Below are 71,835 nucleotides of genomic sequence, written 5' to 3' on the forward strand. Positions count from 1 at the left end.
GAGGATCAGCGTCCCTAGCCCCTTCATGGTTCAAGGGTCAACTGTACTATTCTTTATTTTATATCTGTCCTAAGGTAATAAGGAATAAAGAAATGACGCCTATACAGATATGTGAAAAAAAGTTTAAAGTGAGTTTTCAAAAATATCTGTATATAAAATTCAAAAATTTTTCTTTAATGAAAGTTAGCTTTTCTACAATGCTCCCAAATTCCGTGTTTGTGAAAAAGCTTGAAAAAATTATCATTTTTTTCTGTGTTGCCAACAGGATAAAAATCAGTGTAAGCAGTAAAATTGATATTGCTCTGATATTTTATAGTTTCATATATTTTACCAAATTTCTCTAATTTAAAATTTCATAAAAGAATCTTCTTCTTCTTGGACATTTATAGGCTCATTTATTTTGAGTTGAAGACAGCTCTACTTACATAAACTTATTGCTTAATAAATTATGTAACCTTACAAATAGAAACATTAGAATGCACAAAATAGAGAAAGCCAAAAAGAAAAAGTAATATCCACTTTAGTGAAATACGCATAGTAAATTATGGAATAAAGCACATAGAACAGCAGTTTTTAAAAGCTGGATGTCAGGAAGAAGGCTCTTCTCTTCAACAATCCTTAGTGACACAATTTATAAGTTGTCTCCTTGATTTTATGTTATCTTCTTAATTTTTCTTCCTCCAAATGTAAACCTCTCAGCCTATATATAACATTATGGATATTGAAAATATTTATAGCTGTGAATAGCTGCATATGACATAGGCTACCAGAAAATATATGTAATTTTTGGATCTCTGGAATAATATGTAGAAAATACTTCAGAGTACTAAAAAGGCTTACACCACTATTTCCAATTCAAAATACTTTACAGTTTTTAACCTTGTATTCCTTGTATTACGCAGTGTAGGAAAAAATGTGAAGTTCTGAGTGTTGACTTTATTTTTCAGGGCCCAGAAATGAATGTTTATCTGAAACTAGTACATAATAATAATGAATTATGCTATCAAACTGGAAAACCTAACATCAAATTTTAATCAGGTTATACATGGAAACCCTGACGCTGGTGGAAAAAATTTTTTTTTTCTCTATGTAAGTAAATAATACAATTATTCTTTAAACATTGCCTAAGCGTTTTGGTAAAGACTATTTTTATACTCTTCATAGTATTTTACTCTTTGAAAAAAACTTATGATTTAATTTCTATGTTTTCCGTGGTTTTTTTTCTATGTTAAAATGACTATATTTTTTAAAATCCACCATTACTTATTAGCAATATAAATAATTTTGTGCTTTTCGAGGACACCAATGTCATGTTCCAGCTGCTTCATCTCTTCTTCCAGCTTCTGCTTGCGAATCTTCTTTGGTATGGAGTCGATGAAGACCGAGAGGGACTGAAACTTCTTATGTACTTCTTCCCAGTTCTTTTTCAGCCCCTGCAAATGGTAAAAGAAAACTGTACATAGCAAAGTAAACTGCAGAAGCAGAGTAAATCGCAAAGAAAATTGCACTGGGAAGGAAAAATGTAAACAGGTAAAGAAAGCCGACAAAAATAACTAAAAAATGATATGTGTTTATCAAGTTCTTGGCCACAGTAACAAAAAATACTGTACAGAGGCCAAACCCTGTCCTTGATTGTGTGCTCAATTCCCACTGGGAGTATTTATTTTCTTTGTTTTTAATGTTACTGTACTTGTTTTTACCATCAAATACGTGTATGCAGAGTTATGAGTAGTATGAAACTAAGCTCATAGCAAATGCTTTGGTAAAAACAACTTAGAGTTGATGTCCCAAGCAAAAGAACAATTTTGAACAGGAAATTATTTCTTATAAAAATTTTCATTTTTTTTTCTTTAGAAAAAAAGTATCCTCATTCTTCAACAGAGAAATCACATCAAAACACTTGATTCTGACTTACATGGCCATGTTTTCTTATATCTGACTAAATGGAATTGTATAAAATGCCAAAATTCAATTTTTTATTTTATTTATTTTGCGTTACGCGGGCCTCTCACTGTTGTGGCCTCTCCCATTGCGGAGCACAGGCTCCAGACGCGCAGGCTCAGCGGCCATGGCTCACGGGCCCAGCCGCTCTGCGGCATGTGGGATCCTCCCAGACCGGGGCATGAACCCGCGTCCACTGCATCAGCAGGTGGACTCTCAACCACTGCGCCACCAGGGAAGCCCCAAAATTCAATTTAACAAGAGATGATCTTTTATGTGTTTTCAGTATTAGAAAGAATTCTTCCTCCATATAGTTAATGGATCTATACTTCCCATTAATTTATTCTAGAAATGACTGAAATATCATTACATGTAACACATATGCTAATTCAATAATGTAAGTTAACGTTTTATGTTCTCAGAAACCAACAAATTCAAAATTAGGAATCTCTTAGGAGCAATAAAGGTTATTTCCATCTCTGCACAGTTATCATTTCTTATCACAATGCACTAGCGGCTCCATTGACAAAATGGTCTTAAACTAATTGAACTTATGCAATGAAATTGTATAAATTGACACTTTCTGTTATTCACTATGGGTGCACAAATCATTTTATTTACACAAAAATGAAAAGTAAAACTGAAAGTAACATTTAAAATATTGCCTGGAAATTATGATCACTGACACACAGATGGAAAAACATATCCCATGCAAATGAAGACCAAAAGAAAGCTGGGGTAACTATACTTATGACAGAAAAACTGACTTTGAAACAAAGGCTGTAATAAGGGACAAAGGGCATGACATAATGATAAAGTGGTTGATACAACAAGAGGATATAACATTTATAAATATTTATGTACCCAACATAGGAGCATCAAAATATGAATGCAAATATTAACAAATTGAAAGAAAAAACCAGACAGCAATACTATAATAGTAGGGGACTTTAATATTCCACTTACATCAATGGATAGATCATCCAGACAGAAAATCAGTAAGGAAACATCAACTTTAAATGACAGGTTAGATCAGATGGACCTCACAGATACGTATAAAACTTTCCATCCAAAAGCAACAAATACACATTCTTCTCAAGTGTACACAGAACATTCTCCAGCACAGATCATATGTTAGGCTACAAATCAAGTCTTAATAAATTTAAGAGGACTGAAATCATATCAAACATATTTTCTGACCACAATGGTATGAAACTAGAAATAGACCATAGTCTATTAAGTATGCAATAGCATTATGTTTAAAAAAACAAATACCTTAGTAATAAAAATACTTTACTGCTAAAAAATGCTAACCATCATCTGGCAGTGCAGGGTTTCCACAAATCTTCAATTTGTAAAAATCTCAGTATCTGTGAAGCACAGTAAAATGAAGTGCAATAAAACAAGGTATGCCTGTACCCTAATCAAGTGGGATTTATTCCAGGGAGGCAAGGCTGGTTCAATATTCGCAAATCAGTCAATGTGATACACTACATTAATAAAATAAAGGATAAAAATCATATGATCACCTCAACTGATGCAAAAAAGCATGATAAAATTCAACCTCCATTTATGATTAAAAAAAACAACTTTCAACAAAATGTATACAGAGGGAACATACCTCAACATAATAAAGGCCAAATACGACTAGCCCACAGCTAACATCATACTCTTTCTTTCTTTTTTTTTTTTTTTTAACATCTTTATTGGGGTATAATTGCTTTACAATGGTGTGTTAGTTTCTGCTTTATAACAAAGTGAATCAGTTATACATATACATATGTTCCCATATCTCTTCCCTCTTGTGTCTCCCTCCCTCCCACCCTCCCTATCCCACCCCTAACATCATACTCAATGGTGAAAAGCTAAAAGCTTTTCCTCTAAGATCAGGAACAAGACAAAGATGCCCACTCTTGCCACTTTTATTCAACATAGTATTGGAAGTCCTAGCCAGAGCTCAGGAGTAGCATAATTTAAAATTATTGATTAAAAGAAAAAGAAAGAAAATATGGTCCTTGAAAATCATAGCCATACATTTAGATTTATGAGAGAATTAGAAGTGTCTTATATAACAATACCTTCATAATAAGCCCTCACAGTACAAATTTAATCTTGTAAACTTTTCGGGGAGAAAACGGTTTACTTCCAGGCTCAGGTAAAAATGACTACAAGTTTGGACACACTTTATAGAAAAGATCTGTTGAGAAAAAAGGCCACAAATGTTGAGCATTTCTTGAGTGAGATTACATCAAGGATTTGGGAAAGGGAAAAGGTAGAAGTGTCTTCTACATTTTAAAAAGAGAGGGATGGGCTAACACAGTTCTTAATAGTGTATGAGAAGTATTCCAATAAGAAGTCCTCAAAAGAATTCTGTTTTTCTATAGGCTTTCATTATGAAACAGGAAATATGTTTCCACAGTGCTCCACAGGGTTGCCTATTGCAGAGAAGAAATCTATGTATTTATACACTTTGAAATATCAAAGGTTTTTCATAGCTCCTTGGGTGATCTTTCCCTATTCCTTGTGGTCACAGCAGCTACACGTTTTGCAGTATTTCTTTTTAAAGGATAGTTTTCTTTATCTTCCAGTGCGTACAATAACATTTGGATCAAAGTCCACCTCTAGGGATGGGAACTAAATGTGATTGATATTTCATATTATACCAAAATAGCCTCTTAACGGTTTTGTGGTTATTTCATCTAAAAAAAATCTTTTATCCACTGCAGCGATACTGATTTTCCCTTATCTTTATTTCTTCATTTTTCTCTCTTCTAGTTTAATACTGAAATAATATTGTTAATTTTGGAAAAGTTTTCACATAGGGAGAAGCAGTCATAAAATAATAGGAAGTGTGTTCAGGTCCATGCTCCTCTGCTGCCACCCCCATCCATTCTCCACCTCTGGCTCTGCGCTGTGACTAGGGGCTGGGCGGTGGTGGGGCTGAGGTATTTATTCCTATGGGCTGCTCCTCCCCCAGCGCTGTTCCCTCCAACCTCTGCCTGAATTCAGCTAAGGAAGACACCGGTGGGAGGAGAGCAAGTTTGGGGCATTTCTTCCCCCACCCCGGACATCACCTGGACATGACTGGCCCTTGCATCTGTGACTACAGTGCCTGTCGGAGCCCCTCTTCCAGGCTCCAGCTCCCACCTGGCTCTGGTAATGCTGTTTCCTGCCCCTGCCCTTCCAGCCCAGGGTGGTGGTGATTCCTGCTGTCCGTAGTCCTGGGTGCCTCAGTGTTCCTTGTTGGTTCCCTTAGCCCTGCTTCACCTCTGTAAATAGTTCCTTTGTGGATTCTCTTCAGAATCCCAGCCTAGTATGCCTTCCATCCCCTGCTGGATCCCGGGCGGGAAGAGCCTCCCTCTGTTACCTCTTATGCACGTGCTTATCACGTGGTAGGAAAACACAGGCCTGGGAACTGGTCAATGTGAGTTTTAGTCCCTCGTCAGCTACTTGATAATGTTGTGACCAGGGGCAAATGTAAACCAACCTCCAAGTTCACTGACAGTAAGGACCACGTTTGTTTTGCTCACAACAGTATATCCCCCAGGCTGGGTACAGTGAGTGGAACATGGTAGATCAGATGTTCAGTAGATGAACGGAGGGATGAATGAACAAATGTGCCCACTTAATACTGATATATTTGCATTTTATATCCTCATCTGTGAAATGAGAAGTTTGGAATAATTAGACCAGATGAGCCCTTCCTGGATAATGAGACTGTCATTTTATGAAGAATGAGCAGAATGTGCCCTACTCAGGGACATATGACCATACTGCCATAGAACTACATGCAACTCTTAACCAGGGAAGGGAGCAGGGTTCAGGGCTTGTCAGGAACAGAGCTCGTGGCTTTGTTACCATGGCAGCTACACTACCCAGCTAATAAGGCATCCAAGGGAGGGTCAGCTATTGTCTATCAAAGTGTCTACAAAGAAACTCTGTAGTGACCACATCAGGAAGCTGAGGGCTGCTGACCCACTAAGGAGGTGCCGAGGGAAGAGCCTTTTCCTTCCCAGGGAAGTTCTTCCTTTCTTTTCCTATTTTTCTTAGATGTAAAAACCTGGCTTTCAAAAAAACATGTATGTTTTAAGAATGGCAGAATCTGATGGAGGGAGGGAAGGAGGGAGGGAGAGAGGGAGGGAGGGAACCAAAGAACAGTGCTCTTCCTGAAAATGACGGGCCGAGTCCCACTTCCACGTGTGCCAGCCTTCTTGCCTGCCTGTCTCCCTTCCTCCTCTCCAGCGCACCATTATTAATCACCTGTGTTTACACTGGGCACTAGGTTAGGCATTGCAGAGATTGCTGGCAACAAAGAGACAGGGTCACTGCCCTCGGGCCACTCCTGCTGTCTGGGATATCCTCTTACTCTGCAGTTTAAGGCGCAGCTAAAGACCTACCTACGTCCTGCACTGGATGCTCGTGCCTGCGAACCTTATAAAACATATGATCTGTACACACACACATCTTTCTATATGTACATAGATACACGGCACCTCTTATCAATTAAATTACAACATTATCCAGAGCAGAAATTTTATTTTATGCCCCTTGGGGCTTAGCATGATACTCTATGCAGAACAGACATTTAATAAATGTTTATTGATGATTGGGATGACACTGATAAAATGCTAAGATTTTATAACAGCATATGAATCCATTTTTCAATAGAAATTAATGTTGTAAAAAGTTTTTTTTTCTCCGTTTTGAAAAGGTCACTAGAAATGACTTTGTAGAAAGCTTTCAAAGTAACAAAACAAAGAATAAAGTACTATTTTTACCTCTATAAGAGAGCACAACTATAGAACAGTGTCAGTAGGTGCTTAACAAATACTCTCTAAAGATGATGGAGCAACGGTGCTCACACCCCCCAATATTTTAAATGCTTCAGATAGAAGTCTTGCATTAAAAACTCCAGTGTAAGTGTCTTTAGGTCTGTTTTATTCCAAATAAAGAAAACATATGTAAAGCCTAAAACCTGGTTATTTTAAAATCTGGACACTTGCTTATAAGAAAGAAAAAAAGAGTTGGTCTAGGGACAGTTTCAATTATTCTAGAGCTCCACCTAGTGAAAAGTATCTACCTTAAGGATATCATTTTTGAAAAATTCAGGGGCATGGGAATGAAAATCAAAATGCTTTTTTACTTTATTTATGCACATTCATTGAAGGAGAAGCTTAGCTTGCTTATGACACTACTTCAGGAAGAAACAGAAGCTCACCTAGTTGGAAACAAATTATTATTCAACAGTCCCTATATCACAACTTTTTGCTTTCCCCAAAGAGCCAGCTTTGTTGCACGCAGTTGTCACTATAATCAAAAGAGAGTGTTCTGATTTCAAAATCAAAGTGCGGGCCTTAATAATCACTGACGGTGGACCTTTCTTTCAGAGATGTTTTAAAGAGTTACACATGAATGTAAACTAAAGACGCTTACCTGCAGAACTGCCTCCCTTTCTTCATCAGATAGCCTTTTCATAGCTGCTTCCCTGAGGTTTTCCTGGATATAGTTATCATATTCTTCCTGGGCTTTCTTCACTTCTTCATTTCGCTTACGTATGTAATCAGGCGTGACACCATAACCCTTGTAAGGATTTTTCAGGAAAAAAAAAAAATCAAAATCCTGAAAGTAATCTTATATATGTGTACATACCAACCAATGATTAGGAGCAAAAGAAACGTTACAGACTTAAAGCCTTTGCTCAAAACACTGCAAGTTAACAAAAGTCAGTGATTTTTTTTCTTTTTCCTATTTGGAACTAGTTGATTCTGGTCATTTAAAACCATCTGTGCTGTTATCATGGCTGTTTGTTTTCCCTCTTTTGAATGTTCCCAGTGCCTGTTCTTGGCTGATGGCTTGGCCCTTACTTTACCCTGAAGAACTGGATTTTCTTTAGTTCTTTTAGGTGCTTCAGATTTTACTTTGAAATATCTCAAACATCTTAAGGTCTCTTGTGCATTATCTCGTAAAAAGAAAAAAAAAAGGAAGATAAATGCTTCCAATGCATTGTAAGAACAAACTCTTAAAGATGCTAGGCACATCTGTTTTAAGAAAAAATTGACGTGGGCCCCTTAGGTTGTTTTTGGAACAACAAAATACAATCTTAGGCTCCTGGGCTGCTTACAAGGACTGACAGTGAAGCAATCAGCTATGATTCTTTCAAGTTAGTGAATGTGTCGATACCACTGTGTAGAGAAACAGAACTACTCCCTGTTCATTCTTCAAAGCATTATTTGAGGATGTACTTGGTGCTAGCTACACTAGTGAATAAGAAAGGAAAAGTTTCTGTCCTCATGGAATGTGCATTCTGTAGTGAGAGAAACTCACCAAAAATAAAGTATGAAATAATATATATAAGTGCGCCACAGTAAAATACAGTAAGAAAAAAGAAAGTCATGAGAGCTATTTGAGATAAATAAAGATGTCAGAGAAGACCAGAGGGCAGACAGCAGAAGCAAGAAGAACTACAATCCTGCAGTCTGTAGAACAAAAACCACATTCACAGAAAGAGAGACAAGATGAAAAGGCAGAGAGCTATGTACCAGATGAAGGAACAAGATAAAACCCCAGAAAAACAACTAAATGAAGTGGAGATAGGCAACCTTCCAGAAAAAGAATTCAGAATAATGAGAGTGAAGATGATCCAGGACCTCGGACAAAGAATGGAGGCAAAGATCAAGAAGATGCAATAAATGTTTAACAAAGACCTAGAAGAATTAAAGAACAAACACCCAGAAGAATTAAAGAAGAAAAAAGAGATGAACAATACAATAACTGAAATGAAAAATACACTAGAAGGAATCAATAGCAGAATAACTGAGGCAGAAGAACGGATAAATGACATGGAAGACAGAATGATGTAATTCACTGCCATGGAACAGAATAAAGAAAAAAGAATGAAAATAAATGAAGACAGCCTAAGAGACCTCTGGGACAACATTAAATGCAACAACATTTGAATTATAGGGGTCCCAGAAGGAGAAGAGGTAGAGAAAGGACCCGAGAAAATATTGGAAGAGATTATAGTCAAAAACTTCCCTAACATGGGAAAGGAAATAGCCACCCAAGCCTAGGAAGTGCAGAGAGTCCCAGGCAGGATAAACCCAAGGAGAAACACACTGAGACACACAGTAATCAAATTGACAAAAATTAAAGACAAAGAAAAATTATTGAAAGCAGCAAGGGAAAAATGACAAATAATATACAAAGGAACTCCCATCAGGTTAACAGTTGATTTCTCAGCAGAAACTCTATAAGCGAGAAGGGAGTGGCATGATATATTTAAAGTGATGAAGGGAAGAACCTATAACCAGTATTAGTCTACCCGGCAAGTATCTCATTCAGATTTGATGGAGAAATCAAAAGCTTTACAGACAAGCAAAAGCTAAGAGAATTCAGCACCACCAAACCAGTCCGAAAACAAATGCTAAAGGAACTTCTCTAAGTGGGAAACACAAGAAAAGAAAACGACCTACAAAAACAAATGCAACACAGTTAAGAAAATGGTAATAGGAACATACATATGGATAATAACCTTAAACATGAATGGATTAAATCCTCCAACCAAAAGACACAGGCTTGCTGAATGGATACAAACACAAGACCCATATATATGCTGTCTACAAGAGACCCACATCAGACCTAGGGACACATAAAGATTGAAAATGAGGGGATGGAAAAAGATATTCCATGCAAATGTAAATCAAAAGAAAGCTGGAGTAACAATACTCATATAAGATAAAACAGACTTTAAAATAAAGAATGTTACAAGAAACAAGGAAGGACACTAAATAATGATCAAGGGATCATTCCAAGAAAAAGATATAACAAATATAAATATATATGCACCCAACATAGGAGCACCTCAATATATAAGGCAACCGCTAACAGCTATAAAAGAGGAAATCGACAGTAACACAGTAATAGTGGGAGACTTTAACACCTGACTTACACCAATGGACAGATCATCCAAAGAGAAAATTAATAAGGAAACACAAGCTTTAAATGACACAATAAACCAGATAGAATTAATTGATATTTATAGGACATTCCATCCAAAAATAGAAGATTACACTTTCTTCTCAAGTACACATGGAACATTCTCCAGGATAGATCACATCTTGGGTCACAAATCAAGCCCCAGTAAAGTTAAGAACATTGAAATCATATCAAGCATCTTTTCTGACCACAACGCTATGAGATTAGAAATCAATTACAGGGAATAAAACCATAAAAAACACAAACACATGGAGGCTAAACAATGCATTACTAAATAACCAAGAAATCAAAGAGGAAATCAAAAAATACGTAGAAACAAATGACAATGAAAACACGACGATACAAAACCTATGGGATACAGCAAAAGCAGTTCTAAGAGGGAAGTTTACAGCAATACAAGCTTACCTCAAGAAACAAGAAAAATCTCAAATAAACAATCTAAGCTTACACCTAAAGGAAATAGAGAAAGAAGAACAAACAAAACTCAAAGTTAGTAGAAGGAAAGAAATCATAAAGAGCAGAAATAAAAGAAATAGAAACAAAGAAAACAATAGCAAAGATCAATAAAAATAAAAGCTGGTTCTTTGAGAAGATAAACAAAATTGATAAACCATTGGACAGACTCATCAAGAAAAAGAGGGAAAGGACTCAAATCAATAAAATTAGAAATGAAAAAGGAGAATTTACAACAGACACCGCAGAAATACAAAGCATCCTAAGAGACTACTACAAGCAACTCTATGCCAATAAAATGGACAACCTGGAAGAAATGGACAAAGTCTTAGAAAGGTATAACCTTCCAAGACTGAACCAGGAAGAAATAGAAAATATGAACAGACCAATCACAAGTAATGAAATTGAAACTGTGATTAAAAATCTTCCAATAAACAAAAGTCCAGGACCAGACGGCTTCACAGGTGAATTCTATCAAATATTTAGAGAAGAGCTAACACCCATTCTTCTCAAACTCTTCCAAAAAATTGAAGAGGAAGGAACACCCTCAAACTCATTCTATGAGGCCACCATCACCCTGATACCAAAACCAGACAAAGATACTACAAAAAAAGAAAACTACAGACCAATATCACTGATGAATATAGTCAACAAAATACTAGCAAACAAAATCCAACAATACATTAAAAGGATCATATACCATGATCAAATAGGGTTTATCCAGGGATGCAAGGATTCTTCAATATATGCAAATCAATCAATGTGATACACCATATTAACAAACTGAAGAATAAAAACCATATGATCTTCTCAATAGATGCAGAAAAAGCTTTTGACAAATTCAACACCCATTTATGACAAAAACTCTCCAGAAAGTGGGCATAGAGGGAACCTACCTCAACATAATAAAGGCCATATAAGACAAACCCACAGCAAATATCAGTCTCAATGGTAAAAAACTGAAAGCATTTCCTCTAAGATCATGAACAAGACAAGGATGTCCACTCTCGCCACTATCATTCAACACAGTTTTGGAATTCCTAGCCATGGCAATCAGAGAAGAAAAATAAAAGGAATACAAATTGGAAAAGAAGAAGTAAAACTGTCACTGTTTGCAGATGTCATGACACTATACATAGAGAATCCTAAAGATGCCACCAGAAAACTACTAGAGCTAATCAATGAATTTGGTAAAGTTGTAAATAATTACATAATTAATGCACAGAAATCTCTTGCATTCTTATACACTAATGATGAAAAATCTGAAAGAGAAATTAAGGAAACACTCCCATTTACCACTGCAACAAAAAGAATAAAATACCTAGGAATAAACCTACCAAGGGAGACAATAGACCTGTATGCAGAAAACTATAAGACACTGATGAAAGAAATTAAAGATGATACAAACAGATGGAGAGATATACCATGTTCTTGTATTGGAAGAATCACTATTGTGAAAAGGACTATACTACCCAAAGCAATCTACAGATTCAATGCAATCCCTATCAAATTACCAATGGCATTTTTTACAGAACTAGAACAAAAAAATCTTAAAATTTGTATGGAGACACAAAAGACCCCGAATAGCCAAAGCAGTCATGAGGGAAAAAAACGGAGCTGGAGGAATCAGACTCCTTGACTTCAGACTATACTACAGAGCTACAGTAATCAAGACAATATGGTACTGGCACAAAAACAGAAATATAGATCAATGCAACAGGATAGCAAGCCCAGAGATTAAACCCACGCACATATGGTCACCTTATCTTTGATAAAGGAGGCAAGAATATACAGTGGAGAAAAGACAGCCTCTTCAATAAGTGGTGCTGGGAAAACTGGACAGCTACATGTAAAAGAATGAAATTAGAACACTCCCTAACACCATACACAAAAATAAACTCAAAATGGATTAGGGACCTAAATGTAAGACTGGACACTATAAAACTCTTAGAGGAAAACATAGGAAGAACACTCTTTGACATAAATCACAGCAAGATCTTTTTTGATCCACCTCCTAGAGTAATGGAAATAAAAACAAAAATACACAAATGGGACCTAATGAAACTGAAAAGCTTTTGCACATCAAAGGAAACCATAAACAAGATGAAAAGACAACCCTCAGAATGGGAGAAAATATTTGCAAACAAATCAATGGACAAAGGATTAATCTCCAAAATATATAAACAGCTCGTGCAGCTCAATATTAATGAAACAAACAACCCAATCAAAAAATGGGTAGAAGACCTAAATAGACATTTCTCCAAAGAAGACATACAGATGGCCAAGAAGCACATTAAAAAACTGCTCAACATCACTAATTATTAGAGAAATGCAAATCAAAATTACAATGAGGTATCACCTCACACCAGTTAGAATGGGCATCATCAGAAAATCTGCAAACAACAAGTGCTGGAGAGGGTGTGGAGAAAAGGGAACCCTCTTGCACTGTTGGTGGGAATGTAAATTGATACAGCCACTATGGAGAACAGTATGGAGGTTCCTTAAAAATCTAAAAATAGAATTACCATATGACCCAGCAATCCAACTACTGGCATATACCCAGAGAAAACCATAATTCAAAAGGACCAATGCACCCCAATGTTCATTGCAGCACTATTTACAATAGCCAGGACATGGAAGCAACCTAAATGCCCATCGACAGACGAATGGATAAAGAAGATGTGGTACATATATGCAATGGAATATTACTCAGCCATAAAAAGGAACAATATTAGGTCATTTGTAGAGACGTGGTTGGATGTAGAGACTGTCCCACAGAGTGAAGTAAGTCAGAAAGAGAAAAACAAATATCGTATATTAACGCATATAGGTGGAACCTAGAAAAATGGTACAGATGAACCAGTTTGCAGGACAGAAACAGAGACAGAGATGTAGAGAACAAACATATGGACACCAAGGGGGGAAAGTGGAGGGGCGTGGTGGTGGTGGGATGAATTGGGAGATTGAGATTGACATGTATACACTAATATGTATAAAATGGATAACTAATAAAAACCTGATGTATAAAAAAATAAATTTAAGTTAAAAAAAAGGATGTCAGGGAAGACCTCTCTGAGGAAGTAGCTGTTGTGAGGTATGAGTCATTAAAACTATTCACAAATATTCTGGTTCTTCTCCTTCTAGGCACTTGGTATGACAATATTTTCCTGCTCCCCTTCAAGTAAGATGCAGCCTGTGACCTGAATTTCCCCGTGTGAGTAGAAGTAATGTCCTTTTTGGGTAGAAGGCTCATGAATTAATGGTTGACTTGTCATGTTCTTTTTCTCTCTGGTATGGTGATGGGTGATGTTTTGGTTTGCCTGGGTCCTGGAGTCAGGACAAGAAGCAGAGCTCCCAACAATCCCCATGCACAGGTAGCACAAGCAACCAATAAAACCGAGTTGCTTTTAGTTACTGCAACTTGGGGGTTGTTAACCACAGCACAACCTAACCTAATCCTGTCAATAAGGGATAGAAATCCTAGCTACAAATGTGTTCTGGAAAGTTGCAAAGCACTATACAAATAGACTAAGAGCTCAGTATTCTGGTAAGTTAGTTTCATGGCAACCAGTTCAATCCATTTCAGGAAACACTGAGGGCAACACCTCATTTCAGCTTAGTACAATCACTGAGGTTCCCAATGATGATTGTGTCATCACAAGTGATTAAATTATATTTGGCACACTCTGTGTAGGAAAAGGAACTACGTCATAAATGGGTAAAAGCTGCAGTGATCTGAAATATTCCCATGTGCTGGATCATTGAGGGTAATGCATAGTATTAATATTAATAATTGCATATATTATAATATCTGCTCTTTACTGAACTTCTGTTAGGTACCAGGTATTGTGTCAAGTGCTGAATATATTTTATATCATTCAGTCCACACCATGCTGTGATAAATCTAATAGCTTGTTAAAAATCAGAGTTAAGTAAGTGGCAGAGTTAGAATTTGAAACGCTTGTCTTCCTATTATTGCTATGTAACTCAGGCAAACATCCATGCTTCAGTTTGCTTACACAAAATATTCTCATGGCACAAATGGGCATGTAATACTTTATTTGGAACTAAAACGTGAGGTTCATTCACTTTTAAAAAATGGCCTTGCCTTTAAAAGGACTTACTATCTCACTTACCAATAACAGATTTTTTTAGCTTAACTCAGGTAAGTAGAAAGTAAGTTGAGTTAGTCCTTCGTTAGCCCTGACTGGTTAGCCACCGAGAGTACACCAGGTGCAGAGAATTTGCGTGGCTTCGTAGACAAGCACAGGTAGACTAACCTCGTATTCTTCTGTCTCTGTGATGGAGACTCTCAGTTTCCTGTTCAAGGCAGATGTATTGAAGTGGACAGCTTAGGCGGAAGGCAGCCAGTGTGGCGGTTTGTGGCATGACCATCAAAGGAGAAGGGTTTTTACGTGACGGTGGAGAAAGGATGGATTGGAAATGGCTTTAAAGAGCTAGGAGAATGAAGTTTCTGCTTTTCCACACCCTGTGGGACAAGGACCCTGAAGAGCCTCCAGGGGCCATATTAGGAGGACGTATCCAGAGAAACTTGAAATCTTTGTAAGCATGAGCTGCCAACTCCCAGATCCCTACTAAGGTCTTCCAAAGGTGTCTCAGCCAGCCGAGTGACAAGGGTTTCTCAGGGAATAAGTAGTGTTCTCTGACAACAGCCTTGAGGTTCCTGTTTTGATGGTGAACAGTCATTGGATTCACCACGGTAGATCACTGGATGACCTCAGTACAAGCCCCTCTTACATGTTACAAATTCCTCTTTTTCTCTTCTTCCTTATTTCCTTTCTTTCTTTTTTGCCCAAGTTATTATTATGCATTATTACTCTTTAGGATCTTGTACTCATATACTATGTGTGTTTCCAGCACTTTTGTGCTCTATAAGTATGCAAAGTAAAATAGGTCTTATAGAAGGTATTTTTCATAAGCTTTTTAAATTTCTATATTTAAACTGCTAAACCCAAGCTTCTATAATTTTCAACAATGAAATTATATGCCTATCTGATAAGCAGCTTTTCAGATAGAAATGAAGGTCCTGAAAAGACTAACTATTGTACAGTACTCTTAAGGTCTGCTTTACTCTAAACCAAACACAAATGAGTATATTCAAACTGAAATAGTACTGTGAAGTATTTACAGTACACTGATAGGATGGATGGTTCTAAAGTTGTTTTCCTCTTCATTTCTCTCATTCTGTTAACAAGATAATGTAAACTAATGACTAAATCTTAGGATCTTCTGAAAGGTTATTCCTTCTAGATCTATGGTAACAACTGTGCTTCTAGTGACAATTCCACCTCACCAAAAATGAGTACCTTTTAGAGAATGTTTGCTATAAATGTTAAATATATTAATAATTGAAATTATGAAAAACAATTATAGTTTCCCTCTACTGAACTATATGTTGTTGTTCATTCCAAATTCTCTGTAATTTCATCACACTAGATTTGGACCAAACATGGACTTCAGAGGAATGAGAACTGGCAATCTAGATAATTTGTCCAGTGAGAGCACTATTTTTTTTAATTGAAGTACAGTTGATTTACAATATTATATTAGTTTTAGGTGTACAACGTAGTGGTTCAAAATTTTTATAGATATAAACTCCATTTAAAGTTATTATAAAATGTTAGCTATATTTCCCTTGTATCTTATTTATTTTATCCGTAGTAATCCGTACCTCTTAATCCCCTACCCCTTTCCAACCCCTTCCCCTTTCCCTCTCCCCACTGGTAGCCATTAGTTTGTCAGTGAGGGCACTATTAGTGATAATACAGACAAACATTATGAATACCATATTTAAATTATCTATCAGGTCTTATTAATATATCACAAGGCTACCTTTTTATTGATGTACTTTGGAACTAGTCCGGAAGTTTCAAGGTCATGCTTGTCTCCAGTTCTTTTGTCAACATAAATTGGCTTAGGTTTTTTAGCCACTCCCATAATGACATCGGCTGCATTTGTATTTATAAATTTTTTTTCACTCTGTATTCCCATGACTGGATGGTCCGTCCTCAATGGCACAGGAGGCTTTCTGGGCTCATTCCGTTCAAACTTTTTTTCTGTTAAACATAATATTTCCTTGTTAATATTAAACTATAAATGTGGCTACTCAGTACTATTTATAGCATCCAGATATTTTACCACTAGTATATTAGAGTTTTATTAATAATATATTCAAATATTTAAGGTAAAAATCAGTAATCATAAATGCAAAAGATTAAATGTGACATAATCAATTAATATGTTGGAGAACAATATAAAAATCTAAGGGAAGAAAATAAACACCCCAAATCATATGCTAGCTAAAACATTTTTATTAGCTATTATAAAAATATTTTCTTATAAAGATTTCAATAACAAATGTTCAGTATGCCCATTGAAAAAAGCCCAAAGAAACATTAAAACTTTTTTCTGAGTACCTTCAATATTATGAATAATTGCCTCTTCAGAGGAAAGTTACTGTAAAATCACCAAGTAAATAAATCAAACTTGATGTATCTGATGTATCCAAGAATCTGGATGTTTTTCACTAAAACTATTATTATTATAAGGTATAAAAATCATGTAATAGCTATGTACCTAACATGCAGCTTAAGAAATGATAAATGACCAATACTGCTGAGGCTTCCTATTCACTCCTCCCTGATTACAGCTCACCTCCTAAAATAACTGCTATCCAAAGTTACTTCTCTCTCTCTACCACATTCTCTTCATTAGCAGCAGATGAAACTGGCCATTTTTACACAGTCACTTTGACTTGACCATTCCAACTTATCTATTTTGATACAGCCACATCAAAGTGGTCTGTCAAAATGCTAAAATGTAAAATAATTACACTTTACTTCCAAGAACCGAAGGCAACAACTATCTTGACAAAACCTTACTCAAAGGCTTCCCTGGTGGTGCAGTGGTTAAGAATCTGCCTACCAGTGCAGGGGACAAGAGTTCCAGCCCTGGTCCTGGAAGATCCCACATGCCGCGGAGCAACTAAGCCCGTGAGCCACAACTACTGAGCCTGTGCTCTAGAGCCTACGAGCCACAACTATTGAGCCCATGCACCACAAGGACTGAAGCCCGCCTGCCTAGAGCCCGCCTGCCTAGAGTCCATGCTCCGCAACGAGAAGCCACCGCAATGAGAAGCCCACGCACCACAACAAAGAGTAAGCCCCCATTCGCCGCAACTAGAGAAAGCCTGCGCGCAGCAACGAAGACCCAATGCAGCCAAACACAAGTAAATTAAATAAATTTTAAAAAACAACAAAAAAACCCACCTTACTCAAATCTTAACCTCATCACAACTACTATGGACTTTGACTTTATTCATTTCTGTACTGTTTGAACTTTTAAATCATTTTATATAACTTTTATTATCAGAAAAAAACAATACTTATTATTTAAAGTTTACGAACTGGATTAATCTCTTGTTATAGGCTGAATTGTGTCCCTCCCCCATATTCATACATTGAAGCCCTAAATGCCAGTACCTCAGAATGGAACTGTAGTTGGACATGCTTTTAAAGAGGGACTTAAGTTACAATGAGGTCATTAGGGTGAACGCTAATCCAATATGACTGATGTCCTTGTAAAAGGAGGAAATTTGGACACAAACACACACAGAAGGAAGCCATGTGAAGACACAGGGAGAAGACAGCGATCTATAAGTCAAGGAGAGAGGTCTCAGAAGAAATGAACCCTGGAAACATCCTGATCTTGTTTTTTTGTTTGTTTGTTTCATTTTGTTATTGGTTTTGTTTTGCGTTTTTTTTGGCCATTCCGTGTGGCATGTGGGATCTTAGTTCCCCAACCAGGGATTGAACCCATAACCTATGCAGTGGAAGCTCAGGGACCACCAGGGAGTTCCCAGTAACCCCCTGATTTTGGACTCTAGCTCTCAGAATTGTCACAAAATAAATTTCTGTTTAAGCTACCCCATACTTATTATGGTAGCAGCCCCAGCAAACCAATATACCCCTGATAATTCTACATGCCCCCAGGAAACATTATAAAGGAGGTTTTGAATGTTCACTTATTCATTAATTCATGCAATATATTTTTGTTGAGCAATTACTATGTCCCCAGGTAATGCTCTAGGAACTGCGGGTACAGGAGTGAACAGAAGATACAAAGTCCCCTTTCTCATGGAGTTTATATTATAGTGGGGGATGAAAAAATAAAATATAATATGTAGACTATAATGTATATATTAGCTTGAACTATATGTAAAATTGTTTACTGTTTTTGACCTACAAAAATGGTTATCTTCTTCCTATTTAACATACTACTGAGATGTTGTGGACATTGTCAGAAATTGAATTAGGGAGTTCTTCCAAAGCCCGGAGCAGAGAATAAGCCTGTTACAACCCAAAGAGCTCCCTTCTACCAGATACACCCATGTCAGGTTGGGTATATCAAGTAAGGTTGGCATAATCAGTTTGCCTAAAAACACAGAGGCATACATCTTATAGATGATCACGTGGGAAACATTTAGAAGCCGGATTTAATTATGAGTTGAAAGCGCATGCAAAGGACTCCCATAACGATGAGGCAAAACTGAATTCTCAGAAAATGGGGAAACAGTTTGGAAAGACTGATAATTCATTCTTAGTTGAGTAAGTATATTATAAATCTTGGTTGTTTGTGGTTATGCACTGGATGGAGCCTAAAGCCCACCCCCATCTTACCCTTATATCTATCAATATCTAAACATCATATTCTTTTCATCCGAGGCGTAGGGGTTGGCAATGTGGGGTGGCTCGGAAAATGGGGCGAGGATGTCTCTTTACAAATTATTCGGTGGTAATGTTAATAAGTCTGAAGACCAAATGACTGGGTTTCTTTTTAGGCTATAATAAAATGGCAATATTAACACGGTCTCGTGGTCATGCAGATGTTCTACTACTTACATTTAGAGAAATCTTCTTGTACCTGTTAGGTAGTTTTCAGTGTGTCTAGCAAATTATTGTGTTCAGAATGGCAGAATATTCACCAAGAGACTGGCGGTAGCCTTGGCCTATATTACCTTTAACTTTGTCTCACTGGACGGGGCTTTTAACGCTCTTGCAATGCCCTGAATTTCTTAATTATTCCTAAGGCCAATGAAATTTTGTGTTTGTTTTGCCTTATAATGTTTATAAGAGAAGAGACAGACTTCTTCCCTTTCTCCTTATTTGAAACTTAGGATTTATACAGTTAGGTTATGTACTATGCTTAACCTTGGAGAGGATTCATGAGGACCCAAGTCATATCATTGGTTCTAAGGCACTTAAAGTATTAAATTCCATTTTAAGACTTTCCAGTGTTCTCAAGTGCTTGTGGGTCACAAAATAACAAGACTCCACTTAAGGGAGCTACAAGAGAGGCTTCTGAAGACATGAATTTCAGCATGAATGGTGTATTTTCAGACTGGCTTCTTCCACCTTTCCCAATAATGCCCTCATCCTCTGTCCCGGTATGAGGGTTATGAGAGAGGATTGTGGGACACATAATATTGCCATAGGGAGAAGTAGTTTCATTTTTGGCAAAAGGCACACCCTAGTTGGGCTTGAGATATTGCATTATTTCCTCGATGCCAGAAGATGGGAAGAGGCTTTTTTTGGGCTGTGTTGGGTCTTCATTGCTGTGCGCGCACTTTCTCTAGGTGCGGCGAGTGGGGGCTACTCTTTGTTGCAGTGCGCGGACTTCTCATTGCGGTGGCTTCTCTCATTGTGGAGCTCGGGCTCTAGGCGTGCGGGCTTCAGTAGTTGTGGCATGTGGGCTCAGTAGTTGTGGCTCGCGGGCTCTAGACCACAGGCTCAGTAGTTGTGGCTCATGGGCTTAGTTGCTCCGCGGCATGTGGGATCTTCCCCAACCAGGGCTCAAACCCGTGTCCCTGCATTGGCAGGCGGATTCTCAACCACTGCGCCACCAGGGAAGTCACCGAGGCTAACTTTTTAAAATAGATAGATTCATTGCCCTCTTCTCTTTATTATCTGAAAACATCAGGGAAGACATACCCAAGATGGGAAGAAGTTGCTTCCATGAATACCAATAACAATTCCTTTTTCATCCACTCTCCACTTTCCTGATGGACTTTTCCCCTGATACCCATATTCTCTATGACCACAATTGACTACATAATTTGTGAGGCCCAGTACAAAATGAAAACGTGGGGCTCCTTGATAAAAAATTATTAGGCATCTCAAGATGGCAGAAGCAGAGCATTAAACCAAGTGTGGGATCCTCTGAAGCAGGGGGCCCTTTGTGACTGTACAGGTAGCACGCCCAAGAAACTGGCTCTCATTCATGAAGGCTCCTCCATTACATCTAACTCCTTCATTGTCCTAATGGTCTCAGAGATCGGAGAGAGTTAAAGCCCATACTCAAGGCTAAAGTGAGCCTGATAGTTGCTTCGACAACTGATAGTAATGGTTGTAGTTTTCATCTCTTGCAGAAAAGACCAGACAGGGTTGAGATGGTGAGCTATCTTGCCCACTGAGGTTTAGAACTCTTCTTATGATCATTGTTATTGAAGTCATATAGCTAGTTATGAAGACGGTGGGGCATGTGGTGCTGGAGGTGGGGTTTTATCAGATAGTCCAAGATGTAGTTCAAGATGCTTGCACCATCAAAGGAAAGTCTATTTGGGGGGCAGCTGGCATCCTCCACTCTCTTTTTCTACTACATCGTGGGTTTTTTTAAGAACTTTTATTTAAAATATTTTTTCACTGAAGCATAGTTGATGTATAATACTGATACTATATAAGTTACAGGTGTACAATATAGTGATTTTTAAAGGTCATACTCCATTTACAGTTATTATAAAATATTGGCTATATCCCCTGTGTTGTACGATATATCCTTGTATCTTATTTTGTACATAATATTGTACCTCTTAACCCCCTGCTTCTGTTTTGCTCCCTCCCTCTTCCCTCTCATCACTGATAACCACTGGTTTGTTCTGTGAGTCTGCTTCTTTTCTGTTATATTCACAAGTTTGTCGTATTTTTTAGATTCCACACATATGTGATGTCACACATTTCCCTGTCTGACTTATTTCACTTAGCATAATACCCTCCAAGTCCACCCACGTTGCTGCAAATGGCAGTATTTCATTCTTCGTTATGGTTGAGTAGTGTTCCATTGTATACATATACCACATCTTCTTTATCTATTAATCTGCTGATGGGCACTTAGGTTGCTTCCATGTCTTGGCAACTGTAAATAATGCTGCTATGAACACTGGGGTGCATCTACTATGTTCTTGACGTCTGCTTTCTCCTAGCCTCTCAAATTCTGTTTAATATGAGGTAAAGTTGCTATCACTGTAAACATTTAATATTCAGACAAAATAATTTTAAATTATCTGCTAACACTTTTAATATTAAAAAGAGTGATAAAACCTACTGGGTGGTAGAGTTTTTTCCTTTGAATGTTTCTTCAGGAAATCCTTTGGAGAAGGTACTTCAAGTTTTGCTGGTCCCATAGTTTTCATTGCAGTTTTAAATTTTTGCTTCTCATCTTTTACAGCTGCCTTAAAAACGGATACATACCTAAAATTAAAAGAAAAAGTTGTAGCATTTACATTTCTAGTAAAAATTGTTTAAAGTTTATAAAAAGGATATACATTTCTAATTTATATATATCTATATTCATTTGGAGATAGCCATAAAGCATAATTATCTGAATTATCTGAGTCCATCAGGCTTAGGCAAGCTAGATGGAACCTTTGCCCTAAGAAAAACGTGCCAGGATAAAGATGGTCATAGTATTTCCTTATTATCCTTTGAATATCTGTAGCATCTATAGTGATGTCACCTCTCCCATTCCTGATATTGGTAATTTATGTCTTCTCTCTCTCTCTTTTTTTTTTTTCTGATAAGTCTAGCTAAGGGCTTATTAATTTTATTGATTTCTTAAAAAACCAGCTTTTCATTGATTTTCTTTAATGTTCACGTTTTCCATTTCAATGATTTCTGCACTGATCTTTACCATTTCTTATTTGGAGTTTAATTTGCTTTTCTTTTACAATTTTTTTTTTTTTTTTTTTTAGTTTCTTAAGGTACAAGTTTAGATATTTGACTTTAAACCTTTATACTTATCTAATAGAAGCTATAAAATTAAAAAATACCTTTTTAATTCCCTTCTGATATCTTCTTTGGCTTAGGAGTTTGTTTAGATGTGTTTTGCTTAATCTCCAAATATTTGGGGATTTTCCAGATACCTCTTTGATTTCTAATTAATTTTTACTGTGGTTAAAGAATATAATTGTAAAATTTCGATCCTTTAAGATTTTCTGACACTCGTTTTATGGCACAAAGCATAGTCTCTCTTGGTAGATGGTCTACATACACTGGAAAAGAAAGTGCACACTGCTGCTGTTGGCTGGAGTGTTCTATAAATGACAATTAGGTCAAACTGGTTGGAAGTATTTTCAAGTGTTCTAATAATCATTGAAAGAGAGATGCGGAAATCTCTGACTATAATTGTGGATTTGTCTATTTCTTCTCTTAGTTCTATCGGGTTTTGCTTCATGTATTTTGAAGCTCTATTAGTAGGTGCATAGCATTTAGAATACCTTCTTGAAATACTAATCACTTCAATATTATGAAATAATATTCTATATCCCTTTTAAAATTCTGTGCTCTAAAAATCGACTCTGTCTGATATTAATATAACCAGTCCACATTCCTTTGATTTATGGTAACAGCATTTTTCCATTCTTTGACTTTTTACTTACTTGTGTCTGTACTTTTAAGGGAATTTTCTTATGGAAAGCGTAGAAGTTTTATCCTTTCAAAGGGTTTCATTTCTTTGGTGTATTTAGACCATTCACATTTAATGTGATTTAAAAAATATGTTTGTGTTTAAATTTTCCATCTTGCTATTTGTTTTCTACATACCCCATTGCTGGTTCTTCCTTATTTTATTCTGCCTTATTTTTTGTTTTTGTTATTTTGTGGAAGTTCTAAGGTTTACAATATACATGTTTAACTGATCACAGCCTACCTTCAAGTATTATTATGTCACTTCACATAGGACATAAGAACCTTACAAAAGAATACTTGCATTTACCCCTCCCCCACCTTTATCCTAATGTTATATGTGTGTTATGAAACCCGTAATTCATTGTGATTACTTTCCCTTTAAAAAGCCAAATAAGTTATAAAGCAGAAACTAACACACCATTGTAAAGCAATTATACCCCAATAAAGATGTTAAAAAAAAATTAAAAAATTTTAAAAAAGCCAAATAAATTAAAAAGAAATTCAGAAATAAATTTAAAAAGAAGAAACTTTAATATTTACCCATATATTTACCATTTTATGTGTTCTTGATTTCATTGTGTAAATCCAAATTTCCAACTCATACCCTTTTCTTATGCATTATGGACTTTTAAACTTCTGGCTTCCACTGTTTCTATCTGCTGACCTTCTTTCTTCCTCTGTATGTAATGTTTCTTTTTTCCTTGGCTGTTTTTAGGATATTTCTCTTTATTACTGGTTTTAAGAAATTTTATCTTAATGGCCCTTGGTATGGTTTCCTCCCCCTCCTCCTTCTCCTTTTCCTGCTTGGGGCTCATTATGATTCTTGGATTTGTGGATTTAGAGATTTCATTAATTTTGTCCAAATTTTGACCATTACTCAAATCTTTGTTCTGTATCTCTCTACTCTCCTTCTGGGACTCTAATTACACTTGTGTTAGGTTGCTTGATGTTGTCCATAGCTCACAGATTCTGTTTTCCTTTTCATTTTTTTTTCTCTCATTTTCATTTTGTATTGTTCTAGTATTACTATGTCTTCAAATTCAACAATATTTTCTTCTTCAGTGTCTCAGCTGCTGTTATTCCCATTAAGTATACTATTTTCATTTTAGACATGGTATTACTTATGTCTTCAAGTTAGATTTGGGGTTTTATTTACCCTTCTCTTTCTCTCCATACCTTGCTCATGTTTTCTTCTGCCTTTTTGAACACATGGAGAATATTTAAAATAGTGGTTTTAATCTCCTTGTCTACTAATTCTCTCACTCATGTCATTTCTTTGTCTGTTTGTATTGACTGATTTTTCTCTTGGTTATACATTGTATTTCTGGGTCCAGGAGCTTTTAGTCTATTTCTGATTTGGCCCTACCACTGAGGCAATATATTCCTGAGGGTACTACTCAATCCCTTGCATCTTAGGAGGAGTTTCCACTCTGGTTGGCGGGAATATAAACTTTATCTGGCTCTGCTGCCTACTGTTGGCTATTTCCCTGGCCTTGGTAGTTTCAACATACAAAAGTACTGTCAGCCAAAGACTTCAGGGAAATTCTCCTGCATACTTCTATCGTTCTCCATATATGTAGTTCTTTCCTCTCTGGTACTCTTGTGCTGTGAACTCTACATGCCTTGACCACCTCAAACTCTGAACTCTGTTTCTTTAACTCAGAGAAACTGCTGGATTTTGTTTTAATTTCTCTTTCCTGGACTTTTGTCTGGAGATTCTCTCCAGAGACTATGTTGGGACAATTGTAGGGCTTGTTTCCCTTCTCTTAGGGATGACTGCTCTGTGTTGCTTGTCCAGTGCCTGAAAAACCATTGTTTTACATACATTTTTCTGGCGTTTTAGTTGTTTAAGGTGAGAGGGTAAATTCCACTCTTGATTGGAAGCAGAAGTTCAGCTATACCACTTTTAATACTTTGTATTCTCATCTTACTATGTAGGTAAGTTTGTGTGGAGAAACATTCAATTGTTTCTTGCTTTTAGAAGACTTTCCTTAATCATGAACTAAATGTCTGGGAATTAACTATGGTCCAAACTGAATGAGCTCACTAGATACCATCAGGAAATAATGTTCAATCCAAATCTGTGCCTTGAAATTCCCACGGAAGTTGGAATTGGCGGATATGATCCCTTAATAAAATACCTTCCTCTGCAGTAAAAAGGAGTGCGTACACTCTCACCTTTTTAAAATTTGCAATCTTGTGATTCATTACACTATCCATTGTGAGTTGAAAGCTTACCATCTGTTATAGAAAACAAGATATTCTATTCTATATGAATAATAATTTTTTAATTTTTCCAAATTACAAAAATTTTTTTTAAATGATGAAACTAATGTAATGGTATATGTCCATTATATCTCAACAACAGCAAAAAGGAATAAAGATCTAGGTTCCCTCCATCTCCTCCATTCATTTTCCAGAAAAAATTATGTTTTCTGTATCTCTATTTATGTATGAATTGTAACTTGATTTTTAAAACTTAATATAGGGGCTTCCCTGGTGGCTCAGTGGTTAAAAATCCGCCTGCCAATGCAGGGGACACGGGTTCAAGCCCTGGTCTGGGAAGATCCCACATGCCACGGAGCAACTAAGCCCGTGTGCCACAACTACTGAGCCTGTGCTCTAGAGCCCATGAGCCACAACTACTGAGCCCATGTGCCACAACTACTGAAGCCCGCGCACCACAACGAAGAGTAGTCCCTGCCCACTACAACTAGAGAAAGCCTGCACACAGCAACGAAGACCCAACACAGCCAAAAATAAATAAATAAAATAAACTTTTTTTAAAAAAACTTAATATAATGTGATACCTTTCCATGTTAGTACACATAAAGCTTACTTTCTTTTCTTTTTCTTTTGCATGAAAGAGTCTTTAAATTCTATAGCACTTTACAATTTTCAAAAGTTTCACCCACATCGTTTCATATAATCCCATAATAATCCTTTTTTCCCCCACCCCCTCTATTACCCTTCCCCCCTTCCCTCTCCCCACTGGTAACCACTAGTTTGTTCTATCTGTGAGTCTGCTTCTTTTTTGTTTTATCCACTAATTTGTTGTATTTTTTAGACTCCACATATAAGTGATATCATACAGTATTTGTCCTTCTCTGTCAGACTTATTACACTTAGTATAATGCCCTCCAAGTCCATGCATGTTGTTGCAAATGGAAAATTTTTCATTCTTTATGGTGGAGTAGTATTCCATTGTATATATATACCACATCTTCATTATCCATCCATTTATTGAGGGACACTTAGCTTGCTTCCATTATACTTTCTTTTCAATAGCTGCATTTTATTCCATTTTCTGGGTAGTGTGGTTTTATTATAAAGATCCAGAGGGTGACTTTATTAGACAACTGGCCTTACTTTCTACTTTTTATTAGATGTGGGCTATAGATGAATTATTCTAAAACTAAAGTTATCTTCAATAGACGTATCATACTTGCACTTATTTTCTTGCCAATAGTCACCACATAGTCATATTCAATCTGTAGATACACAGTTCTAAAGCAGTTTATCTTAAAGAGCACACAGAGAACTACAGACCAAGAGTTGGTACAGTTTGATAATGCTTGTTTGAGATTTTTTTTATCCTAATGGGTTAGATGAACATCTGGTTAACTACTGTTCTTTGTTTTGTTTTAAATGTCAGGCCAATATTATTATTGCAGCACTGGTCAATTGTGTAGAATTTTGGGACCTAGACTGCTCATAGCTCACTGTTCAACTGGAAGAGGGTGCCCTTCATCCCACTTTGATTACATATATCCATTTTCTAAATTCTCATTTAGCATCTGCATCTCTCATTAGGGTTTTCAATAATACATGGTTTTACTGTTAACCAACATTTTAATGTTTATCTTCCAGTTCCCCAAGGAGCCTGTAACCTCTGAGGTAAGGGAGATCACAGTGCTGTCAACTGTTGGTTTCCCCAAGGAATCCACCTCTTTGTGAAAGCTGGACGATCATCTTGCCAGTCTTGCAAAGAGCTGCAGTGAGCTTTACTGAAGCTGGGTTTATAACTCAGTGATGCAAACAAGGCTCGCAGCTTAATATATTTCTTTCTTAGCATGAATTTGTACTGCAGTAAGGGGATTGGGTAAGGGCAAGTTTGTGTTACTGTGGTGAGAAAGAATTGGTTAAATGTTTTATTATGCTCTGTTTTTTATAAATTAGTGTTTTGCATGCATGACATCTTGTCAAATGAAAAACTCATGGCTGTGCTGACAGTGTAGCCTAACTTCACCCTAATGCAATGAGTTCTTTGCCATCACATTTGGATGCCTTCTATTCCTTTCACTGTAGGTTAGTTTTTTCTCCTTACTCCTTCAGAGTAAACCAAGTTTGTGCTGTCACTCCAACATTGCCCAAGGGCAATGTTATACACTAACAGGGTTCAGTAAGTGCTTGCCAAATGAATAAAGATTTTTCCTATAAAATTTCTTGAAAAAGTCACCTAGATGCAGTAAAGCTTTTAAATTTACCAAAAAACAAAACGCCTATTTAATAAACTATCTTAACATTCAAATACAGTATACTATGGAAAATATAATCAGCCAGTGAGTTATACAGAGAAACTTTATCTTGTACAATATACAGGAATTTTCGCCCAAAAGTCCATTCAGCAATAGTTAATTTGAACACTTCTCATAAACTCTGCAACTGTACCATATCTTACTTTGAATTCCTATTTCTAATTTCTACTAGATTTTGAGAAGCTAATGAAAAACAAAATAGGTATTGGTTTGGTTAAAAACAGATACTCAAGCTTAAAAGTGGAAGGATCTGCCTTCTTGTTGAAGATGTTATGCACCCCAAGCAATTACTAGTAAAGATAATTGATAATTAGATGTGAAAGACTCAAAGGATTATCTAGTTCATTTAGTTTGTTTTACAGATCAGAAAACAAATGAAAATGTATTCATGATCACAAAACCAATTAGTTGCAGAGCCTGTTTTTTTTGTTTTTAGCCCACTGCTCTTGCAGTGCGATTTTGCCTTGGATCAGGAAAAAGAGAAAGGTAAAAGCTGCAAAAATCCTAGGAGGAATGAGATTTTCTCTATCAGTTACCTTCTTTTCTCCCCATAGATTTAACTAAGTGCTAAGTCCCAGAAGACTAACTGGGATGTTTACTGTGTGGTTTCCTTTTCGAAATTTGGGGAATTAAAGGGGGTCCTAACACCTACATGAAAATCTTAACTCAATGACGTATTTTTGGGTCTCTATCAATCCACTCTTCCTTCCATCAACTATCAGATCAAGAAAAGACCTTAGAGGGACTTCCCTGGTGGCACAGTGGTTAAGAATCCACCTGCCAATGCAGGGGACACAGGTTCGAGCCCTGGTCCAGGAAGATTCCACACGCTGTGGAGCAACTAAGCGCGTGCGCCACAACTACTAAGTCTGCGCTCTAGGGCCTGCGAGCCACTACTACTGAAGCCCGCCTGCTACAACTACTGAAGCCCACGCGCCTAGAGCCTGTGCTCCGCAACAAGAGAAGCCACCTCAGTGAGAAGCCCACGCACAGCAACAAAGAGTGGCCCCCGCTCGCCGCAACCAGAGAAACCCTGCATGCAGTAATGAAGACCCAATGCAGCCAAAAATAATAACATAAATTTATTTTTTAAAAAAGAAGGAGGGCTTCCCCGGTGGCGCAGTGCTTGAGAGTCCGCCTGCCGATGCAGGGGACGCGGGTTCGTGACCCGGTCCAGGAGGATCCCACGTGCCGCGGAGCGAGCGGTGGGCCCGTGAGCCATGGCCACTGGGCCTGCGCGTCCGGAGCCTGTGCTCCGCAACGGGAGAGGCCACAGCAGTGAGAGGCCCACGTACCGCAAAAAAAAAAAAAAAGAAAGAAAGAAAATGACAACTTGGTTTAAAAAAAAAAAAAAAAGACCTTAGAAACTACCTCATCCATTTATTTTGTTTCACCAATCAAAAAACTGAGGCTCAGAAACAAATAGGAATTTATACTTGACAATACTTTTGGGGAAAAAAATAAGTATTATCCCTTTATACAGGGAGCAGTAGTGTAGTTAGAAACAAAACAATTAACTCCTGAAACCAAGTTTCAAGTATCCTAACACAGAATAATAAAATTGTGATTTTCTCTTTTCAACAATAAGAAATTTCAGGCTATGTTGTATGCCACATCACACATGCACAATTAAATTACAAACAATCACACACGTATTAAAAGGAGGCTAACATAAGAAAACGGCCCTCTCACAGCACCAGGCTGCCCTCTCTGTGAATTGTGAGATGCTAAATACTTATATTTTGCAAACTTTTATTTAAGAAGTTGTCATCCAAGGCTATTTCATTGAGACAAAAATACACGTTCTCTCGTTTTGAAAGTGATATGATGCTTATTTAATCCTGAAATGGAACAGTAATTCCCCATTTTTGTTTCAAGTGGTCATCTTTGCTTACGTACCTAGGAGGCGGGGGATGTTCCTTCCAGTCACTGGGTATGAGGTTATAAATGCTCTCAGAAGAGCACGTTGGATCCATGGCCACCAAATGAGTCCTTAAAACTACTCAGCTTTTTTCCTCATTATAACAATATCTCCATCCCTTTCTTCATCGCTTCCCCTTTCCTCTCCTACTCTCTTGCCTTCTCAAGGAACTAAGGCTTCTCTCTTTCACACAATTCCCCTTTGACGTCTTCTTAGCTGTCCTCTCTTGGGAAGAAAATAAAATCTCTCTTCTATTACTCTTGGGATCACTTAGCGTTGTTGACGGCGCGACTGCCCTGGAAACAGTTACTAGGCAACGGGGAAGTGGAAGGTGGCCCTGCAAACTACCTTTCCTCTCTTCCCTCTCTCGGCAGCTCCTTTTCTCTCAGAGAACTTCAACCTGAAAACCACTGTTTATATGTACCTTTGGGAGTAAAGGGGTGAAGACTGGCGTCCTCTTAAAAATGTTGCTCTTTCCTGTTTCTGTGTATTTGGAGAAAAAGATAAAACTCTATCAGAGACACGCGCAGCACCGAACCTGGCGTGCCGGCGTCGCACAGTAACATTCTTGTGCGCAGGTGCCTACCCGGTGGGGGCGGGGCGAGCGGCTGAGGCCACGCAGACGCACGTCCGACGTCGGGAGCAGGACGAGAGAGGGAGGAGCCCGAGGAGCGGAGCCGGCTCGGGTGGGTGGGGCGCGGGACGAGTCACTTACCCGGTGCTGGGCTGCTCCGGCCGTGGGCGTGGCACGAGGACGTGGAAGCCGACCTCGGCGCAGGCGCAAAGGCCGCTGTGCGGAAGCCGGGTGGGACAAGCGAGGCCTGGGCTCAAGGCTGTGGGCCGTCCTGGGCGGGGGCCCGAGGTGTCGGGTTGCAGCCCGAGGTGGCACTGGCGGCTCCCGGACGCTCCTTCCCATTTCCTTTCTTTTCCCCCGTCTTCTCAGTGTGATTTTCTTGGTGAGTTATTTGAGGAGAAAGGGAAACTGTAGAAACCAGTCTGTTCCCATCGCATGCCTTTCCCGCTCCGTGCCTTCCCCTTTGCGCTGCTCGGCGGTGATCCCAGCGCTCTGTCCGCGCCCGCCTTCTAGGCTGCTTACGTCCCGGGCTCAGCCCTGCCGCCACCTGTGCGGGCGCGCCGGCGCCCCGCCGTCCTCCCGGTTCGCCTGTCGCAGCCCGTCCTCCCCTGGGCCACCTGCCTCGCTTTATCCTGCACCTCGCCCCTTCTCCGCCAGTTTACCTCTTGATCGGGCCCCTCCTCTTAGGTCTTTGTTTTTTAAACGAGAAGCCTAAACCTGAAGGAGAAGCCTTTTGAACGGGCCCTTGAGTTGTTGCCCTTTTTTTTTTTTGGTGTCCTTTTTTGAAAACGATCTTAGAAGAGGTTTTATTCCGTTTGAACCATTTGGTCTTCCGTGAACCTACTTATTCGCATATGACTGCTGAAGGAAGCTCACCATCCCGAGGCTTTGAAAGACATTTTGGCAATATGGTTCTGAACCAACATTATAGAGGCCACTCTGCCCGAAGGGGACTAAGGATGCTCCAAGATAAGAGAAGGCCAGTTTTGGTCATCTCACTGCCAGGGTGCTCGGTGGAGGGATTAAAACAGCCTGGTGGCTTGGTTAATTTAAAAGGGTTTGCTGAATGTGTGGGTCCTTATCATCTAGGGCTCTTAGTGAATTTCATTAGACAAGAATAAATTTAGTTTTTTCTTATCCAGTTGGTCAGGTTTGTATTTTTTATCCCAGGCGTTTAACAAACATTTTATTTCAGATGATTGGCACCTTGTGGGTGATGTTCCTGTTCTTCACATCGGATTTTCTGTTTTGAAACAAAACAGTTTATATGTATATGCCACTTTGCCCTTTTCCTTTCCACTTTGAGCATTTTACGTTTTTTGCTTAGCATGTATAGAGAAGAATAATGTTTGCTTAGCATGTATAGAGAAGAATAATGTTCTCTATATATGCTAAGATTTGAACTAAGGACTCAGAATGATAATACCGTTAAGCCAAGTGGACAGTCATTGGCCAAAGTTTATAAACTTTCTAATTAGAAGGAACGCTTTAGGACTGTTCATGTGAATCAGTTCCTAAAAGAGCCAATAAAGGCAAAGCATGATTTCTGCAGTTAGTAAGCACCCACTGGCTTTAGCTAGTCTTGACTTTCTGCTGTTACTGAATACCAGTAATTTCACTGATGTCAGTATGTTTATTATGGTTTTAAAAACACTAAACAGAATTTAAGGTCTCAGTGTAGTGTATTCAGTGCACCGTCTTAATGAAGTTGTTAAATCATTTGGAAAGGAACTTTTTTCCTTTAGATACTTGGTCTGTAATTCTTCTTGCCTTTTGAAAGTATGTTTACAAAGAATGCATTTCTAATTTTTATAATTCCCTCAAAATGGCAGTCCTATTCAAGGAAATGCCTATGTTCAGTATGTCCACAGAGAATTAGTATTGGTGTACCATCAGAGGTGGTGAACTTTTTCTGTAAAGGGCTAGATAATAAATGTTTTAGGCCTTTGCAGCCCAGATGGATCCTTTCGAAACTACTCAGCTCTACCATTATAGCTCAAAAGCAGCCAAAGACAATATTTAACAAATGAAAAAAATGAATGAGCAAAGTTTTGTTCCCATGAAACTTAATTTACAAAAATAGGGGTGGGCCAGATTTGGCCTGTGGGTTGTAGTTTGCACAGACCCCTTATATGAATGAATGGTTGTACATACAAATTAGGTTTTTTCGCTAAGTATTATTTTAATCTACTTAAATGAATAAAATGGGCAGAGGTGGGACTATAAATAGGACAACTGGGAGGAAAATAAACCCTTTCTAAAGACATATTCTTTACAATATTTTTCTAAGTTATAGAATTGCAAAGGGTACTTAAAGAGGCTTTTGACTTAGATACGCAAGACCTTAAAGATATCTAACAGCGTAAGACTACCAACAGGAAAGGCTTAGGCAGCTTGATTCTAAGATAAAGGCAAAGATGAGTGGTGAACTTGGAAAATGCTTTGATTGTAAGACCCCTGTGATTACCACATGGCACTGAAGTGTGGTCCTTCCTCCTCGCAGTTTCAGTCAGCTGACTGACTGAAGGCTTGTTAAGAGGAGTTTTCCTTAGTAGTCAGAAGCAGCAAAGCTTCTAACCTTCTGCGGGTTAGTTTATATCCTAATATATTTGCATTTTTTTCGTATTACTTATGGGAAAACAATTTATTGTAAAAATGCAGTAATTTTTTAAGAATTTTAAAAAAACCTTAGAATGTCTGTCTTCATAAAATAGTGGAGTAGATTTAGTCATCCTTAGAAATTATTAATAGAGATTGTATTAAAACAGGATGACAAGTATAATCATGGCATAAATATTTTCAAAAGTTCATTGAACTGTAGCCAGTTCTCATCATGAAATAATTTTTGGGGTGCTATGCCTTAATTTGGGAGAGTAATAACCAATATTTTAAATGGGTAACAAATGCTAAATCATTTTCACTGAATAGATTTTGACAATTTCCCAGAAGTATTCTAGGTAATTTTATAATGGAATTGAAAATTTCTGGACTATTTTGGAAGTAAAAATTGATAATGGGTTTAATATGATTTGGGCTGATTATCAATCATCTAGTGGTAAATGTAGGAAAATATCACTGTAAATAGTTTCCTGAAAATTAATATGTATTTCTGTTTTAAAAGTGTATAACTTTGTTATCATTCTTAGGAAATAATTTAAAAACCTTTTAAAAAGTGGTTTCTGTACTTTTTTTCCTGGAATTCTTCAGTTTTGATCAGCTTGCCACAGTAAAATTGTTAAGTTTCATACTTCGAGGTCACACAGTACTTAAATTAATATGTACATGTGGACATTCTGTTTTTTAAAGTTCTTGCTGTGATACTGACACATCACTGCCTTTCCATTTATCTGTTTGAATGGCAAGTGTCTTTCATGTCAAAAAAGTGTCCATTGGAACTAGTGGATCAAAAAACTCCACTGTAAGTGATAAGAAAACCTATTTAAAAAGTATTAATGTATAATGGAGTGGTATATACTATCCCCTGAGAAATTAGTTTACTAAAATATTTTTTGTGTAGAACTTGGCTCTACAAAAAATATTTCAGAACATCAATGATTCAGTAAAACCTGAGTACTTAATGATCAAGAGATTTAGTCTTTAAGTACTGTTTTTGTTTCTTGACTCTTATGTGATTGACTTGCATTTAATTTGAAATAGTTTTGTTCTTTGGCTGAAGAAAAATTGCCTATTCATAACCCCTGTATTGAAAAACGTATTAAAATATAAGTAAATGGAAAAGTCTAATAGCATGGCTTTGAATCATAAAGGAAAATGATATGCAGTTGGTCCTCACTTTTCACAAGTTCTATATTTGTGAATTCTACTCGCTAAAATTTATTTATAACCCAAAATTAATACTTGTAGCACTTTTGCAATCATTCATGGTCACGTGAACAGTGGTGAAAAATTTGAGTCAGGAGATATGCATTCCAAGCTGGAGTTAAACAAGGTGATGCTCTGCCTTCTTGTTTCAGCTCCTACTATAAACAAGTGTCTTTTGAATTCTATTTAAGTGCCACATTTTTTGCATTTTTGTGCTTCTAGCTGGTGATCTTGCTGGTTAAAATGGCCCCCAAGCAGAGCGCTGAAGTGCTACTCATGTTCCTAAGACACTAAGGCCACGATGTCCCTTACAGAGAAAATGTGTGTGTTAGATAAGTTTCCTTCAGGTGTGTGTTAAAGGCTGAGTTCAATGGTAATGAATCACTATGTATATATATTAAATAAGATGTCTTTAAGCAGAAACACACATAAAACATTACGTATTGATTGGTTGCCAAAAATGTTGTGACCAGAGGCTCACAGGAACCTAACCCTGTATTTCCCCTAGGAGCAATGGTTCAATATTCATTAATTCATATTCATGGTGACATGATAGAACATAACTACCATGAATAATGAAAATTGACTATATTACCTCTTAAGTAAAAATGCAGTTTCCAGATAAAAGTTACATGCTGTGGGCATTATTCCATCTTCTCTTGTCTTTTGGTTGGCTTACAGTGAATGTTGAAACCCTAAAATGAGTTTGTGGCTAAATGTTACAAAATTTAGTATGTAGCTTCTTTAATTTTCTTTAAAAATGATAATGTTAGAGCAATTAATACCTGCCTTCTGCTAGTTTCAGGAAGATTTTTATGGTGAAGTAATACTGATACAGAATTAATAAGTTGAACTGTCACAATTTTCTACTTTGAATTCATATAAAACAAAGGAAGAATAAGGTTATAAAAGATAAGGTGAAGTTAACTTGCATAATGTTTGTGTTACAGTCTTCTGCTTTTAATGGAGTTGATGTTAAGCATTGTAGCAACCAACATAAAGTGGAAAAGATCAGATAAAAGATTTAATGCCCATAAAAACAAACCAGCTACTCAGGTAATACACAATTATTACCAATATAGACCTCAGAAAGTTATGCATTGGGAACTAACAAAGAAGACACTCTGTGATGTTATAAGCAAAAGCCACCTGAATAGGAAGTTAATCAGGCTGTTTTATACAGTGTCCTCAAAATAATGTGGTAACGAAGAGTTCCAGAATAAAAGTAGTTTAATAAAAGAAATTGCTGATAGGGTTCAAGTGTACAGTTCTCTGATCCTTGGTTTGTTTCAGGGAAAGGATTAGACTGTGCTTGACAAAACAGTTCTTGATTCACGGATGAGTACCCCTGTTTTCTCTGAAGGTTTATAAACAAACCAAACCATAAAAAAATATGCCTAGCTTTGTGCCTAGATATTCTGATTCAATTTATATGTTTTTAGTCTATTGTCATTGAGTGACGGTGGTTAATATTACTATATAAGTGGTCTTATGTGCCAACCACCATGCTATGTGCTTTGAATTTATTATAAAATCATTTAAATAGCCAAGAGGTACCCATGTGTGGCAGACACTGTGCTTTTTACAGGAGATATTATTGCATCTAAATCATGTAGTGATTCAGATGGATAAAACAACCTAAAAGAGTAATTCGGATACTCATTTCATAGCCTCAGTCCACTGATCACTAAACATACAGTTAAATCATTGAAAGTTTTAGGTGTCGTGTGAAAGATTTATATTTATCATTTGGTTATGTTGTCTTGTATATCGCTTTGTGGCAGAAATTCGGTACTGTCTAGTAAAACTTTTTTTTTTTTTTTTAGTAAAATTTGACCTGTCTTGCATACATTTGTGTTTTAATGGTGAGTATATTTCCAAAGACAGGGATTTGACCAGTATGGGGAATTACAGAGCTTCTCCGGATGCCAGAATAAGTTTGTCCTCTTGTAATTGGAAACATTCCTGAGTTTTTTTGCTATCATTCTGGAGTCTGGAATTTGAGTTAAGTCTCTCCAATGATGATGTTTATAGGACAGAAATTAAAGTGATGGTCCCATGCACAGAAGGTTATCGATATGTAGCCTTTGACTTTGCTGCTGATTATCAATTTTTCTTAAGTATTTGCATAATGTTATATCTTTCATTAGCTTTTTTTAAGGCCTTCAACATGAAAAATATGTAAGAATGATTCTTAACAGTGTGCATGTAAAAGGCATGTAAGAAAGAAAATGTCATACCTTTGCCCTATAGTTTGGAAAATTATTTAAGCATCTCATTTATTTACTTTTATAAGCAAATATTTTATTCTGGTTTCTTGTGAATTCTTTGACTAAGAAATTTATGAGTAACATGATAATCTATCAACATTTTCATATAACTAAAGAGAAATTAAATATAAAGAGTATTGTTCAGCTTTTTGTTCAGCAAGTAAAAAGCATTCCAACTCCAAATCATCCTTATTTACATGGGTTATAAACCATGAGACAATTTTCATTATAGGAAAATAAATACTAATTTGATTTAGTATCTTTTTGAAAAAGCATCTATGATACGGCATTTTCTGAATAAAGTGTTGCTCATAGTTACAAATTGTTAAAGTTTTGATTACTCAATATCTTGAGACTTGAAAAGATTGTTAAAAGGATAATATGAAATAAATGAGAATTTGGGTTCAAATACTTTTTTAAATATCCCATAAATTTGGAAGAATGTTAAACAGTGTATGTACTGTGGGCGTGGTTATACTTAATCCTATTGGGATAGTCTTTTGAAATTAGTAACCAAATGTCTTTTTTGTTTGTTTTTATGTTTGAAAGGGCCAAAGCCAGTTTTTAGGTTGGCTTGCGCAGAAAAGTGAAAAGAGAATGCTCCACTTTAACCGATGTCAGCACCTGAAACAAATAGCTCAGAAATGCTTTTCTAGTACACATGTGAAAACGGATAAACGTGCACAGCTATTTCTTTCAAGAACCTTTGCACTTGCAGAATTAAGGAAGTCATGGCACTCAATCTACTCTCTTGTTGGAGACAAAAATATTATCCTGATGGGACCACCCGGTGCTGGGAAAACAACAGTAGCCAGAATAATAGGTCAGAAACTAGGTTGTTGTGTCATAGATGTGGATGATGATATCCTTGAAAAAACCTGGAATATGAGTGTGTCTGAAAAATTGCAGGATGTTGGTAATGAGCAATTTTTAGAAGAGGAAGGAAAAGCTGTGTTAAACTTCTCTGCATCTGGAAGTGTGATTTCCCTTACTGGGTCCAATCCAATGCATGATGCTAGCATGCGGCATCTGAAGAAAAATGGAATAATTGTTTATCTGGATGTACCTCCAATAGATATAGTTAGTCGTCTAAAATTAATGAAAATAGATAGGATTGTAGGTCAGAATTCTGGAACATCTATGAAAGACTTACTTAAGTTTAGAAGACAGTATTATAAGAAGTGGTACGATACTCGTGTTTTATGTGAAAATGGGGCTTCCCCGGAGGAGGTAGCTGACAAAGTGCTGAATGCAGTTAAAAGATACCAAGATGTGGACTCAGAAACATTCATTTCCACAAGACACATTTGGCCTAAAGACTGTGAACAGAAGGTCCCAACAAAATTCTTCAGTGAAGCTGTGACTGAGGGGTTAGCTCCTGACGGTGGACTTTTTGTTCCTGAGAAGGAGTTTCCAAAATTAAACTTTGGGGAGTGGAAAAGCCTCGTAGGAGCAACGTACGTAGAAAGAGCACAAATACTCTTGGAAAAATGTATACATCCTGCTGACATACCTGCTTCCAGGTTGGGAGAAATGATTGAAACTGCTTATGGGGAAAACTTTGCCTGCTCAAAAATTGCCCCTGTCAGGCACCTGTCCGGCAACCAGTTCATCCTGGAGTTGTTCCATGGACCAACGGGATCATTTAAAGATTTGTCTTTACAGCTCATGCCCCATCTTTTTGCACACTGTATTCCACCAAGTTGTAATTACATGATACTTGTAGCCACCTCAGGAGACACCGGGAGTGCAGTCTTAAATGGCTTTAGTCGTCTTAGTAAGAAGGACAAGCAAAGAATAGCTGTGGCCACATTTTTTCCTGAGGATGGAGTAAGTGATTTTCAAAAAGCACAAATAATTGGCAGTCAGAACGAAAATGGATGGGCAGTAGGTGTCAAGTCAGATTTTGATTTTTGCCAGACATCTATAAAAAGGATTTTTCAGGATTCTGATTTTACTGGCTTTCTTACTGTGGAATATGGAACAGTGTTAAGTTCAGCTAATTCCATAAACTGGGGCCGACTGCTTCCCCAAGTAGTTTATCATGCTTCTGCATACCTTGATCTCGTTAGCCAAGGATTTATTTCTTTTGGAAGCCCAGTCGATGTGTGTATTCCCACAGGAAACTTTGGTAACATTTTAGCAGCAGTGTATGCCAAAACCATGGGAATCCCTATTCGAAAATTTATTTGTGCTTCTAATCAGAACCATGTTTTGACTGATTTTATAAAAACAGGACATTATGATCTAAGGGAAAGAAAATTAGCACAAACCTTTTCACCAGCAATTGATATTCTCAAATCTTCAAACCTGGAGCGACATTTACACTTGATGGCTAATAAAGATGGACAATTAATGACAAGATTATTTAATCAATTAGAAGAGCAGCATCACTTCCAGATAGAAAAGATTCTAGTTGAGAAAATTCAGCAGGATTTTGTAGCTGACTGGTGCTCTGAGGGAGAGTGCCTAGCAGCTATTCACTCTACCTACAATACTTCCGGGTATATTTTGGATCCACACACTGCTGTTGCAAAAGTAGTTGCAGACAGAATGCAAGATAAAACCTGCCCAGTGATCGTCTCATCTACAGCTCATTACTCAAAGTTTGCACCTGCTGTCATGCAGGCTTTAAAGATCAAAGAAATCAGTCAGACTTCGTCAAGTCAGGTTTATTTACTGAGTTCATACAATGCATTACCTCCACCTCATGAGGCTTTATTGGAGAGAACAAAACAGCAAGAGAAGATGGGGTGCCAGGTCTGTGCAGCTGATGTGAATGTCCTGAAGAGTCACGTGGAAAAACTAGCACAAAATCACTTCATATAGAAGTTTTCTGAGTTAAAAAAAAATGTTCTGGTGATAAGCATGCAATAATTGATCACAAACGTAGATTTGGAATACAAATAACATTTTGGTTTTTATGTAAATATGTATGTCTATATGTAGATCTGTTATCTTTCGGAATTTCAATAGCCTAATCTCTAGATCTGAACATTATACCTACACATGCTCCTCGGATCCTTAATCTGGAAGTGACAGAAAGGTAGCATAGTACACAGACCCTTGTGCTGTGCTTTGCACTCACGAGACATATATCAGTTTCTACTCCCTCACCCCCACTTTTAAGCAGACCAAAATGTCTGGCATTCAATCTGGCAATTAAAATATTTAAGCATAGTTGTTCCGTAGTACATCTGTAACCATTACCAGTTCTCTATTGAATAGGAAGATAATTTACCACTCTAATGGTTAACTTCTGTGGAGGAAGTAGTAAGCTCATCTATTAAGAAAGGGCTAGTAGTGTTTTTGACTCTCCATTTCGGACTTGTAATTAATTATGTGTATTCTACGCCACCCAGATTAGATAAGTGCTCTGGCCTTCACTCCCCTTTAGATATGTAGAGTTAAGGTGATGTAGTTTGAAAACCAAGACACAAGATTTAAATCCACAATGTAATAATCCACCGAACTACTTAGTAGTGGATACGGAAATAAAATTATGTATCTATTTCAAGAGAAAAGCTTTCCAAAATTCAGAGTATTTGAATAGTCTTCATGGAAGTATGTTTCTAGTTCTACCAGTTTTCCTGTATTATTTGGACTCCATTCCTATATAGTTTGTCTATGGTCTCTCTTTTCAATGAACATTGTCTTTTTTGGTAACTAAAATCACATACAGTTGATGCACATATATAGTTTTTCCTTCTTTGTAGTAACAATACATTATAAACGTGATTTACATTTGTGAATTTCCTGGATGTTTTATTTCTGAATTAAAGATTATCAGTGAAAGGACCTGTTAGTGTAATGGACTACTCTCAACCACAAGATGGCATTCCTAACATAATTTGTCTTTGCTGATAACATTCTACTTCCTTTTCTGGGAAAACTACCTCCATAAACATATTACAAGTTGTCAAGAAAAAATTGTAATCGTTCAATGAGCTGAAGCAATCTGTTTAAAAAATTTAAAAATTAAACTAATTATGTTAACTTTGGATCTATGGCTTCTAAAATGTACGTTTTAAAACCAAAACTTGAAAACTAAGAGCCGTTACAAGAAAATAATGGAAGATTCAAAGTTTACTTATTCACGTAGGTCTTAGTTATTTTATCATTTGTTTATAAGGATATTTGTTTCAGTAAATGATATGTTTAGAAAACGCATGTAAATTTTCCTGTGTGTATGAGAATGCACTATTTTTCTGAAAGTGGGAGGGACAGTGTTTAAAAAAAATGACATGGGGCTTCCCTGGTGGCGCAGTGGTTAAGAATCCACCTGCCAATGCAGGGGACACGGGTTCGAGCCCTGTTCCGGGAAGATCCCACATGCTGCGGAGCAACTAAGCCCGTACGCCACAACTACTGAGCCTGCGTTCTAGAGCCCGCGAGCCAAAACTACTGAGCCCGCGAGCCACAACTGCTGAAGCCCGTGCGCCTAGAACCCGTGCTCCACAAGAGAAGCCACTGCAATGAAAAGCCCGTGCACCGCAACGAAGAGTAGCCTCCACTCGCCACAACTAGAGAAAGCCCGCGCAACAAAGACCTAACGCAGCCAAAAATAAATAAATAAAATAAATTTATTTTAAGAAAAAAAGACATGATTTTTGCCCACAAGAACTGTAATTAAGGAGGCAACATGTAAAATTAAATCATGTATTGATACAACACAGAAGAGTTACTGCCAGTTAGGTCATGAGTAAGTGAAAAATGATACAGTCAAGAGCTGTAGGATTACCATGGACCAGTCAGAAAAGGCTTCACAGAGGACATAGAAATAGAAGTAAGTCCTGAAGGATGGCAAGATTTTCTAGGTGAAAAGGAAGGGGAAATACATTTTAGGCAGACAAAGGAAATAGGTATGGTGAGTTGTTCAAGAGGGTACCTGCCTTTATCTGTGGTTGGTTTGTTCTCTATCCAAAACTTATTTCATGCCTTCACTTTTTCTTAAAACCAACTCTAGCCCTTCCCTCTCAGCTAAAAACCTTGCCTCAGTCAAGAGGAACAAGCCAGCAGTGAAGACATGGTTTCCCACCACCAAATGTCTGAATCTGCTGTACCTGTTTCTCTCCTTGCCTGCCTCCCGCTGGGTTGAATTGGGTGGTATTCCTTCAGGTGTGTCTTGGCTTCTGTTCCGGTCAGGGCACTCACATCACTTGCTTCATCAGTTCTCTCCTCTGCTGTTTCTTCAACCTCTCCCCTTTCTTTCTATGCCATTCAGATGCTCTGTTTTCATATCTTATAAAGCATAAGAGCAAACCAAAACTCTAAACATCCACATTTCCCCCCATCTACTCTTTTATTTCTTTACGTTCCATTCAAGACCAAACCTCTTCAAAAAGAGTTGTCTGCATATATGGTCTCCACTTTCTTACCTCTCATTTTCTCCAGAGTATGTAAAGTACACTTACAGTTTAAGGAGGAATAATAAGCAACCATGTGCCCCACACCTTGCTTTATGAACAGACCATTCCTCATCTGTGACACCCACTGTGGCTCCTCTGATTACATTTACTTCTCTCCCTCAGAGGTAACCACTATTCTAAATTTTCTCTTCATCATTCCCTTATTTGTATTACAATTTTGCACTGTTTAGTTTTGCCTCTTTTTAAATTTATGTAAATGGAATCATACTATATATATTCTTCCATGACCTTTTATTTAAAAACTTTAAAATTCATCCATGCAGATGAGTGAAACCATAGTTCATTAATTTTTATTACTGTATAATATCCTATAGTATGAATACCATAATCTATCTATTTGCCAGTTAGTAGACATTTAGATTGTCTAATATTTATATGTTCTTATATCCAATAGGTATACTGTTTTGTAAAATTGTGTTGAAGCCTAGTGAAAATGGACTTCCAAACATTTGTGATTCTTTCTAATGTTGTAAAAATAGATTTCATATCTTGGCTGTATTAAAATAAAAATGTATGGTCTGTTTATGACATGAAAAATTATTATCAGTTCTTAGGCTATGGTTATAATTTCTATCTTATCTTTGAAATTATTTTACCACGTCAAAAAATATAGTGAACTTGTAAGATTTTTGGGAAAAAAGAAAGGAGATTTTTAAATTACATGTTAATGAAAATTGTAAAATATTTTTTCATCAAAATCGAGTTTAGAAGGTAATAAATTGTTCTCTTTGAAGTTTTTATTAGATTTTAATAGCAACTCACTTTCAAAAACAATCACGGCAAATACTGTTTCTCTCAATCCATTAAAAGTTGCCATTTTTCAAAATGGAAACTTTAAAATAGATATTCCAGAGCTCATAAGAAATGCTAAAATAAGAAAAAAATGCTAGGAATCATTTTGAACAGAAGTTAAAAACATTTTTAAACAACAACAAAAACTCTTTTTGGCACTCTTTAAGGCACAAATATCAATGCACGTTGATGTTTAAGTCACTCAACTTTATTTCAGATTAAACTAGGCTTGCTTGTATTCATGGCAACATTAAACTTTAATTTATTACTATATGCCTAGCAATAGGTTTTCTTTTGAAGCCACGTAAAAAAATACTGTTTGGGGTATACTTGACAGCACACGTCCCAGATTTGCAATCCATGTTGTAGTATATCATTTTCTTTAAAATTAGAGAACTTCTAGGTTTTCAATATTTTTAAAAAATATTTATGTATTTATTTAGGCTGTGCCAGCTCTTAGTTGCGGCACGTGGGACCTAGTTCCCCGACCAGGTATCCAACCCAGGCCCCCTGCACTGGGAGCGCGAAGTCTCACCCATTGACGTGCCAGGGAAGTCCCTCAATATGTTTTGTTTGCAGCACTTACTATCTCATGTTCTCATCGAGTCATTCACTTGCTTTCTGTGCTGCTGCTGGTCTTTTCATCTGACATTTTTGTCCATTTATGACTTACTTTTTTAATGACTTTACTGCCACTTTAGTGGTCCCCAAAAGCAATTCAATGATGTGACCTGGGTATTGTTTCTGGTGCCAACCTCTAAAGTTGATTCTCTGGAGATTCTTTGGTCCATTTATTATCTTTTAATAAATTTATTTTAATTTAAGCTTAAACTTGTTCAGAGTAACTTCTGTTATTTGCAATTAACAACCCTGCTTAATACAGTTCTAAGTGATGATTACAAGTAAAATTAGTGAGATTGGCACCAAGTGATATAGAGTAAACATTTTGAGCTGGGCAAAAATAAGTTAAAGCATTCAGTGGAAATTGACTGGTTATATACAGTTACAGGAAATAGTATTGTATATTTTATTATTATTTGTAATTTTGTGTTCTACATTGTTTAATCAGTAAAAGTCTTAATAAACTTATGTATACACACACACATTTTTCAGAGAGCCAATTATTACTACCACACTGAATATATGGCAAACACATGACTTCACCTTTCTAAAATCTTAAAATTTTGGAATTGCAAAACATTTAACCCATGGGTTTTGCATAATGGATTGTTAACTTGTTCATTTCAGCACAACACAGTTTCCTAATCTAACAGAAAAGATATGCAAGAAAATAGCATTTCTACTGGATCAAGTGGCCTGGTTAAAATGATTTGACATCCTGGTTTGACAAGATTGGAGATTATTCATATTTGTCTTGAATTTTACAAGGTTCAAATCAAATAGCAGAAGTTTTCAGAAAATAATTTTACTTGCCCTCAATATTACCTTTTTTTTTCTGGGACTATCTCTCCAATCTGTTTGAGATTTTAAATATAATTGGCTGACATAATATTTAAACAACTGCCAAATCAACATGGGTCATTACCAGAAAAAACATCATTTCTTGTAAATTCCACATCTGTTTAGGGTTCTTCTCTATTAAAGTAATGTAACTTAATCCTAAAAGATCTGAAAAGCTTATTTATTCACAGTATTCTGTATACTTTCTAGAAAAAGAGTCAAGTCAAAAGGTACCCCCTTTTCCCTTCAGTGTTGTAGCCTACTATGAAGAAACAGAACATCTTTCTCTTGAGAAAAGTTGAGTGTAATAATATTTTACTGGCAAAAGAAAGAAGGAAAATATTAGTTTAAATTGGGTCAAGAGCATAAAATTTCTACTGGCCGAAAGTCATACCGAAATGAAATGAAATTTTAAGGAGAAAACAATCAAAGCTAAAATATCCTTTGAAATATGCAGGTCATTCTTATCAAAGAGGAAAAAAATACATGTAGGAGCTATATAACTTTGAAAATGATTACACATAAATTATTTGATTTTCCCAAGACCTCAGAAAGGGACATTATGCAATCTTCCACTAATCACACTTATAGAAGAATTAACATAAACTAAAATGTACATTTATTGATTTATAATGGTTGATATATCTTTCCAGTGACCACATATTTGGTCTTCTCCACCTAAGACTCCCCATCCCTTTTAAGAAGATACCCTGGAAATAGTAGTTTATTTGGTAAATATGAAGTCAAACCAAAGAGAGAAGGATAGTTTTCAGGGATGTTTCACTCACAATTAACTGTAGTTATCCCACAATATAGAATACCTCTTGAGTGAACAGAATATTCTTACCTGTTTGACTCAAGGTCGTTCTTCTCTGGACAGTGTTAAATATACACTGCTAACTCTTGATCTTTGTATCATCATCCTTCCAGATCACACACTTTGAGTCAACATGTACCTTTTTCAGATTTGTAACAAAACAAAAAATCATAGTTTCAGTCCTTGGGAAGCTTATGGAGAACTTAGGCAAGTAATTCAACTTATTACAAGATCATATGATATATATTATGATCAGAACCAGCCAGAAACATGGTGGACCCTGAGAAAGCTAGTTAGATATTTGGTTCCCCTTCAAACTGATGTTCTTTAAGCATTTGTTCCACTTTCCTTTTCGGGAGAGACCACAGTTTTTGCACAGACCCCCCACCACAAGCACAATGCAGGGAAGGACAGAGAAGGACACCTATTGGCAGAGGTTCCCTCTCCTGTGCTGTCCTAAGCAGCTCAGCTTGGACTCCTAACTTGCATACCTTACTAGCAAAACAAAAACATGGAAACTAACCAAACTCACCCTCTTTGAAAGGCAGTTTAGAAATCCTTTATTCAAGCATATTCTTGGGTCTTCTGACCTCTGATTCCTAGAACCTTGTTGAAGTAGTCCTTCTAAGCACCAGTGGTATTGATAAACATTATATTCTCTCTGCAATGTTCCCAACGACGTGTAAATCTTTTTGAAGGCTGGTGCCCTGGACAAGGCCTGGATGGCTCTTGCCTAGTCTGCTTCAGGCCATGATCATGTTTTAGACCTGGGGCTATGGATGGGAGAGAGTCATAGATATCAGACTGAGGGATTAAAGAAGGCATTCTAGAAGAGATGATTACGTGGGAGTCAAAGTTTAAAAGTCAAGTGACAGTTATGTAGGTGAATTGGTGAGCAGAGGAAACAACATGGCGGCGAGTAGGGACGTATCACTCAGCTTGCCTGGAACAAAACATGTATGTATGGGGTTGTGAAGATGAAGCTAGAAAATCAGGCAGGATCCATGAGTTTACACGTTTCTGAAAGCTATGAGATATCACTGAGGAATTTTAAGTAGAATACCATTATTAACTCTTTATTTTAGAAAGATCATGCTAGCAACTGGGTGGGGTGGGGGGATGAGACTCACAGACCTGAGACCCATTAACAGGCCGGAGTATACGCTGCAGTCGTGGAACCAGAAGGAGTATTTTCAAGAAATACTTAGGACGTAGCTTTATAGGATTTGATGACAGATTAAATGAGAAGGGCATGGAGAAAGATTCAAGTTTGTAAACTAGATGGATGGTTTCACCATTCACAGAAATCAAGAATATAGTAGGATGAGCAGACTTGGTGATGAGTAGAATGGGGAGGAAATGCTGATGGTTTTGCATGCCTAACTCACTAGACACTTAATTTTCACTCTAATTTTCCATCACATCTTGAAATAAATAGTCTCCAAACCCTCTTCAAAGAAGAGAAAGTAAAGCGACTCACTTACTAATGAAAGCATGTGGGGATTTGGAGAACTTTCACCTCCAAACAAATGCATCTCTGTTTCTCCCCTAACACACACCCAAACCTGTCTTGCTCTTCTTTCCTCCTGTCTTTCCTTATCATGTTCTACTAAAAATGCTTCCTAAATCCTGCCCATCTATCTGTCAACATTTTCAAGTTGCAAATCAGAATTCACTTCATTTAAATTATTCCCTGAGCAACCACCATTCCTGTTCATTTTAGCTTTAGCATTTATATGCTCTTCTGTAGTTAACTTGCTAAAATCCTGGCTTTCTTTCTAATAAATAAGTATCATTTAAAAAATTGATTATAAAATTCTTTACAAGTTCAAATTCTTTGACATCAGCCAAAGTACCAGTGTATTATTGTCTAAAGGATAAAGTCTTAGTTAATTGACTTCTTGGTATACTTCATTCTGATAACTGACAATAGAAGAGATAACACAATAAATTGTTGAATTTTAAGCTTGTTGGGCAGCCTTCTTTATGTAATGGGACATTTTGACATGCAGTCACTTTCTAAGGTACAGAGTATTATAGGATATTTCAGATTATTTGTGGGTACCTTTTTTTTTTTTTTAATCTCTAATTTTTTTTTTTTGGCTGTACCTCTCAGCATGTGGGATCTTAGTTCCCCAACCAGGGATCAACCTGTGCCCCCTGCAGTGGAAACGCGGAGTCTTAACCATCGGACAGCCAGGGAAGTCCCTGTGGGTACCATTGTTGTTCAATATCTACTCACAATTTTTTGGTTTGTTTTCTAGGATAAGGTGTCACAGGAAATGGTTTCCCTTTAAAAGGAGTTGTTTTACTTTTTTGGTTATCAGGAAAGATGATAGAAGTCTGAGAGTTGTCTGAAGGATTCCCGTGAAATTTACACTTTAAACAGACATGGAACGGTGCTGTGTCCCCACCTCCCCATGTTATAGTGCTGCCCAGCACATGTTGTGATCTCCACTTTTAATAGTAAGTGAATTAGGCATTAGACATTTAACTCTTAAGGAACTTAGGTTTACACTTAAAAGATACTCTTATTACAGTATCAGTGAGTACCTTTCTCATCTGTACAGGCCTCTATTTTTTAATCTGTTTCTTAATCTTAATCTCTTAATCTTAAAATTGGTATATACTTGTTACGGGGATCTGGTAAATTGATGTATGTGAGAAGATTTTTAAGGAATACATCTTATTATTCTTAGGGTGCCGTAAAAAAAAAAAAAAAAAAGGACATCGAAAAACAGGGACTTCCCTGATGGTCCAGTGATTAGGGCTCCGCACTTTCACTGCCATGGGCCTGGGTTCAACCCCTTGTCGGGGAATGAAGATTCCACAAGCCACGTAGTGTGGCAAAAAAAAAAAAAAAAGATATTCTTAGGGTGCCATTATGAATACTGCCTTAAATTTTGTTTGTTTGTTTTTGCGGTACGCGGGCCTCTCACTGTTGTGGCCTCTCCCGTTGCGCAGCACAGGCTCCAGACGCGCAGGCTCAGCGGCCATGGCTCACGCGCCCAGCCGCTCTGCGGCATGTGGGATCTTCCCGGACCAGGGCACGAACCCGTGTCCCCCGCATCGGCAGGCGGACTCTCAACCACTGCGCCACCAGGGAAGCCCCTGCCTTAAATTTTGAGAGAACTGAGAAGCACGTTGATTTTTTTTTTTTTTTAAGTAGTAGTTTTCTTTTCTGAGAATGATTTAATGTATTCAAGAAAAATCCCTGCAATCCTATTAGGTTGATTTCTGAAATGAATGCCAGTTTTTGACACTGGAATAGAATGGAACAATATGATCTTAAATGCACACTTTTGTTTCAAACTATGGTTTTTTTTTCTTTCAGTAGTTCATGAATGCTATCTGTTTCTCATAATGTCAGTGATGTGGAATGACCTGGACATTATTTCCAGAAACTGTTTAAATCAGTCTTTGGTTTGATTTAGCACTGATTAAAGCCTTGCTCATCTTCTCAGCATCCTTTTTTGTCAAGAGTAAAAGGATTAAAAAAAAAAAAAAACTGCAAGAGGATGTGGAGCAGTGCTTAACCAATGCTGTGGAGGGGGGTTTATTAATTATTATGATTCAATCTGGCTGTTTCCTTTTCTTCACAGGGGAAATGAGAAATCTCCTGGTGGTACAATCAGAATGCTACTAGAAGCCATATCTTTGCAAAGCCAAAATGATCTATTTAAAACTTAGATACATTGTATCAAGTACAGAATTAATCTCACTGACACAAAAGAGGAATTCACGATCAATAGTATCATGGGCTTTTTTTTTATATATATATCTTCGTTGGAGTATAATTGCTTCACAATACTGTGTTAGTTCCTGTTGCATAACAAAGCGAAACAGCCATATGCATACACACGTCCCCATATCCCCTCCCTCTTGAGCCTCCCTCCCACCCTCCCTATCCCACCCTTGTAGGTCATCGCAAAGCACCGAGCTGATCTCCCTGTGCTATGCAGCTGCTTCCCACCAGCCAACTAGTTTACATTTGGTAGTGTATGTATATATCATGGACTTTTGATGAGAGCGTTATTTCAATCATTAGAACTATCACCTCCATTTTCTTGTGTGGGTGGTAAGCTCTAATTCCATAATTTAAAGGTTTTCTTGCATTTTACCACCTTTATAATATCCCAGAGGTGAAAAACTTTTCCTGTATGCTTTATAGAGGCAGTTCTGAAGCTGGATCACCTGTATCCAGGCCCTGGTTCCAAAACCAGCTTTAAGACCCTGGGAAAGTTACTAAATCTTCCTGTGCCTCGGCTGCTCATCTAGAACATATGGATAAAAATACCTGCCTGCTCGGGTTGTGAGAACAACAGGAGATAGTACCTATGAAGCACCACAACCCTTTGCTTTCTCCAAAAACATGACCCTTCCAAAGGCTAAGCCTAAAATAATTTTGTTCTGTAAAATACTGAAATCTCACTATACCGTTCCTTAAACAAACTTTTTTTTTTAAACCAAACTGCTGTGTTGTATTCCAGCCAAAACATTTATTTACTGAAGTGCCCAAAGGTCTTTAAATTAAGTCATATATGTTAGTTTCAACATCCTAGAAATTCACAATGTTCAGTAGAAGGTATTTTATTTAGGTGGAGAAAAAATGACATTTTGTCATTTTCAAGTTGCGGCCAAATCAGTAGACTCTCACTTTGCCTTCCGCCAACTAAAATTAGTTTTTGGCAACAAGATTCAGGGTTATTAACTCTGAAGCTGCTGGCAGTTTAAGTTTTTATCTATCTAAATTCTTATAGCTCAGGGAACAGAAAAACCCAATTTTTCCTCTTATAAATTTAATCCAAGGTGAACACAAATTTTCAAGTTTCACTCAGGGATGCCAATTCTTTTCGTGTTCAGTTTTTCCACGATGAAGCTCTTTTGGACGCTAGTGAGCAGGATTAAACCTCAGGAGCAAGTGAGGCCACCTGAAAGTGCCTCATTGTCTTGTAGTCTTTCTGGGTCACTCAGTATTTGATTATCCAGACTAATTGTGGGCAAGGAAAGCATGAATAATCAAATTGTACAGACAAGCTCTTGTATCTTATTTTGGCTGACGGCTTCATCCTTCTTCTCAAACCTTTTTTCCAGAAGAGCTGACAAGGAAAGTAGAAGCTTTGTTTCCTGTCTTTGCTTGACTTCCTCTGTCCTTTCAAAAAAGTATTTACAAATGACATGATGTCTTCCTCCCAAGTGTCCCCTTCCCAGCCATAAAGAAGTGGCATCAACAATATGCCTAGGTAGTAATTCCCTGAAAAGGTGGACTTGCATGTTCTAGAACTTTCTGGTATAAAAAGGAAGACAGAACTTAAGCCTGAACTTGGCTTCTGGCTTTTTCTTTTCTTGATCATTTTCCAACAGTGTTAAAGGCTATTTTCTTCTTTCTTCCCATTACAGGATTTTTGGCACCTCAGACGTAATAATGGAAATAAACATTTAACAGATGGTCCCAGCAGTTTCCCTGACATACACGCATAGTACAAAAGGAAAGCATGTATAATGGAGTTGATTAGATCTTATTTTATTTCTCACAGAATATTTTCCTGGTCACATTTTTCATTTTTTTGTTTATGCTTTTTATTTCCGTGGTCCCTGACACACAGTTTCTGAATCATTTCTCAAGGTCAAGACCCTGTTCCTCCCTTTGCCCCCTCTCTGCACCACACAGAAAGTGTATCATAGTAACAGCACAAATGGCTTCACCACAGCAGCTCTGCAGAGGTTCTGCGGGGAAACTTAGGGAGTGTTCCCACATCTGCATCTGGTTCTCTCGTGAAACCAGAGGTCATAGGGTGGAAGTAAGCCAAGGAAATATTAGCAACAGGGGGAAGAAAGGAAAGAATTGAAAGAATATACTAAGGGGTTTTCACTGATTAGCAGGGAAAAAACATCCTAGTGTAAAAATGTCAGCCTCAGGTAAGAGGGACAACAAATACTCCTGGGTGAAGCAGTCTGTGTGTTCACATTCCCACAGAACTCTGTTGGGTCCCTTCCTGAAAGTTTGAGAGAGATCACTAAGCTGCTGAAGCGAACAGGGCAGAAGCAGGGGTCTTGAGGGGCTGAGGACAAATCCAGCTCACCTTTCTGCATTAAGACCTATCCCGGTGATCCTCTGAAATGAGACTGTAATGCGCCATTGTGACACCTAGTGGCTGGCAGCTGTATCTGCATCAGCAAGGTACACATTTATAAAATAATGTTATTTTTGATTTATAAAAATGGAAAAAACTTACCTTAAGCTGCAAGATCACAGTGTAATCACCCGAGAACAGAGCAGAAAGCCAGTTGTCTTTAGTCACTGATTTGAAAGCTACATTTCTTAGGATTCTTAGATAGAATGTGCAGAAGCAGGTGGACGGAAATGTCAAATCCTTGGCAAGGTCCGTTACTATTTAATATCTGTCGTAGAGGCTAATGAAATAAGTGAGAAAATGTTCCCTTAGTTTAACAACTTGATAAGAGGAAGAAGACAAAAAGTCAACCTCAATCAAGCCTTCTCACCTGGAAAGTAAAGAGGCAAGTATGTTAATAAAGGCTAACTGTTGTAGGTCCTGATAGTAGGTGGCCTCGCTTGGGCCTTTCAGATTTTTCCTTCTTCATATCTCCTTGTTTAAGTATTTAATATTCTTATATTTGTGGGATGATGCACAGTACTGACTGAACATTTCTAAATCCTTAGGAATACTCACCTAGGTGGATACATTTAGACCGATAATGGGCTTAATAAAGTACTGGAGAAAATGAAGTCGGAGGAATCAAATTTTCAATTAGGTGCCAATTTTCTGTCATCCTCCACTCTCAATGGTAGAGGCAGTGGCTAGCTCAGTGAAACGAGGTGACTTAAGGTTCATAGGACAATCATAATAATATTAACAATATTATCTTCCTTTTTTTTTACTGTGCCAAAATTTATTTAACCAATTTTCTATTGTTGGACAGTTTAAAATATTTTGATTGTTGCAAATTAATAAGCATCCTTGCACATAATGCTCTGTACCCAGCACTGATACTTTGTTTTAAAAATTATAATGAAATATTTAAAACACATACAATACAGAAATCATTAAAACAATACTTGCGTACCCAGGACTCTACTCAAGAATTTTTCTAAAACTCTAATGGCTTTTTTAAAAAAAACTTATTTATTTAATTAATTTATTTTCCTTATATTTTTTGGCTGCGTCAGGTCTTAGTTGCGGCACACGAGATCTTTTTCATTTCGGCCCGCGGTCTACTCGGGCTTCTCTCCAGTTGTGGTATGCCGGTTTCCTCTCTCTAGTTGTGGCGTACGGGCTCCAGAGTAAGTGGGCTCTGTAGTTTGTGGCACACAGGCTCTCTAGTTGATGCATGTTAAGCTCAATAGTTGTGGCATGCGGGCCTAGTTGCCCCGTGGCACATGGGATCTTAGTTCCCGGACCAGGGATTGAACCCACATCCCCTGCATTGGAAGGCGTATTCTTTACCTTTGGACCACCAGGGGAGTCCCTACTTAAGAATTTGATCTTTACCAATACAGTTGGAGGCTTCACGCATTCTTCTCCATCCCATCTCCTTTCTTATCCCAATGGTAACCTTCTCCTGAAGTCAGTGTGTAACATTCTCCCACATTCCTTTATACTTTCACTACATGGTGTGTATCTCTAAGCCACACACATATTAACTCGTTAACGTAACTTTCTTGATTGCAAATGTAATGCATGCTCACTGTGGAAAGGTTGGCAAGATAATGAGGTACAAACAGAAGTATAAATAAAAATACAAACAAAATTGTTGCCCCAAACACAACATTATGAAATAGTAACCATTGTTAGTATTTTGATCTATTTTGCTCCTTTTATTACACACTTTACAAAATCAATTGGGTTTAAAACGATTGCTTTAAAATGAATGGGGCTGGGACTTCACTGGTGGCGCAGTGGTTAAGAATCCGCCTGCCAAAGCAGGGGACACGGGTTCAATCCCTCGTCGGGGAAGGTCCCACATGCCGCGGAGCAACTAAGCCCGTGCACCACAACTACTGAGCCTGCACTCTAGAGTCCGTGAGCCACAACTACTGAGCCCACGTGCCACAACTACTGAAGCCAACGCGCCTAGAGCCCATGCTTTGCAACAAGAGAAGCCACCGCAATGAGAAGCCTGCGCACCGCAACAAAGAGTAGTCCCTGCTCGCCTCATCTAGAGAAAGCGCGCACAGCAACAAAGACCCAACACAGCCAAAAATAAATAAGTAAATTTTAAAAAAAAATGAATGGGGCTGTTGCATTTACAAGGTGCTTTTGTTTCCTATCTCACTCAGTTCCCCCGCATCCCTGTGAAGTCGGTGATGTACTTTTATCTCCACTTTAGAGATGAGGAACAGAGGTCCTGAGAGATGAGTCCGTATCTGAAGTTCTCTCAGTTCTCTCAGTGAAGGAACCAGAACTCACATCTGGATCTTTGGATTCGGAGTCCAGTGATTTTTCTGTTAAAATATCCTAGTGTCACCACCATTCTCCCTCACTGAGGTCCCTAAGAATCAATGATGGTCCTTCCTTCTCACTCTGTCTCCCTGCCCTCTCGTGACCTCTTTTTAGTTTAAGTGCCATCTATTTTAAATCAATTTTGCCTGTGTTCAAAAGTTGAGTGGGGAGAAGAAATACAGTGTGATTTACCTCAGGGGCCGCATCTCAAAGAAATGGTCCTGGTTTTCAACTGCTACTGCTGCTGTTACCCAGCTTTCTTCCCAGCGTGCATTCCAAGTAGAGGCACAGCTTTTACACGACGTTATCAGAAAGGTCCGCACTTCCAAAATATGCTTCAATTACTCCTATGTAGTAGAATCTCTCTCCGTGGACATGAGCTCCAGGGAGCAAATAAATTGGCAAGGAAAAGTGGGGGGGATTTCCATTAAGATGGCTCTAGATTTGGTCTAAGTTGGAATGTTAACAAACAGAAGATTCCACAGAAATACTGATGATCAAAAAGTTATCTTTTTTTTTTTGCAGGGGGATTTTATTATATTCCTTTTTGCGTGGTTGATAAAAGGACACAGTGAAGCTCTTTTATGTCTCTTTTCAGCTGCTCTTTTTTTACTGTCACTGAAGACATCTCCAAACATTATGATTCATCCGTCTACTCCTGCAGCACTGCCAACCTTCTTTTCTATTAGAGAAATTCCAGCCACCAACTAAAGCATCTCTAGCACGGCAGGTGTGAGAGAGACTCTGGAAATGCTTACGGAATAGTTGTTTTCCGGTGGCGTCAGTTTTATTATGTTGCTCATACACAGAAGTTGAGGATGTTACATCTTTATCCACCATCATCATTATAACACGTGTCAGACAGTACAGCATAACCACCACATTCCTGGTACTGTCTTTAGACTCCTTTGAGGTAATCGTTATCTCCATTTTTCAGTGGAGGAAACTGAGGCTCAGGGTGGTTAATCAACTAGTCTGAGTTCACCTTGTTAGTAACAGAGTCAGAATTTGAATGCAGCTCTGTCTGCAAAGAGTGGTCCATTTGTGAAGCGCTTCTGTCACGTGCCATGTACTATAAGCTATACAGAGGTGACAACACCTGCCTGTTACCCCAGGAGTTCCCAGTTCAATGGGAAGAAAAAAGACACACAGAGAAACAATTGCAGTGCAGACCCAGTGTGGGAATTGTTATTAAGAAGGACTAGAAACATGTCGTGTGAGCCTAGGGGAAGATTAACTCATATTTGGGGGAGGGTTAATCTGGGGAAAATTAGGGATTGGAGGAGGGCCTTGAAAAGATCAGACTTCATCAGGTATCACTATGGAGTAGCTCCCATAAAGAGAACATTATACATGTAAGTCTGGAGTTGGGAGAGTACGTCGTTGTTGTTTAGGTAATTGTAAGTGGCTATACTGCCAGCCCCTCTGCCTGTCCTCTATCATTCAAGTTTTTAAAAATTTATCTTTTAAATTAATTTTTATTGGAGTATAGCTGCTTTACAACGTTGCATTAGTTTCTGCTGTACAGCAAAGTGAATCAGCTATACGTATACATATATCCCCTCTTTTTTGGATTTCCTTCCCATTTAGGTCACCACAGAGCACTGAGTAGAGTTCCCTGTGCTATACAGTAGGGTCTCATTAGTTATCTATTTTATACATAGTAGTGTATATATCTATCATTCAGTTTTAAATAGAGCAGGGATTGGTTCTCACCTTTGACCTAATCCCACCCTGATTAGAAATGACAGAGCCGACCAATGACATGAAAGGCAGGCGGCAGGGAAGAAAGCTGTGGCCGGCAGACTGGGGGAGGGGGGGCACGTGGCAGTGGCCACTAAGGCTCAGAGACCAACCAGCTGCTCTGAGAAGCCCCTGCCCACTCCCTCCCCACGGCCCAGGCTTCCATTGCCAGTTTCCCCTTTGTAACTTATTTTTCTATTTAAGAGGACACTTGATTGATGTTCCTTTTGTCCTTGGGTCTGTACAAAGTATAAAGAAAAATGTATATAGCAAATATCATGGCAGCTTTCAACCCCTCCATGAGGGAGGAGCCTTGTCTGTTCTGTTCACTGCCACGCCTCCAGGGCCTAGACCAGAGCCTGGCACACACTGCTTGGCCAAATAAATGTGAACACGCACTTACCGTATGAAGCTCTGTCTGGTGGGAATGGAAGGATATGCTGGCTAGTGTTGACATAAGGAGAGATGGGAGAAAAGTCCTGGATGAACTGGACATGTTTCACCATTTTGCCTAGGGCAGCCCGGTGCGAGTTTTGTAGGGCTGGAGGTGATAAAACACTGTTACCAAAACCTGGCTGTCCCAGGTGAGTGGGCATCTAATATATGCAACCCTTTCATCTGCCCAGGCCTCTCTGCTTCCTGAAAGGAGAAGCCAAGGTACTAGAACGCTGCTGAGTTTAATGCAAAGTGATACCAAGAAGAGAACGTAAGGTGACTCGGAGTCTAAAACTGTACTGTGCAAACAGACGGGGTGCCAGTCTCCCGGGTAAGAAAGACTCCAGATGAGGAATGCTGGTCTCTGCTCTCAACATGCTCTCCAGCAAAAGGCCAAAGTAAACCTCCACCCGAATTCAGTCCAGGCTGCTCTGATTTCTCAAATAGATCAGCAGCAGAAACACTGCTCATTGCTCAGCAGGTAAGGTCCACTGAGGAAAAAAACACTTGAAAGCCTCTTAGTACTGAATGAACTGAAGAAGCCACTAGCCCCTTCCCACGTGCTCCCCAAGTACACAGACTCACCACGCCAAAGCCACGGTGCCCTTTTCCCAGGAGGAACGTCTCCAACTTTTGTGGTCTTAAGTCACAAAGCTTGAGTGGTGGTTGAACTTGAACCAAATGGTAGGCAGTTCACTGTGTTGGCAAAGTAGACAGCACCCCAGGGGTGTGAGGATGTAATGCAATGATTCTGTCAACCTTTCATGTTTCTTTCAATGAGACAAGAGGTCTCTCAGGTCCCCTAATGGGCTGGCTGCCCAGATGCAAGATCTTCGGGCACAAGAATGTCAGTCTTTGCTGGGGAGTCACCTCCAGGCACCTGCTCTGTCTTCATGCTCCATGGCAACTGAGCGCCACGGGAAGCTCCCAGGCGCCTGGCCTGTTTGCGGCTGCCAGACGCGCCCAGCTGGCGAAGAGAAACCTCATCCCAGGCGCGGCGCTGAGAGCGACGTCAGGGCGCCCCACCCTCCAGCCACCTTCCCTCCTGGGGGCGGCCCCCTCTCTGTACCCGGGCTCTGGGAGGAGAAGGAACAGGGCAGCAGGCGGCAAGGCAGACCCTCCCAGCAGGAGCGAGCGCTCTGTTCCTCCTTCTGTTCCCGTCAGGCTAGTCTCGTGTTCCCCACGCATTTCCAGTTTCACCGAGAAGAGGAAAAAGCCTCAGTGAGCTACGAGCTTTGGGCGAGCTCTCCTTCGGCCTTTTTGCTCTTTCCTCACATTCCTGCTGAGGGTCCTGCTGAGGGAACAGGAGAGGTAACTAAGCCTGTTTTCTTCATAGCTGTTCTGGAACGTTTGAGGAAAACCTTGGGGGCTTTGCACAGCCGCTCCCTGTCTGGGAAGTCTCTTGCAGTTTTTTTCCTTCTGTTTTTCCTGTTTGTGTCGTTCCCCCCCCCCCCGCCCCCCGCAGTATGCTGTCCCGTTTCCTGAGGCAGGAATCTGTCTGCAGGCAAGGTCAGGGAGTTGATCGCACCTCTGCCAGCTGATGACACAGCGGGCCTGGCCTCATCTGTTAGTCATTGCTGGCACTTGGTCCAGAGGAATGCGTTAGGAATAGTGCTCACCTCCATCAGGTAGCTCTCAGGCCTGGTCAGAGAAGACAGGCCGTGACTCATATCACGGCGGGAGAGACCCAGCCACCTGGGCTGCAGGGAAACGACGTGAAAGGAAGGGCCTGAAGAGGAGGGCGTCTCTCTCCGCATCCCCCCGCCTTCTGCCCCACCCCAGTCTATTCCATAGCCCGCGTCCTGCCAGGCACTGTGTGCTGAAGCCAGGCCCCTACTCCGGTCCTCATAGGCTCCGCCCATGGGGGGATGTGTCTTCCTCTATACGCACCTCGCTCCTCACGCCTCTGCTTTTGCACGGATTCCCTCTGCCTCCAGTGCTCTTCCTTCAAGTCTACATTGGTTTGCTCTTGTGATTCAAAACCCAATTCAAAAGTTTTCTCTCTTTGGAAGCTTTCCTCTGTTCCCCTTTGCAACTGGGAAGCCCTCTGGGCAAATCCACGTTCTGTAAGGCAATTATTAGATCGTCACAGCTTTTGTATCACAATTTCAGCAGATTTGGATTACCTGAGGGCAGGGACTGCCCCTGGTTCATCTTCGGATCCACTTTACCAGCCAGGGGCTGGCACACAGCAGACACTCACTAAGTGTCCATGGGCTGACTGTGGATCGAAGCAGACATACTGTGCCAGGGACACAGGACGCTGGCTTAATAGGTGGATGATTTAAGTCCAAAGTCTGCAATTCGAAAGAGTTTGCCATCCTCAGGCCCCTATAAATCTCTTCACTCTTCCCAGAAAGATCCTCACCACATATCTGGTGGTAGGAGGGGTCCTCTCACGGGTCTCCAGGTGCAGGGACTGCCGGTTGCAGGGTACAGCATTAGCGGATTTCCTTGGCCGTCATGTCTGCACCGTGTCAATAAGAATTTATAAACTATGTACTCAGTGCTCAACTTTACAATAAATGAAGTGGAGGATCCAAAAGAGGTAAAAGATATATAATCTCTACTCCTGTTGACCATAAGGACAGTGTGGCTGCAATGAGAACACATCAGTCAACATTGGCCCACCCATGGTTGCTCGGGAGAATCACTAAATGTTTTTAAATAAAGAAAATCCTCCTTCTAATTGCCCTGGATCTTCCCATATTACTCACGTTAGAAACAGCTGGACTGAACATCAGCGCTGGCATTTACGAGCACCTGCTCTTGAATTTCTGCTCAATGTGTTGATTCACCAGGCAAGGTGGAATCACAGGACGGAAACTCTGTTTTTGGCAGGAGGGAGGGATGAAATGGAGTCAGAGAACCATCAAGAGATTCTTGGAGTCGTTCCCGCAGGAGATCACAGAGGCTAGAGGAGGCTACCACGAAGAGAATAAAATAGAAGTGGGGGACAACACGGCTTTTGTCAACCTCTCCTAAGACTACACACAGCTCTTGAAGGAGAAGGGAGGCTGGAATTGTGCCAGGATAAAGAGAGGGTAGCACAGAGATGGAACCCCAAGCACAACAGGGATTCTTCTATCGCTGAAGGCTGACGTTACGCTTTAAAGTATATGTGCTCAGGCTGTGTTTAGACTCTGTTTGGCAATATTCAGTTTGTTGGATGCCAATTTGCTTTGATGTATTGCCTGTGCTTCCTGGCTTTGGTGATTAGCTCCAGGCATCCAAAGAAACCGAGAGCCACTATTTCCCAGGATTACTTCATCATTAATATTAATTAGTATTAATTAGTTCATATTTATTATCATTAATTTAATTATTATCATGTCTGGTCTTGAGTTATCCTACCGGGCCTGCATCCAACAACAACGATGGGTTGTATTTCTAAATAAGAACTTGCATTTTAAAATATTGTTATTGGGACATCCCTGGTGGCGCGGTGGTTAAGAATCTGCCTGCCAAGGCAGGGGACATGGGTTCGAGCCCTGGTCCAGGAAGATCCCACATGCTGCGGAGCAACTAAGCCAGGGCACCACAACTACTGAGCCTGCGCTCTAGAGCCTGTGAGCCACAACTACTGAGCCTGCGTGCTGCAACTACTGAAGCCCGTGCGCCTAGAGCCCGTGCTCCACAAGAGAAGCCACCGCAATGAGAAGCCCGCGCACCGCAAGGAAGAGCAGCCCCCTCTCGCCACAACTAGAGAAAGCCCATGCGCAGCAACAATGACCCAATGCAGCCAAAAATAAAGTTATTTTTTTAAAAAAGTACATTAAAAAAATATTGGGGCTTCCCTGGTGGCGCAGTGGTTGAGAGTCCACCTGCCAATGCAGGGGACACGGGTTCGTGCCCCGGTCTGGGAAGATCCCACATGCCGCAGAGTGGCTGGGCCCGTGAGCCATGGCCCCTGAGCCTGCGCGTCCGGAGCCTGTGCTCCACAACGGGAGAGGCCACAACAGTGAGAGGCCCGCATACCGCAAAAAAAAAAAAAAAAAAAAAAATATATATATATATATATATATATATATAGTTATTGCTTAAAAAAAATAAATCGTTGCAGAAAACACAGCCAATCCATATAAAGATATGTATAAATACATGTACCAAAATTACTTATAACCTCATAACCCCAAAGTAATTAACATTTTATTGTCCCCTTTTGGTATTGTCTTAATGTTTGTGTGTATGTTTTACTTATTTATTCTTGGCATATGCATTCTTTTTTTCTTCAAATAAGAATCTTTCTACCCTCTCTTTTTGCCTGGGACTGAGAGTATATGTAGGAGGGGGTGAGGAGGAAACAAATTCCACCAGAAAACTGAACTTTGACCCCCTAGGACTAGACCTCTAGCCCTCAAGTACTCCTAGTTGCTCATCTCTGTCTTCTTAGTCCTGGAGGAAGTTTGATTCCTAGGCTTGCTTTTCCTGCCCCCCGGTTCCATCCCCCAGTCCTCACTCTGTGGGCCTAAGGGAGTTGGGAGTGAGTAGACTTGGTAGGTAGGGGATACTGACCTAATGGATGTTAGAACTGATCCTGATGGAGACCTAAACCTCAGATGACCTTTGACCTGCCCGTGGGGAGATGAATTCTCCATGACTCCTGAAGATCCTTCAGCATCTCCTTCCTTGGGGTCATACGGGTGTGTTGGAGCTCAGGGCGGACCAACCCAAAACATGCCACAAAGGCATATTGACTATCTTGAAATGAAGTCGCTTGAGAAGCAGCTGATGCAAGAAGGAAAACTGACCTTCCTCTGTCCCTCTGAAAGCAGGATATCGATCTCTCATGTGAAAGGTGCCCTCGCTGCATCTGGAAGTAGAAGGACACCCTTCCTGTGGGAGACAGGGAAAATCAGCGGAGAAGCCGATACAGACAAACGTGGTTACTTTTTAAATTGACTACACCAAGCCCAAACTCTGTTTAGATTTTTCACTAATCGGGCAGCCAAAACCTGAGTTTCTTTGTCCTGTGAATTCCTCACAAATTTATTGTTCCTTTGTCTAAAAAGTATAAAAACTGTCTGCTTTGGCCACTTCTTAGGTCCTGTTTCTATGAGACAGCCATGTACATGAATTAACATTTGTTTCTTTTTCCCTGTTAGTCTGTCTTTGATGTGTCAATTTCATTATTAGTCCAGACACAAGAACTCAAGAGGAGTACAGGGGGAACTTCCTCCTCCCCAACAGATAGTTCAAATGGAAGCTCATAGACTCTTAAGGGTTGAAAGGCCTATGTGTAAGGCGTCTTGCCCAATCTGCCATCCAGTATAGGAATCCCCTCTCTAGCATCCTTGCCAGGAAGCACCCAACCTTGGCCAAACATTACCAAGAATAAGGAAGTCAGGGTTGTTTATGCCACCACCGGACACTCCAAAGGCCAGACAATTGTTTTTATTTTGAGCTAAATTTGATTTGAAATGAGATGAAATTATAGAAAAGGTATTTACTTTCTTGTGATTTTTTTTTTTTTTTTGGCTGTGCCACGTGGCATGTGGGATCTTAGTTCCCCGACCAGGGATTGAACCCGTGCCCCCTGCAGTGGAAGCACAGAGTCTTAACTACTGGATCTCCAGGGAAGTCCCTTTACTGTGACATTTTTGCCGTCCCAAGATATTTCTATTTTAGGTTGCACTGAAAGATACATAGTTTTTTAGGGAAGGGGAAGGTCCATGTTCCTCCTGAAATTATATACAAAACCATGTATGTGCCTATGTGGTCTTTCATTGTTTTTCTGGGAATGGGGGCCAGAGCTTTCATGGGATTCTCTCAGCCCAAGGGTCCCACAGGGCTCTGTGGCATCTCTGAAGGGCTGTGTTAAGTTGATTTTGTCACATGTAGAAGGAAGACAGACGGGATCTTGCTCAGATCTCGCTCAGAGGAAGACATACTGACACCCCTGCCTGGCCTGCTTGTTGCAGGGGTGCCAGAGCTTCGTCTGTTTTTAGCCCAGAATAAGCTCTCCTTCCCCAAGCAGAGCCCAGAGACCCTGCCTCTCTCTCAAGGCCAGCCACGTGGAGACATGATGCCAGTCGGAGCCTTGGTTTCAGATCCTGCTCTCAATTCTCAGATGTGTCAGCCTGTCTGCCTTGACTTCACGTCCGTACTTTGGAGCTATGGGGAAGGCGTGAGGGATAATGGTCATGTCTGTAGAGCCCAAGTGTGTCACGAGGGTTTTCAGACAAAGGGGTACAGAGGCTCACGCATTCCTAAGTCATCCGCACACCCGGTCAGGAAAAGGAAATGACTAGGCCACATCACTCAGAGCATGTCTCTGCTCGTCCTCCAACACACACACCCCCAAAGGGACACTTTTCTCTCCTGTATTTAGTAGCAAGCCCTATCTGAGGGCTATGTCGTCTCTATGTCGATTTAGTTTGAAATATTTTGGTATAATCTACATCCCGCAAGTAGTGAGGAAGCATCTGAAGTGTCTGCATCAGGCACCGACATTCCAAAGGTGGTTAGTTAGCATCTGAAATGCCCTAATTAGGGATCCACGCTTCAGAGGGGGGTGACTTAGCACTTCAAATATTATTACTGAAATCTACACCACAAAGGGTACATTCATAAGCATAATGGATGTTAGGAGTAAACTTTTCATTGGTGGAATGGATGGTATTCAAGTCATGCAAACTGGCAGCACCCGGTCTCAAATAAAATAAAGGTAAACAAACTAAAGCCTCCCTATGTAAATACACTCTTTTTTTTCCTGTCCCGTGTGGGATCCTTCAAGAGGTTTCATAGCTGTGGGATTAAATCCAAAATACTTAACTTAGCAACTCTGCAAGGCTTGGCTACAGCCCGTCTATGCATGTCAGCAACCCTCACTTCTGCACATACTGGTTTTGCTTCAGATGCACAGTCCCAACTGTGTGGCTCACACGGGCAGTCTATTTGCCTTCGTAAGACCTTCTCATATGCTGTTTTCTTGGCGGGAGGCTCTCTCCTAGATAGAGCTCTGCTACTTGCTGTGTGAACTTGCTTAAGGCACTGACATTTCTAAGCCTCCACTTTCTCATCTATAAAATGGGAGGGGAGGAAATCACTCTCTACAGTATTGCTAAGGATTAATGAGATTATGTCTATAACGGGTTTAGCTCAGTGCCTGGCGTATGTTAAATGGGGTCATTGTGGTTTTTTATTAATCACCTATATAACTCCAACTTGATCATCAAAACTCATCTCAAGTGTCTTTTTTTCTAGGGGGTTTCTCTAGTCACCCACCCCCAAACCAAGATAATGTGTCCCTGCTCTAGGCTTTCACAAAGTCTGGCCAACCTCTGTGGAAGTACATACCATACGGTATAGTAAATTTATTTTTATGTGTTTATCTCCACCTAAAACCATTAGTTCTATAAGAGCAGGAAGTGTGTCTCCCTCCCCCTTTTTTTTAACGTCCCCAGTGCCTAGAATAAAATAGATACTCAATAAATATTTAATCAGTGAATGAACAAGTGCATGAATAAACTAATTAGAGATGTGTGGCTCTCTGCAGAGACACCTGGGAGGGGCTTTGAGAATTACTGTCCAATGGTGGAATCTGCGTCATGCAGAAGAGGAGTAAACCAAGTTTGATTTGGAAACTGTAGGTAGAATTTAGCTCAATACATGGAAGCCCTTCTGTGACTTGAAAAAATGGAAGGAGCCCCCTCAGTGGTATTTCTTTCTCCAAAGTTATTTCAACAGAGGTTAATAACAAGGCAAACTGGATTTACCCACAGGATAACGTTATCTGACATTATTCTATGAAAATTCCACTCGAGAAATAAAGTTTTGTGAAACATTTTCAAATGACTATTTAGGCTTTATTGCATATTGATTCTATATCTTAATATCCTTAACTCTTCTCCTAAGTATATGTTTTAGTTTTCAAATGATGTGTATCTCTTTTTGATCAGTTCTATTACTTATCCTATATGGAGCTAATATCAAAGCCAGTCTTATTGATAGGATGATACATTCTGTGAGACTTTTGCTTGGCTTTTGGGAAATGGAGGTAGAGTTGTAAATTATTTGCATCATACTGTTGGGTTTTAGGTCCATTTACTGAAAGCATAGGGATGGCAGAGGAGGCCATTTTGGCTTTAAGATCAGAAGGACTTTAAACCAACAAGGGCTTTAAAACCAAAAATCAAGTATCTTGAGCTGAACTAAACCTCTAAATTCAGTGTTATTGAATGTTGAAAAAAATGTTAAATTTCCAGAGAATAGCCAAACCTCAAATAAATCCAAAGCCAGAGATACTTTTTCCAATTTACAGTAGCCATATTAATCATTGAATGGGGAATATTTTCAAGCTATAGCTTGTGTACAAACTTCATGTAACCAGGAAATTCCCATGTTCCCTCTGGGGCAAGTCTTGCTTTCTTTAGGGGCTTTCCACTAAGTAGACAATTTGTGAATAGGTAAAAAAAAAATAGATCTAATCTACTCATCAAGAATGATCTTGTCTTTTTATTGGCGACACTGGATTAAACATTTAGCAATTTTTCCCGAGGCGTTTTTGGAAAAGCGGAGAGACTCATACTACCTTATGAAAGAACCAGATCACTGCAAGTATTTATATCTTACAAGCATTTTTCTTCATTACTTTATACATTTTTCTCTGCATCCATTGGGCAAGTGTCTAGAATAGGATAAAAGCTATGCCTTAAGACTAAGGTGGCTCTTTTCAGCACCAAGTAGAATGAAGACCAAAATAAGCAGCTGAAATGTGATGCTTTCTGTAGAATAGGTTTGAATAGATTTGAGAATTATTTGGCTCCCTATTTTGGTCAGATAAACAGAACATTGGCTGTATCTTGACTCCACTTGTGGCCATGTAGGTCGGGTTTATTGATGTTCATTCCTAAGAATTTTCCTCGGCTTTAACAAAATATAAGTATGCTATTGTTCTTATGATGTATGTGACAACTGGTCACACCTTGTAGATTGCATTAGGAAGACCAAAATTCCTGTCAAAAACCCACGAATTACTAAGAGGCATCACAGCCACAGACAAAAATAAGTCATTTTAAGTTTTCTGTAGGTGTTTCATTATCTGAAAATAGGTACCATACGGTGCTTAGGACAGGCTCATGATAAAGTTTACTAAATTTCTTAAAAGATTTCATGTTGCATAAAGTTGATAAGAGAGTAACAGTCTCAATCTCATTATACCAAGATTCCATTTTTCTTTTCTTTTCTAATTTTCCATGTCAAAAATAGAGTGAATAAAATGATAGCAAGCATCTCAACAGCTGGATAGTGAAATTAATCTTATAAGGGTGCCTCACTCACACCTATATGTCACTATGATTGTTTAATGGAATAATTTTAAGGAATACCAAGGGAATATCAGGCTCACAGTATTTTTAACCAGGGAAATAGCATGGACTTTAAAACAATTCTCACAACTGTAGTTTACAAATTCTCACCTTTTTTGGCCTTGGATACACTTAGAATTTCATTCCTTGTTTAAAAGATTCCTCACTTATAAAGCAGGAGGAGGAGGAGAATGTCAATAGTCAAAGTCTGGCTGAAAATTAACCTTAAAATCCTATAAGTCTATAGGAGGAATAATGTCATGTCTCTGAATTTATAACAAGTGCCCTAGAGGTAGTGCTTAAGAGGCTAGAATTTTCTTAGATTAAGCAATCCTGTGAGAATTCTAAGATACTGGCAGATGTGAGAAAGTCAAGTATCTGAATTACTTACCACTTCTCTTAAATACTGAAGTCAAAACAGTCTTGAGCTTTAAGAAGATATTCGGAAACCATGACCCATAGGATTAACAGAGGCTGGTGACTAGCAGAAATTCCTGAGCCTGTTTTACAGAACAGATAAAGCAACAGCTTGTTAAAAACCCCTCTACTTGTAAACTGCCTTCACTGATTAAGCCCCCTTTAGTTCTTTCTTTCTTTTCTTTTTTCCTCTCTTTAATTGCATACCCTCCAAGCTTCACATAGCCTATGGAATGTATCACAAGACTCCTTAACCACCTGTAGAGATAACCCCTCTGACATATGGGTTGCTACAACAAGACTTACGTTGTTTTTTAGGAACTTGGAGTCAGCTTCGTACAGGTCAGGCTAGCTAAGACTAGTTGGGACCACCAACCCTAAAACTGGGTCTTCAACAAATGACCTTCTGACATCAGAGGGCCAAAAACTCCACTGTCGGGTCATGTTAAGTGCCTCCATTTTCAAATATGCATCCCATGAAGAAGCACGTAACCCAGATACACCTGCGTAGAACACCGATTACCTCACTGTTTCCCTACCTCCAACGACCTTTCCCCATGCCTAAGACCACCTTGCTTCTTTATCCCATAAACACCTCCAGCACCTCACCTTCAGGGAGGCAGATCTGAGACTTGCTCTCTCATCTCCTTGTTTGGTTGCCTTGTAAATAAACTCCTTCTCTGCTGCAAACCTCAGTATGTCAGCGCCTGGCTTGCTGTGTGTCTGGCAGACAAACCTGGTTCGGTAACAATTCTGCATAATGCAATGTTCGGGGAAAAAATACATCAGTGTATCAGTGTATCTCTAAGCAGATACATATGCAAAATGAATCAGCCCAGGCACCGTTCTATAGGGTATGAATTAAATACTCTGCCCATTCAGGACACTATGAGGGTGACCACACATGCCATCAAGGTCCTCCCCGTTTATTTCCTGTTTCTCAAAAATATCTTAAGTTGAATACTAAATAAGCGACCTCACCCCACTACTGAGAAGCACTTTACCCTGTGGTGGTTCTTTGTGTCCTTCTACCATGTCCCCTACGGCTATGGCAGTATTCCCTTTACATTTCATTGTTCCTTAAATATGTTTATTTATCTTGATGTAGTGCCATAATATTTAAAGTAGAAACTTCAGTAATTTCCTTCCCTGGAATGATTTTCCCCGTAAAACCAGAAACAATTTTCAAGCTAAGGAAGGTACAAACTAAATAGTCTCTGTAAACGTAGACAACCATAATGACTGCTTAAGTTACTTGCGCAGCTGTACGCTTTAAATAGGGCTGGGAAGACGGAGGTTGGAATGGGGAATCTTTGAAAACAGCATGGCAACCCCCACTGATTTGGGGGCCTCTGGGCATATACCCAAGCAAGCTACTGTTCCATATGTGCCACAATACATAGAAAGTTAGCTTAGGATGGCAACATTCAGTGCAATCTATTGTAGTTTTTGGCCCCAGAGAGCTGAGATCTCTTACCCCGTTTTGCAGGGTAAGAAAGCAAAAAGAATAAGGGGGAAAACTGCTCTAGGCTCTTGGCTACAAAACAGTGGCTGAGGTGAGGTTAAAGTGTGTGTGTGTGTGTGTATAATCAGATTTTTAATAGCCCTTTCTTTAATTACAATGGTACTCACAGTGATACGTACAAGGTAATTTTTTCCATTTTAATGAAAGAACTGGGGATATTTACTTTGAAAAAAAATGGAGGACTGAAGGACGGTAAGGATGGTGTAGAAGGGACCAGATGGATGTGTTCAAGAGGAAAGATCTGTCCCATGGCAGAGGGATTTGACTCACCTTCAAGGATATAGGGATGCTAAGGGCAGAGTGAGAACCAATGAGTAGATGTCATCATAGTGGAGAATATTTTAGCTCAAAATATGGACAAACTTTCTACCAAGTCAAGCTGTCTGAAGCTGACTGACTGAATGGTTACTTTTCAAGGACTATGTAAGGAGAATTTACGCATCAGGTGGAAACGGCCTCTAAGATTTTTTCCAACAATGATATTGGAGGAACCTATTATTCTAAATCTAAATGATACTTGCTCTCTGCTGAATTTCCCTCTGAACTAATTTCTTTCAAAACCTGGGACAGAGATCAATTACATGGCTCTTAGAAGAGTGGCTTCCTAGAAGACTTACTTTTTCTTCAGCACATCCTAAAGCCTTGAGTGTGCTACTCAGTTGACTAGAGTAATCCAGACTAGGTATGACTTAGCCAGAAGCTTCTCTGAATGTCTCAAGGGAGACAAGATATACCTTTGGCCCAGGAAGGTCAATGACATTCATTACATTAACATATTCAAAAGGGAAAATTAAAGATGAGGAAGAAATATGTGTGAACTCAACATCTTATATTGTTTCATCCACCAGCAGAACTCAGGCAAGTGGCAGATGAGCACATAATGTAATAAGAACTAAAGTTTGTTCTAATAATCTCTAATATTGCTGGAATGTCTATCATTTCACAGTATTGTTTCATTTTATCTTCAAAAAACTTTTATGAAATAGGTAGCTATTAGGCTCAGTTCTTAAGCACAGAGATGTTAATTATTACTCAAGCATGAACAACCAGTAAAGGGCATAGCCGCGATCCAAACTCAGGTGTGCCTCCACTCCGACCGTCTTAACTACTATCTCAGAGGAGACTGGGGCCTCCCAAATATCTTGGATGCCTGCAGCCCAGGTATCCCTGAATCAGGTTCTCTGCGAAACATCTTCAACCAAGACCTTGAAAGGACAGCACCAATCCTGGATCACACAATCCCAGAACTATTTTGAACTTTGGAAACAATTGGTACCACCTATGTATAAATAATCATGTAGAAGGAGGAATTGAAGAAATTAGTAATCTGTGATTATTTGAATTGCATGGGAGAAATTTGAAGGAGTAGACCAGTATCACACATAGGCGAAGGAGTACTATTGAATTGTATTCAGTAATATAATGTTCTTTATTTTTTCTGAGGACAACATAAGAGACAATTTTGTGAGAAATGGTCTAGATCCAATACGAAGAATTAAATTCCCGGAAGAGAAAAATTGTAAAATTTAGGAATAGATTACCAAGGAAAGTTGCAACTTAAAAAATTATTCACCTCTATGGACTAATTTGTACTTTGACTACTGGAATGACTACGTGACACTCAAAAACATTCAGTAGGGGGAAAAAGCCAGCTAAGTTGTTGTTTACTATCACGTAGTCTTAAAAATCAAAAATATATATAATTTTTTTCTTTTGAACTAGGTATTGAAGGGAAAACTAGGACCCATCTCACTTTTCCCAAATGACTGTGCTGTGCCATCAATGGCACACTGCAGAGCAATGCGTGTTCACATTTTTGGTCTCTGCACTTTGGCTGGCCAATTTCTGAGTTGGAAGATTAAGTAGAGGCTGTTTGGGTTGAGCCTCCTGCTGCCTCTTGCTGCTTCCGGATTATGGATCCTAGTGCTCAGATAGAAGGTATGATTCTCTCCAGTCCGTGTGCTAAGCCTGTGTGAGTGAGGGACAGCAACACGCCCGGCTCTGCCAGCAACACAGATAAATCAACCCTTAAACCTTTGGGAAGCCATTGAATACATAATGTTCCCTTGTTGATTCAATGATTCTTTCATTCCAGGACGGATAAAATACTAAGGAGTACTTTCCAACATGAAATTTGGATGTCACCCAACCCCTTGGAAAAGCTGACAAACCTGCCCCCTGGGAGTTGGTAAAACTTCACCAACACAAAGAAAGCGAGCTCTACGGGGGGCCTCCAGCTTGGGGCAGGGCGTCCAGAGGCCTTTCCTGACATGCTCTCTGAGCTGAGTCTTTGTTTCTCGTCCTGTAAAACAGGGTCCATGAGACCTCACGTACGAAAGCACTTGGTCACCAGCCAAGTCCAAGAGACATGTTATGTTAGGTATTGGTACAATTATTGGATTTCCCATTGATGGGGCATCATTCTACAATTCTGATCAGATAGACACTGTGGAAAAACTACCTTCCAAATTAATAATAATCCCCAATTATCCAGCCTTTACTATGTGCCAGGTACTGGGCTAAGCTCATTAAGATACAAGATCTTGTTTAATAAAGATCTTGTTTAATACTTATCCTGTAGCCAAGGTAGTATTATTATCTCTAATAATAAATGTATTTATATTTATTATTAATTTATAAATGAGGAAACTGAGGTTTGGAGAAAGTGAATAATTTTCTCCATGTTATAAAGCTTGAAAGAGTTAGTAGGCATCTGGTCCACATTTGTCTGATTCGTTATGTGAGAGTTCTACTATTGATTTAACTTTATCTCCTGCACTTCCAAACAGGAAGGACTTTCATTCTGGTGAGTAGGAATGGATTTGAGTGAATGTCCATAGTAGCTTCCTATCATGTTCAGCCACTGCTCTGCCCAGCATCTCCCCTACTCTGTGCATCAGGTCATGGCCTGATACTCGCTTGGTACAGTGGATGCCATGGGCGGCCCCTCCAGACCCTCTTTCCCAGCCAGTGCACCCATCCTGTAGCCGCTGTGACCCACAGCCGCCCCCATGCTGGGGGCCGCTCCACGCCTTGTGCTCCAGCCAACGCGGCGCCCTTGTGTAACCACCCCCTCCCCCCGACACACACAACAGACCTTGGCAGCAGATGGTGGATGGGCACAGGCCAGCCCCCTCACTAAAGACGGGACCTAATTCAGGTGCGACCTGTGCTCCACAGTGTCCCAGTGGCAGCCATACTGAAGCTGGCCTCCAGCTAAGACTAGATTCTTGCTTAGCTTCCCCCTCCACCCCCAGACGAACTCTTTCCCCTTCTTCCCCTGTCCTGAGAACAGGAGCCAAGAAGTCACTGGAGCAAGAATCCCCATTTTAGGCTCTGCTTCTAGGAAACCTGAACTAAGACAGTGGGGCATTGTTGAGTTTTTCTATGCCTTGTTCCTTACCTCTTATTCAAAGAATTCCATGCCTTTAAAGCCTTCATCTAAATGCATTTTCTCCCTGAGCTTATTTAGGTTATTTTTGTTGTTGTTTGGAACTAATCCTGGTTTCCTTGTTTTCATCTGGGGGGGCGGAAACAAACCATCTTACAGTGAGTGAAGGTGTGATATCGCGAACACTTGTGATGAAGGAGTTGCTGGGATGCAGTTGTTTCTGGGATCTAATTAGTGACATAAGAAATGGCTTAATACCATTTATTCGCATCCCTGATTCTTGTCATATGTTTACAAACTTGTTGAGATTCCTTCTCAGACAACTTATCAGATAGTTCCTATTTGGTGTACGTGATCACTATAGCACTAAGTCCTTGGGATTGCCAGGCATAGAAAGGACAGTTGTCTTTTTCCTTCTCACAGTGTTTGAAATGACTTTTTCTTCCCTCGGAGAAAGCATCTTCACCTTCTCATGGCTTTCTCTCTTCCTTCCCTGCATGCTCGTTCCTCAGGCTCCAAGGGAGGCTGTGGTGACTGCACTGAGGCATGATGACGGGGCTCTTATGTGTTACCCTGAAGCAACAACACAGCACTTCTTTGAGCTGAAGAAATACATAAAATAAAAATGCACTTTCCAAAGGGACCAATCTTACAATTTTAAGGAAAAGTTTCTCTGATGAACAGGCACAGTCTTGGCTGTGGAGGGAAAGTATCTGCGGAAACTGCCGAAAGGATTAGGCATTTCGTTTCTCCCAGTTAATCATTCACACTTGTAAGCCCAGGCAGATCAGTAAGATCCACCACAGAGAGATAAGAAAGTTGGAAAGCAGCAGAGGAACACTTACAAGTTCAAAGTCTCGAGGTTAGTCTCTGCGGCCAATGCAGTCATTTCATGGTTCTGGTTCCCACCCCCCAACCCCATTTTGGGCTACGGGTTGAAGGCAGGGTGACGACGACAGGGAAGATGATTTCAGGTTCACAATGGATGGCGCCAAGTTCTTAACCATGTTGCCGTGCCTTCTGACACTTAGGACAGAACTCTTTGTCTTCCACAACTTTCCCTGTGTTTTTAAAATAAATTTATTTATTTATTTTTTTTTTGGCTGCATTTGGTCTTCGTTGCTGCGCGCGGGCTTTCTCTAGTTGCGGTGAGCGGCGGCTACTCTTCGTTGCAGTGCGAGGACTTCTCATTGTGGTGGCTTCTCTTGTTGCAGGGCACGGGCTCTAGGCGTGGGGCTTCAGTAGTTGTGGCACGTGGGCTCAGTAGTTGTGGCGCATGGGCTCTAGAGCGCAGGCTCAGTAGTTGTGGTGCACAGACTTAGTTGCTCCCTGGCATGTGGAATCTTCCCAGACCAGGGTTCAAACGTGTGTCCCCTGCATTGACAGGTGGATTCTTAACCACTGCGCCACCAGGGAAGTCCCACAATTGTTGTTTAGATTCCCATAGATAAATAGAAAAATCCTAGGTACTTATTCACATGTTTACAGATATACTAGTCAGCCATTCTAGTTTTCTCACCTCTTTCTTCCCATTTTCCTTCGATACGCTGTCTCTCTGGGTTGCCCATAGTCTAGCAAAAATCTTGGAAGGAAATTAGCTCTAAGAGAGACTCTCTGTACCTGGAAGAGATACCTCTAAGCTTTCTTTCAAATTGTAACATATGCTTGAAACACCCCCTCATCCAGGTGGTAATTTCCTGCTAACGTCACTTTACCAAGTAAAGGTCCCTTTCTTCCATGATAAATATATTCGTTCCATGGTGTATAATGCAAATGTCTT

At 39.2% G+C, this 71,835-nt stretch overlaps 2 protein-coding genes across 4 annotated transcripts; one reads left to right on the plus strand and one right to left on the minus strand.

The window, feature by feature from the left end:
- Window positions 1–375: 375 nt before the first annotated feature.
- ENKUR (enkurin, TRPC channel interacting protein) lies at window positions 376–30,429 on the minus strand. Of its 2 annotated transcripts, none has more exons than XM_060006240.1 (5): window positions 30,325–30,429; window positions 21,790–21,935; window positions 16,243–16,466; window positions 7,375–7,521; window positions 376–1,433 (listed from the first exon to the last, which is right to left on the minus strand). In XM_060006240.1, the coding sequence occupies exons 2-5, from the start codon at window positions 21,875–21,877 to the stop codon at window positions 1,260–1,262; spliced, it is 633 nt and encodes a 210-aa protein (XP_059862223.1). In that variant the 5' UTR covers window positions 21,878–21,935; window positions 30,325–30,429; the 3' UTR covers window positions 376–1,259. The 2 variants fall into 2 exon arrangements, with proteins under 2 accessions (XP_059862223.1, XP_059862222.1); XM_060006239.1 differs by lacking the exon at window positions 30,325–30,429 and adding an exon at window positions 29,588–30,152.
- Window positions 30,359–39,104, plus strand: THNSL1 (threonine synthase like 1). 2 transcript variants are annotated; one of them, XM_060006237.1, is made up of 3 exons: window positions 30,452–30,565; window positions 35,832–35,870; window positions 36,825–39,104. In XM_060006237.1, exons 2-3 carry the CDS (start codon window positions 35,868–35,870, stop codon window positions 39,102–39,104), a joined length of 2,283 nt encoding a protein of 760 aa, XP_059862220.1. In that variant the 5' UTR covers window positions 30,452–30,565; window positions 35,832–35,867. The 2 variants fall into 2 exon arrangements, with proteins under 2 accessions (XP_059862221.1, XP_059862220.1); XM_060006238.1 differs by lacking the exon at window positions 35,832–35,870 and having other exon boundaries at window positions 30,359–30,565.
- Window positions 39,105–71,835: the final 32,731 nt, after the last annotated feature.

The sequence above is a fragment of the Delphinus delphis genome, chromosome 2, assembly GCF_949987515.2.
Source record: "Delphinus delphis chromosome 2, mDelDel1.2, whole genome shotgun sequence".
In the NCBI taxonomy this organism is placed as follows: domain Eukaryota; kingdom Metazoa; phylum Chordata; class Mammalia; order Artiodactyla; family Delphinidae; genus Delphinus; species Delphinus delphis.

Coding starts and splice junctions, on each gene's coding strand:
- ENKUR (XM_060006239.1), bottom strand. CDS start 29,664: ATGGATCCAACGTGCTCTTCTGAGAGCATTTATAACCTCATACCCAGT. Junction 16,467..21,789: donor GGAAAAAACTCTACCACCCA/GTAGGTTTTATC, acceptor TATGTTTAACAG/AAAAAAAGTTTGAACGGAAT. Junction 1,434..7,374: donor AAAGGGAGGCAGTTCTGCAG/GTAAGCGTCTTT, acceptor TACCATTTGCAG/GGGCTGAAAAAGAACTGGGA.